Below are 72089 nucleotides of genomic sequence, written 5' to 3'. Positions count from 1 at the left end.
CCGCGGGCCATATCTGGCCCACGAGGCGTTTTAATCCAGCCCGCCGACGTTTTCCAAATAATGTTTATTTTATTTTCATTTTATTTTTTTTCCCCAAGATGGCGCCTTCACACGGAAGCCAGTGGCAGTAGCTCTGTCCACTCTTAATCTTTTTTTGTTGTTGTGTTTTACAGCCTCTCTATCGTTTTTTAAATGACATTTTAATATTTCTTAATACATTCCTTTTTACTTTACTTTGTACTTTATACTTTAAACTTTTTACTTTAATGATGAGTGATGAGTATGTTAATACTTTAGTAATTTTTTTTGTTTATGTTTCATATGTACTGTTAACGGATGCAGTTTTTTATATGTATCGTATCCTGTGCTGACCCGGCCCATCTGTCAAATTTTTAAAGTCAATGTGACCCCCGGGCTGAAAAGTTTGCCCACCCCTGGTATCTACTGTAAAATTTTTATTTATTGCAGGTTTGTGTGAAACCTTTCAAAAACGAAACAGCTCTAAAGTTTTCTGATTCACATGTAATATGACTAGATCATTTCACAGATGAAACTATTATACTTATCCCAAAATAAGGCATATTTTTTTCCAATAGAAGAATCTAATAGAAAATATTCAAGTAATAATCATGTTTGCTTGTTACATTGTAAGAAGTGTGAAGTCACATCAAGCTTAGCTGCAGGCATTGTAATTCCCTCCAGAATGCCATCATGTCCATTTCTGCTGCTATCAAATCTGTTCTGTAAATCTCTACTGCTGCTATCCAAGTTCTGTGGGAATTGAAAAGTGCCTCGGGCTGGCCTAAAACTCGTTATGAAAGCCTTTATGACATCCATGCTAGTTTACAATACTGTGTGCTTGGTCATGTTGGTGACAGGTTCATGCTTCCTTCTCAGATTGGTGTGTATTAAAATATCAAGTTCCACTTAATAAACAAGATTCAAATGAAAAAAAAATGTGGGAAAGGTGGATCATTGGCCAGTATGTATCCCTCCCGTCATCATTCCCAAGGCTTGTTAAAAGCTAATTGCATCCAGCAATATTTTTCAAACTCTTGTCTTCAAGCTGTACCTCATAGGTGTACTCCAAAAATTAATAATTTTAAAGTATATACAAATTGCTTTATTATTTTTTTTAAAATGTGATGCTTCGGCAAACCAACGCTTCATGCTTCTAGTGTGGAATGGATATCTCACAACCTAAAGATTGTGGGGATGCCCCACTCCCATTTCAGATATCTAATTAATTTTAAAATGTAATCATACATATGATAATTCTTGTTTTGATATGACTAAGAAAAAATAAATCTTCATTTATTTTTTATACATTAGGAAATAACAGTTAATAGTGTTGTTAAATTAGTTATTTGTATTAAGACACACTTTGATTGAATGAATTAAACATATTGCTAAATTCACTTTTTCACATATCAGGAAGGATTAATGTATACTTTTCTTCTGATGAAAGCTATGTTTTGCCCATTAGTTCATTGACATACCATACGTAAAGCCACTGTCAGTTCAAATTTGGTGTCAAATTCCTGGTTTCCTAAAACACTTTTAATGATGTTCATCATCAGGCAGGTTAAATTAACTATTCATGTGGAATCAAATCTGGAAGTGTGTCTCATCAGAATGATTAGAATTCATAATCTTTCGATGATTGCACAGCGTTGCCAGGAACCTTTCAATCTCAATAAATGCGCAACATCTAGCAGACTCTTACACCACACATCAACAGCGAATTATTCTATTCTACCAAGTGACTGTGCACTACAGTAAGAATCATTCATAACCTCTACCATGCAGTACTCAGAATATATAACCTGATCAAAAGGCAACCGGTACGTTCAAACAGACTCATACAGCTCCGAGTCTGACTATAAAATTACATTATAGACATGTCAGTGTCTGGACGCAGGTTCCACACGTTTTAGAAATGAAACTGGGTTTCCTAACAAAGGAAGTTATGGAAAGGGATGACAGCATGTAAGCATGTACAATCAGGACTGCCATTACACAATATTTAACTTGAGGATATAGCTCAAATACATGGTGAAAATATTTAAATATTACAGGGAAAAAGTGAAGTGGTATAGTAGATACTAGAACACCACAATCAAGAAGCATGACTTCATCTTTCCCTTTATTGCGTGTTAGGAAAAGCACCGTTCTTTTTCTTTCACAGCCTGCCTGCTCAAAGCCATTGGCTCTAACTTGTAGCCTTATGGGCAAAAAAAAATAAACAAACAAATAACCCCCTTCCAAAAAAAAAACAAAAAACCCAGCATTATCAGAAATTCTTGACAAAGCATTTTATGGAGAGGACTCAGCAGCATGCATTGTTAACTCAAGGGGGCAGTTTCTGTGAAAAAGCTCTTATATACCAGTCAGGGCTCCTTATGCAATTTGGGAAGCACAGTTTTCAAAGGAAATTGGGGCATGGTAATGGCAGAACATGACATGTATAAAGGACTTGGCCTCTGGAGAGATAGAGAGAGCAAAAGGAGTCAAGAACAATGGTGGCCTTGCTCAGACCGGGCTAACTTCATTTGCTTTGGTCCGTGCTGTGACAGCAAAGTGTTTTCCTCCCTCACGTCTCTTCTCATTCAGGTAATGTGTATCCTCTCAGGGTAACTTTTGGGCACATAACTAATAAAAAACCCACTTAATTTGCAAACTGCACCCTCAAAGCCATATAACATCACAAAAGAGGCATTTTTTTAGGATTTCACCCATATATGCATATAACAAGGTTGACGTTTCCTCGAGACTCTAATGATGATGAGCCCCAATGCTTTTCTTAGGGGGGCATATGGAAATAGAAAAGCCTTGTGAAAATGTCTCCACAGCCTTTATTCTGCATGACTTGTTATGATTGCTTGCTTAAAATTACTAAGAGGCAAAAAGTTCTGAGGCACTCAAAATTTTGCTAAAAACCTTTATTCTGCACAACTGGTCACCATGAGGTTGCACTAATAGCCCTACAAACACAAGTGCAGAAACTTTTCTCAACTGCTTTGAATGTTGGTTCTTAATGATAAATCTTGGTAATGTGTGACTACAACGTGTGGCCCACCACAGATATTATAATTACCCGATTCATCCACCCAATTTGCTAACAGTAAACAAATAGTTAACGATAATGTATAACACTGCATGGTGGAAAAAATAAAAACACCAGTAGGGATTAAGCAGGCCAGCTGCTAAGCACTATAAAGTCACACAAGACACACAATTGTGTTGTTCTTGTTTAGCAGCCCATAATTAAAAGTAATGGCTGGATTTTGAAAAAAAATATGGTCTTCCATGATTAACATAATATACAAACCTAGTTCCAGCTGTCACACACAGGTTTTTCAACAGCAACTCTCTTTGATAAGCTTCTTGACCTAAATGAAAGTGAATATTATTGGCAAAAGTGAAACTTAAAAATATTTGCTACCCCCAAGGAAATAGAAAATGCAGTTTCTAAATGATGATTTTATTTACTAAGGCAGAAAAAAATTACAAACTTTTCTGGCTCTGTGAAAAAGTAATTGCCCCCCTGAAACTAATAGCAGGTTGTACCACCTTTGGCAGTAATAAATGAAATAAAAAATGCACGCATTTTACATCTGCTACTGACTGTTTGTCCGAAAATTCCCCCAAAGCAAGATTGTCGCCACCAACTTATTCAACTGACTGTGCCTTTAGACACAGCCACATAAGATATGTACGTGAACGATCGTATTGCACCCTTATTGTTAAGGAACTTCCCTGGAAGTGCTGCTTAAAGCTGCATTTGTGAATATAACATGTTCTTAGTACAAGTACAGAAAGTTACCGTCCAAAGATTATAATTGCAATTGTTACTTCTTCAAATCCGATTTCTTCAATTTCTCCATCTTCCTCCAAAATGACAAATATGGTTAACATTTGTGGGAGGTTGTTAGCAGTCCATTGCCCACAATCGCAGCAATAAGGAGACTTTTTCAATTGATCTTTAGTTTAGTTTTTCTTTCTGACGGGTCCTAACACAGAGGGTTCGGCAGGGGAAGCACAAAGCCAAATGCAGTTTTTGTGTTTGAATTTGAAAAAAAACAAATACAGCGTTGCAATGCATTTTAATTGTCTCTACGCGCCGCGTTTGTACTGAAGGTGAAACATGCTTTTATCTACTATTACAGCAAATGTAGTAACTTTTTTTCTCTCTTCTCTTTTTGTGGTCAGGATACCTGATTTGTCAAAGTCAGGAAAACATTCAATTACTGTCTTATTTACACCTGACCGATGTGTTTAGAATACAATCTGCATGTCACAATATGCTACAGGTCACTTCTTATGGTACATGAGGTAAGCTTCATTCTATCTTTTATAGCTTATCTCTTGGAGGTTGACCCACATTTACGACTGAGTTTTTTCACTTACAGTGTCGATTTTATTCATACCAGTGATTTCTAAACTATTCCAAAAAGGGCTGCAGCGCTTGCAAGATTTCATTCAACAGAATAGAACCAAATCTTTTCACCCATCTTCCGTTTTACAAGTGCAACCAGTTAATCTCCGACAGGTGCTGCATATTTTAGCAAAAACCTCATTGGTTAAATTCTACATGTTGCATTGGTTGGAACAAAAACTGGGATCCACAGTGGCCTTTGAGGACTGGCTTGGGGACGGCTGCTTTATACAATGGACCTCTGCATGGCATCATTGGAAGTGAACCTAGACCCCTTTGTCCAGGCACTCTGTTTACTTAAATTAATTCTGCTTTCAACTTCAAATATGCGTGCACAAATTGATTCAAGGGTTTGTTTTGGAACAGGCCAATGATGAGGTGCGCCAGAAAACCCGCCAATGTTAAAGGGAATAGAAAATCTGTGCGTCGGGTGTGAACCATTCCAAAGTACCTGTAAAAAATGACCAAACCCAGTGTAAAATATACTTTTAGCTGGGCTTAGTCATAGTGAAATAAAACATCCAGGATGCATCATCTGTAATTCTGACTTAACAGACAGAAACGCATCTCAAACATTTATGCCACATCTTCCCAGTTGGTTTCAGAATGAACCCTGATGTGGACAATTCTGGCTGTAGAAAAAAAAACCCATCTGCCTCACCATTTTGAGTGAGTGTGTAAGTACTTTTTTCCTGATCCTGCAACTTGCTTATAAATTGTTGAGAAGCAGTCACATTCGTTATAGTGCATGTATAATTTTTTTCCTGCTGTGTGAGCTTTAGTTTGATGTTTCCAACCAAGCCCTAATCCAGATGTCCACAAGGATATACAGTCTATACATATATCATGGAAGACTTCCGAAGTATAGTTCTGTCATGACTTTACATTTTTTATTACAAGTAGGGAGAAGAGAATCGTAAAACGTGGTTACTAAGCAACTGCTTCTAAGCTTCCCAATCAGTATTGTTGTTGGTATGAGATTCAGACAAAGATCATCACAGTCTTTTTAGCTGCTCAGCATGTTACTCAGCATGTACAATCCTGTATTAGGCAAATGGATTTGGGATGTACTGTATCTTATCAAGGGGTAAAAGGAGATAAAAAACATACCTGAGATCAAGAAGCATTATGATGTTCTTTTCTGAAGGACAAATTCCTTTCCAAAGTTAGTTTGTCATCCTCAATGTGTTCTATAGAAAGCATTCATTCAAGTTTTAGATACTATTTAACTTTGAATTAGGATGCTCTACCTCAAAGATACTTATACAAACTATTTTTGTTCATCTCTTCCTGTCAGGGAAATTTTAAAAATCCTTTTTATAATGAGAACTGACTATCCTCCTTACAATTGTGTTGTCTCTGCAAGGGGACACCAAGGTGACAGCAACAATCCATTATACTTATGAATTTAATGGAAGACGTATCAGCTCTGTAAATGTGTTCCAAAGAAAGTAGAATTTGCATTTTGGCGAGTACTACATTCAATTTTGCTGTTAAGACTGTTACATTGAATTGGATTGGATAACTATTCATTCCCGTATGCAAATAGGGCAGATTCACACTTGAAAAAGTTCAAAATGGACCACAACCATCCAGCACCTATGACTGGACAGTGTGGAATCAACAGGAACCAGTCATTTTGCACTTTCATTCATTTGCTTTCTGTGCCACTTATCCTTACAAAGGTCACGGGGGTGCTGGATCCTATCCTAGCCAACTGTGAGCACCAGGCGAGGGGAACCTTGACTTGGTTCCCAGCCAATCATAGGAATTTTTCCCTTAACTAATGTCATGAATTAGGCCATTAACAAAATAATAAACAGAGGAGGATTGAACATTTCATTGCGATCCATTTACGAATAACAGAGTAGCACATTTTTAAACTTGCTATTAATTAATGTCATTCGAAGATTGCGTGTTCATTGTGAAAATACACTTACCAAATTTCACATTCAGTTTAATTCTGGAAATAGTGTAATTAAACAGCTCTGAGACAAAAATAAACAATTTCTGGCTCTGAGGATTGATGTGTATCTTTAGAATGTTCGGTATTAAAGAAGCCTTGAGACATTTTAGTTTATTTGGCCTCTGAGATAAATGCGTATATATCCCGAGAAAAAAATCAAGTATAATTTTCTAACTGATCCGTCCATGAATAGTAGAGGTGTAGCTATTTGAGTTCATGTCGTCCTCAAGAAGAATAAGAATAAGATAAAAAAGAGAATTCTTAAGACTAAAAAGGCTTTGTTGAAATGAATGCCAAATACAATTGAGCAGTGGAACCATCCGATTTGTCTGAACAAAGTTATATTTAGGAATGTTCCTTGTATTTCACAAAAACATGAAATGGGTTTTAATATTGATTGATTCATTTGGATGACCAAAAAAGGTGATCAATTGAGCATACTGGTTTATGTGAGCAGGTAATGCTGATTGATAATGTCAAGATAGAGAAGAGAGTCAGGAATATAGATATTGCATATATAGAGCTAAATGTTCAGAGGTAGAGTTGGCAAGGCAAGTAACTGTTGGGCATTTTGCGCTGAGGGACTTCTTTGGCATCAAATACTGGAGGGGGCATAAGGCAAGTGATTTTCTCTGCTAAAATGCTCTTAACTCGCAGAATTCTTGATGGATTTATAAACGGTTTATTTTATAACATACCACATTGATGCGGCTATGAATCAAGATGGATATTGAGAAAATGTTATAATAAATATATAAATGAGGAGGAACAAGGACCTTTAGCCAAAAAAGCTTTGGCATATGAGCCATAATTGGCCTTAAGACACATTAGAAAGATGATTTATCCATCTGTCCAGTGTTAAAAAATACACACTCTACACAAATACACACTACTTTGTCTGTTTTGACACATTTCAAAATATAGTGGATTTTAGACTGATACATATTTCTTTGAAAACAGACATAATGACCACTGTACCTTTATGCAAAAAGACTTAACGGAGAGTCTCGAATGGGCACAGATTGATTATGTAAAGTTTAAAGTGGTCAATCTCTTCAAAATGTTACAAACATGCTGAACACAGACACAGAAAAAGTAAGCCTTTCTTTTCTGGGCTTCTCAATGACAATGTTCTTCATTTACTTATTTTGGAATACTAAAAAACAATGGGTTTGCAAAGCTAAACTTCTGTACTGTAAGCATCCATCTTCACTATTATAGGTGTACCGGTATGGACAAGTGACAACTCTGTGGACAACAGTTACGAAAGATCAAGAGACCTAAGTCAGATAACTCAGCAGTCATATGATTTGGACAGTTGCATGTTTCATTTATCAAGATGCAAAGAGTTTGATTGAAACCTAACGAAATTTCAGAAATTCATACAACACACATTATTATCATTATCTGCCCAAACTGTAATGTTTGGGGTTTACAACTGAAAACAGTTTGGAAGAGACCCCTTTAAAATGCCTATTTCACTGTGCAGATCCCTTTGGCCAAATGAATGTCATCAGATCATAGTTTAGTTGGTTTTTCCTCAGTACAATACATATTCTCGCTTCTCAGCTCTAGAAGACAAGCTGCACCAAAATGTGCCTCTGTCAAAGAGAATGTAAAAAGCCGGTTTATTGGGGTGAAAGAGTCATTTCTCTTAGCGACACATCCCTCCTTCCTGAGCGCAAGCTTGGGACTATCTGCAATAGATCGAAATCCTGCCTGAAATAACAAGCACAGAGGTGCAAATTTAGCCCTCTGCCGGACACTAAAAGAGAATCCTAAGTGTTCTGCTATCTTCTCGTCGAATATAAAAAGTATTTTCAAACTGCTGTAGCAGAGAAGTATCAGAGGATGTATATAGCTGCTTTGCTTTGCTATAGAGGAAAAGAGGAAGGGAGGACTTATTTTAAGAAAACATCTCGAGTCAGTCAGGTTATTGAACATCAACCGTCTCGATTGTTATTGTTTTACAAATGCAAATAAATAATTGAATGTCATGCATTTTCGATTCTGATTAGATTCGATTAGATAAGAACTTTATTTCATCCTGTATTCTGGAATTTCCATGGTTGCAGTAGCAAGACAGACACAGAAGACATTGTAAACCTAGGGAAACAAAAATGGAGCTTTTAATAGCTTTTCATTTTTCTCACGACAGACATGAATTTTCAGGCTCATGAAACGCTATTTATGCTGTGCGTTATGGTGCTCCGTTAATACACACAGCATGCATTGATTTTACCATTTATGAAATCTCATCAAGGGAATACTTCAATTCAGACATGGTCGGACCTGAGATACCTGTTTTTTTTGTTTCCTTTCTTTTCGAAGTTTTATTTTGATTAATCCCATTTATATTGCTAAGTAACTTAGACATCATTTCACACTTTTCACTTCATCAATTGACATATTATATACAACTTGCCGTCCCATTTTATACCATCAACCTTCGACTCCCTGTTATTAAATCTTTGTTTACTTTTACTGTACCTTGTAGTTCATAATCAAAGTCTAGCGCTCTTCTGTTTCATTAAAAGCCTTGTTTAATTCTCAATTGTTCGTTGTGTTTTTTTTTTTTTTTTGATGACACATAGGATTAGGTAAAACTTTGGTCATTACTGCAGTAAAATAATTGGTGTAGTCATTCTAATAACTTTTCCAAAAATAGACCTATTTCCCTGCACTGGAAAGGATCTTTGCAGCTTAAATCTGCTCAAAACAACACTGACAGTAATAGGAGAAAACTGTGAAATGGCAGTGTCCAATTTCCCACAGAAACCAAAATTGGGGAATTTTTTAACCAAGTTATTGGCCCTTTTCCCCATCCTGAAGTACAAAATAAAAGGACGGCGAATGGTAGGTGGATTTGTAGTAGTCTGCTTGTAATATTTGATATTTGTTTTGCCTGAAAGTCTTCTTTCGAATACTTGCCTCGACTAACTTGTATGATTCCCACACACTGCCTGCCAGAACCATTGGAAAATAATGTTGTTATTCCTATCACGTTGCATGTTTTCTGTAACAAGGTGAAGAAGCGCAGTTGAAAATACCACTCTGACCCTGCATCTTCCACACCTTTCAGGTACTGACAGCCACACACCTTTAGTGTGATGGTGTCTCATTGTGTTGATTATAAGTGGAATACACTATACTCTTCTAGTGTTGTTGCAGTTACTTGCAGAAGCTCGATTATATCATCTGCCAAGAAATGGTGTGGGCTTTTCTATTTGTCAGTTTGCTTGTTTGTCATAGACATTTTTCTTTTTACTCTATCGTATGCACACACAAAACAACACTGGTGTCAATTTTTTTATACAGACTATTTGGGTTCAGAGCATCAAAAGGTGTTGTTCAGTCGAATATTAAAAAAGAAATCCAATAGAAACATTTTTTAGTCACCAGAAAGTGAGAAGTTAAAACAATGTACAGTCATGCACTTATATTCTCGTGTTGATCAGAGATATCATTCATTTAATATCAATGCCGCTTAACCTCACAAGCATCACTTGTGGTGATTGAACTTATCCCATTTGACTTTAGACTGAAAGAAGGATCCACTTTGAACTGGTGACAGCCTATCACAACATACAATGATAGATGTTTCTACTCCCCCTGGGGTAAGATATACCAGAGAGTTGCAACTACCACAGCAGAGGGGTTCGGTCAATGATGAGTCCAGACAAACAATGCAAGTAGCCTTCAGTGCTATTTTATTTTCAACAAAGTCCACAAAAACCCGGACTACGGGATAACATAGAGGAAGCAAGAGATATTCAAGTGGCACCCTTTAATAAACACGGTAAAAAACACCCTCCCAGACAGGTGTTCAAATAAACACCCACAAAATACAGGAAATAAGGCCAAAGGGTGCCACTGTCAGAACTGATGTAATCAAAGTCTAGACAGGAGAATAACTACTTGTCTAAATGCAACAAACTATATGTACACCGCGGGGTGTCTAAACTTATCTCAAGTCCCCCTATGTAACCCAAAATCATTATCTTAGCCAACATAAATACGAAATATAACAAGGAGTAACATACTCACATTACCAGGTGAAGCGAGGACAATTAAACTTTACTTTGCACTAAACCATGTGCATTCTAAGAAAAGAAAGGACTAAACTGCCTCAGCAGTTACAATCACAGGCAGCCATGGGAGTCAAAGTCAGGAATCAAGAGAAACCAAGTCAGCAATTCAGCCAGAACTGACAAATAAAAAAGGTTTAAATAAGGGTAGGAAGTGAATCTTGATTGGAGGAGAAATGATGGGAAAGTAGTCACAGCTGTGTTGGCCTGGGCAGGGCTTTGTCACAGGGGTGGAGCCACAGCTCCATGTACCTGTAGAGGAAAAGAAACCACCCCCTCCTAAATAGTGTGTGTCCAGGCTGCCAGCCGTAACAATAGACACAAAACTTTCATATTTATACCAACAGACAATTCTTTCTTTCATTCATTTTCTGAACCGCTTATCATCACAAGGGTCACACGGGGTGCTGGAGCTTATCCCAGCTGATTTTGGACACCGGGTGGGGGACACTGAATTGGTGGCTCGCCAAACACAGGGCACGAGGAGACGCACAGGTATTCAATATTATGACTATTACAGCACATTGCCATTTAAAATGAATGAAAATGTTTTTGTTAATTACATTTCTCCCTGGACTACTTTCACATTAAGTCCTTGTGCTTTTCCCATTCTTCCTACACTACATAGGATGCAGCACAACATTGTATTCCTATTGCCGAATTGCAATGAATTTGTGCACACTAAACTTTTACTCAAATTCTTTCTGCAATGTGATGTTCCATTGTCACACAAATAGTGGCAATAAAGATTAAACCTTGTCATGAGTCTGGCTACAAAAGATTTATGCAGAACTACCATTAATAAAAAAATTACAAATAAAACTATAACTTCATAGCCCAAGCTTATCATTCACTAGAGAAAACCGCAACACTGTGGCTGTTATGTGTGTTGTCACTCAAGATGAGCATAATGTTTTCAGTGCAACAGTGTTGAAATTCATTTCAATATTGCCCCATCATCTCTACATATTATACCATAGGTGCTGTGATTTGGCTGCAGACCAGATATAAAGAGCAGTCAATTATGGATTCATACTGCAAATGATGCATGTATAGAGGTGTGGGGCTGAGTGATAATGATGTCTGCCTTCCCAAAAAGGTCGAGGAAGATCACAAATAGACAGCCATGTTATGCCATGCAAAGTAGGCTTGAAGCGGAAAGTCAGCAACCGTGACAAATATCCTTTTAATTTTCTCAGTTTGAATAAGATGGCTTGCTAAAATGGATGTTGGTGCTTTACTGCAGGATAGTTGGATTCTGGGTGATGGTGTGAAATTTGCCGATACTTGACTGGGTTCTGACGCCAGCACAGTCATGTAAGAGACAATTGAGGGGGAATGAGAGAGAGAGAGAGAGAGAGAGAGAGAGAGAGAGAGAGAGAGAGAGAGAGAGAGAGAGAGAGAGAGAGAGAGAGAGAGAGTGAAGTGGGAGGGAAAGAAAGAGGGAGAGAGATTGAAGTGGGAGAGTGATAGAGAGAAAGACAGAGAGCAAAAGAGAGAAAACGAGAGGTGGTCTTTTTCACAGCTCTGCCAGTTTGCTTTATTTTAGCGGAACCAGACAGTGAGAGAGGGAATCCCAACGGGTCTTTAGGAAGAGGTAGGCTGGATTTCTACAACCACAGTTTATGTGTAGTAAAATAAAATCAATGATTCTTTTGAATGATTTAACTAAATGATAAATTATTGAAAATATAATCTATTTTGATTTATGTGTATTAGAATGTGTGTGCATAGACTGGAATAGAGCATAGAGCAGCTCTAGCCTCTAATATACCAAGTTAGTCGGATGCCTAATAGTATATTAAATAATGCATGACGTGCTGCTGACGTAGTGATCATACCAAATGAGCTCTACTTATGTTTCCAGTCTAACATTGACTCGAACAGAACGGACCTGAGCATCAGCCGTCAGGACCCTGGACAGCGAATCCTCCAAGCTCCGTCTTCCAGTAGCGTGACTCCTGCTCGGGATATGCGGTTGTCCCCCCGCCCTCGCGTCATGGGCTGCTGCGGGCTTTAGTTCTGTTCTCGAGCAATGACAGCTGTGATGTGCCCTTGATGGCAATATATCCAGACTTTAATTCAGCATGAAGGCTGCACCCGGGACTGAGCGAATAGAAGAACACTCGAAGGCAAAACTTACGTAGGACTGATCCTTTGACAAAGCTTGTTTAGAGTTGCCTTTCCAAAATTCTAAGACTTCCTTTGTACCGCGCACCATGGGGATAAAGCATCTTCTGTTACTTCTAATTTATCTGGATCCACTGAGCTTGCTGAGCGCAGCCGCGGGGGGCAAAAAGCCCAAACAGACGACCAGGAAGGCACCCAAAGCCACAGCAGCGCCCACGCTCGCTCCGCTGCCGAAGACACCGCAGCCGGCACCGGCCAGCAACCACGACACTTGCCTGGGTTATTACGATGTCAGCGGGCAATATGACAAAATGTTCGAATGTAACAACACAGCCCACCGCTTTTGTTGCGGGACGTGCTATCTGCGCTTTTGCTGCGAGTATAAGAAAGACAGACTGGACCAAAAAGCGTGCAAGAACTACCAATCGCCACTCTGGGTGGTGACGGCCGCGCCGTCCCCAGTACCGACGGGGGAGTCTTTTGACGGCATAGACCAGACAAACGCGGCAGTCTATATCACCTGTGGGATCATAGCCTTCATCATAGTAATGGGAGTTTCGGCCAAAGTTGCTTATGATAAAGCCACAGAACCACCCCAAGAGATGAATATACACAGGTAAGAGATACTTTTGGTTGGAAATAATATGTTGTCACATAAAGCATTATGACCCTTTGCACCACAACCAATAAGGTTATCCACTCTAAATTCTAGAATGACAGAATTCACGTCATTGGCCGCATGTCCATTATTGTGGTTCTAGTCTGTGTATATAACTGTATTCCTTAACAGTGTTCAATGCACTAAAAGATTTATGTATTTAATGATATATAATATCAATGAAAAAACAACAGCAGTAATGTTAATTAAAATACAATAATAACAGTAATGTTACAGCATGAACCCTGTGGATATTCTCATGATTCACCTTCGCAAAATCCACCCATTTACATGGCACTCAAATTATAATGCAAGTGCAAAGGGCAAAAATCCACCAGACTAATTGCAATCTTAAGAATATATTTCCCCCTCCAAAAGGTAAATATTTTCTCCGACTTTGTAAACCCCCCAAAAACAAGCTAAAATGGAAAAGGTCAATTAAAATGACACAACGCTGTTCCAGATGTATAGCATTGGAATTAATATCTAAAGACTCATGTTACAAAGTCATTCTACAAAATAATTTGGAGTGCCGTAATATAACAAAAATCCAATCTTGAGATGGGTGTAAAATGATTAAATGATTGATTTTCAGCCAAGTGACATGGACCTTTCATATTGGATTCTATTAGCAGATGTTCCCTCCTAAGAGATGTGTGTCAGAATGGAAGCATGAAATAATTACAGAGTCAAAAGAAGCTCATTACTCAGACAGTTCTCTCTGAATGTGTGCGCGCATGTGTGTGCACAGGACTTTGGTAGTTTGCACTGCAGTCAAATACTGTGCTGCATTCCCACCAAGGGGCCACATATTGACTCAAGTAGAAAACCAGTCGTCAAATCTCCTGCCTTCACCCTACCCTAAAACTGCCATTACCTTTGGATTGCTGCCTGAATACAAAGATTATATATATATATATATATATATATATATATATATATATATATATATATATATATATATATATATATATATATATATATATATATATATATATATATATATATATATATATATATATATATATATATATATATATATATATATATATATATATATATATATATATATATATATATATATATATATATATATATATATATATATATATATATATATATATATATATATATATATATATATATATATATATATATATATATATATATATATATATATATATATATATATATATATATATATATATATATATATATATATATATATATATATATATATATATATATATATATATATATATATATATATATATATATATATATATATATATATATATATATATATATATATATATATATATATATATATATATATATATATATATATGACGAAAATGTTTAGCAGAGATGCGATATATGGCTGCCGCCTGACCACATTTGATCTCCTCAGTTGGCTCCTTTTTTCTCCTGCGACTTTACCATGTGAGAGTTATCGTACATGAGTGGGCTGCAGACTGCACCCACATCTGGAAACAAATGCTGACACACATTATTTCCTCAAGATTGAATGGTTTTATGCATTATTCAACACTTAAGCAATTCTTAAGACTGTGAATAATGGATAGTGTTAATGTTGGGGCTGTACCAAGGTCGTATGACATGCATGCACCAATGCACACCGAATCAAAAATAGGAACATAAGGGGAGCGGAAATATTCTTTTAAAAGGTTACGCCAAAGACATATTTGATATACTAAAGCTTTGAGCCGGTGCAGCCATGCAAAAGTAGTTTGATTTCCCTATAAAAAGCAATGCCAAAAACACCAAACAAACACTTTTTGAACTTTCTTTCATCGTAGTTGCCTCTGCTTCCTTTCCTCGCTCCCTCTTGAGGATTTCATGTGCACCTGGTGCGGTCTAAAAAACATTCCAATTCAACCTAATTAGACGGGATGCTCACACATGAAATGTTGTTTCCCATTTATCATCTTTTTAAGATAGAAAAAACACAAAACAAAACATCACAGACCAAATTAATAGTGCGACTCTGCCTTAACAGTTTGCTAATAACTATCACTGTGCATGGAATATATTTCTTGTTGCCTCAATTTTAAATCTGAATGCAAAATTGGCTGAAGTACAGCCTTTGATCTTGACTTTTGATTTTCAGAGCTCTTGCTGACATTCTAAGGCAACAGGGGCCCATTCCTATTTCTCAATATGACTGCGAGAACTTTGCAGCGATGAATGGCTCATCCAAAGATAATACACCAGTCAGAACGTCATCCAAGAACCACTACACTCCTGTCCACAGCTCCAAATCCAACCATGGTAAGAGCTCATCATTGTATCTAATATAATGCACTAAAACCCTTGCAGGCATCTATAAGTAAATTCCTACAGTATGGTTGTTGGACAAATTTAATTGGGAAGCAAAATCCAGCAGGATGACATTTGTCAACCTCTTTCCTAACATTGTGAGTTTAAAACAAAAATATTCATACGTCACTTATTGGTGTTGTGGTTCACTCATCTGACTTCAATACAGAGAGGCTCGGGCTCAATTCCTGCTAGTTGCGGTTTGATTGTGAGTGTGAATGGTAGTAGAGTACCCAGAGAAATCCCACATGGACACATGAATATCATGCACACTGGAAGGTTGGAACCCACCACAGATTGTACCCTTGATCTCAGAACTATGAGCCGGACGTGTAACAACTCCACGACTGAGCCGCCCTGTTTTTATTGGATTATGTTACATTTCATTAGGTGGAGCCTTTCCACCCATAGAGCTGCCACAATGCTCAACCTTTTAGCTGCATAGTCTCCAATGTTAACATCCTATAATCATCGCATTTGTGCAAGAGGGTGTGAGCGCAACAGAGGGGAAGGGGAGTCGGCAACAGCAGATAATTACAGGGTGGCAAGGTAACGTAGCTTCGCAGTGTCAGACAGGATGGAACTCAAGGCTTTGCAGGCACACAGTAAATAAAAGAGTCTCTAGAACAGTTAGATTTGATACCACTATTCATAAAGAGGATAGTGAATACGTGAATTTGTTTAAAATATTTCTTAAAGCAGCAAGTGAAAATGTTGCAGTTTATAGTTGGGCAAAAACGGTCATTTGAAATTTAAGGGGCTAAGTCTGGAGTCAAGTAATTGTTTCTCATCCTCAGACTGATTTTTATCTGTCAATATACATACAACAACAGTCAATTTTTTGGGCTTCATTTTGTTTACGGCAGGAGTGGAAAATTTTGATTTGCATGCAAGCGCAAGGCTTTCTGTGTCTTTATTAGAATTGGATAGTGTTCTGTGCCAAGGTGGGCGTTCTGACATCGGAGGGTGTGTCCTTGAAGATAAACCCAGTGGAATGATAAAATGGTGGTTAGCAGAATGTCAGTTTGAATGATAAGCCTTCTCAAGGCAATTTTGGCATACTTGTTCAGGACATGGGCAGACAGTATCTGATCTCCACAGATACTTGCTTTGATATCAGACATTCATTCATTTTTTCGGACTGCTTATCTTCACAAGTGTCACAGTAAGTGCTGGAGCCTATTCCAGCTATGACTCCAGGGTGATTTTCTGACCATCCTAGTCACCTCCAAATAGCCTTTGTGAATCGAGCGAGTGCTTGACCTCACATCCCAAGGCTGCATCCACCAGCTCACCCATGCCCTCCATGGAAGCCAAACAATGCAGTAAAACCCAACATTCCCTTTGGCTCAGCAGGGGACAGACCACTGTCAAATGAATGAGTGTCAACTGTGACAAAGAGTATGTGGTGCATTAAAAGGGGTGTAGATGTGGTGTGGATTCACCAGACTAGATCCGCTTTTGCCAATCTGACCCTTCCTACACTGTGTGTACAGCAGTATAAACTACATACAAAGCCCCAAACCAGGCGTCTCACTTCAAATACCTCGAATGAAAGAGCCAGAGTGTAAATATATGCAATCAGAGGTGAGGAACATGTGAATTAAGAGGCAAGCCTGGTGCATGGTGCGGATGCCAACCAAGCAGAAAGCTACGAGAGGAGAAATGAGCATAGGGGTCATGTGAAAGGTCTTACAAGATTCTTATTTGGACTTTTTTTTTTGCAGTGTAGATATATCTCATATATCTTATACATGAATTTAATAGAAAAAACAAAGTGAAACCACTGCAACATGTTACAGTGACATGGTGTTTCATGTAAAACAGTAAATGTTTTAATTGATATTTTTTAATTGAGTGTAGAGAAAATAGAATACAATTTAAATCAAATTTTCCCATAGAAATTAAGTAAATAAAAATGTATTCGCTCCAAACCTCTTAAATAAAGACAAAAAACCCACACATTTCAATGAATTTTTTTTATTGGTTCTACTTCACCACCTACTCACAAAATAACAAATACCTATCTAATGGTTATGACCTTCAATACTAAAATGTGACATTACTCAGTGCAGACAGAGAAACGTGGACGAGACAGAGAGAGAAAGGACAGGAAAACGATTTAACGGACGTGCTCATAACATAAACTTTAAATTTAACTCAAATTAACTTAGATTACTATACACAGTGACTTAAAAATAAGATATATATAATTTTGTTACACTAAATTTAAACCTTGTGCAATAACCAAGGCAAAGATGTTAATGTATTCCACATGCCTCAGAACTGAGTTTTTGTTTCGTACAGTTAGTTTTTTAAAATTAAATTCAGCTCTCGCGTCCAAAGAACATGCATATATCTCCAGAGGGGAACATTGTTCACTTCCCGTGTGTCTCTCTCTTAATCGTAAGGCAAAACCCATTAACATTAGCATGTTTCCTACCAGCTGAATTATGAAAAAAACCCTCCAAAGTGTAGGTTAATTTATACTGCAAAGATGTGCTAGGCCTGTAGCATATCAAAAAGTGTCAATATTCAGGAGGTATTTACAATGGCGACCCATAAAAATAGTCTTTCTCTACAGGTGATGTGCGCAAATGTGATGCAAAATTCTTCTTCTTCAGCACTGAGTGCCACCCAATTCAGCACCGAAGAAGTGGACCTGTGACTTCTGCCAATTTTTTTTATCCCCTGTTTTCCGTTTCAGAATGGATTTTGACATCTTAATAAACTTTTTTTTCAATACTCATGATAAAAAAAGCAATGTACTGATGCTACGAATGTTGAAGCCGTGAAGTGGTAAATGATCAGAGTACAATTTATTTTTTTATTTTTTTATATTACTTTCTCTAAACGTAGGCTAATAACCATTCCCTTAGTGTTTAAAAGCATTGACTTTGAACTGCATGACTTGAGTCAAATGTTTTTGGTACCCTTCCAGAGACAACTGACACAGTACACCTCTGGAATTGCTAGCACATGAGTTGTTAGGGGCCAAATTGAGACATATCCCGCTCAATTTAAAATAATGAAATATGTTGAAAACATTTTTAATATGTTATACAATACATACATTGTGTGCATCTAAGTAGAATGGAGGTGAATGGTACCGTGGAAGTAAATGGTCTTAACAAATTTTAAGGATGCAAACCTGCACATTGAAACATTTTTATGAGTTTAGTTTGAGAATACATACTAGGTTGACCAAAAAATATTAATACAGTTATTTGCTGGTCCTTGAGACTTGCAGGATTTCGATCAGGAAATGGTGATGGCTACGCCACGATATTGACTTTATTGTCCTTAAGCCAGTTTTTGACAATTTTGACTTGATGGTTCGGGTCATCATCCATATGGAAGAGCATTACCGTCCAGGCTTCAGCTTCCTAACTGAGATCTTACATTGAAATTTCCATATAAAGTATTTTTTTCATTATGCTATTTATTTTCTGAACTCCAATTCCCGTTAAAGCAAAGTCGCCTCCAAACACTTTGCTACCAGCTTCATGCTTCACAGTTGATATTTTAGATCTACAACCTTCCTACGTTTTCCTTCAACTGTAACAGTAGTGATTATGGCCACACAGCACTTCATTTCGATCAGATGAAATTTCTCCAGATGTCTCGATATTTGCCATGGTGTCTGAAGTGTGTCTTTGAAAATAAGAAGTAGATACCTATAAAAGAACTTTGCCTACAGGTAAACTAAACAATAATCACTTCTCCAAGTAATGCAGTTTGGTTGGCAGTTCTCTGAACTGAAGTTGATTTATTTAGCGCCGTCCAGAGGCAATGATTTATCATTTTTTCCCTCTCCCTTGTATCCCTCATTGCTTTACTCGCTTGTATGCAAAGAGATGAAATGTTCTGCTTGCTTATGCTGAAAGTTTTTAGTTTCATCTCTTTACTTAAGTCGCAATAAAATAAAAACACTGGTCCCATATTTGTTATTTGAGAAAAGTTCTTGTATATTTTCCATGGTGCTGCCAAAAAAAGGCCCAGTGCCATTTTTTTTTGCACTGACAGACACTTTTCCAATTTGTGCACAAGCCTCCATAATTTGTTCGCATGTCTGCATCTGAGATTGTGAGAATTTCATCCCTGGTAGGTTACAACCTTCCTGTGTGGAGTTTGCATGTTCTCCCTGTACCCGAATCCGTTTTCTACCACATCCCAAAACATGCAAGGTAGGCTAGTTGAGCAGCCTAAATTGATTGTGAGCGTGAATGCTTGTTCGTCTCCTTCTTCCCTTCCTCTGGCTGACAACCAATTCAGGGTATTCCCTGCTTACATTGGATTGGATTGGATAACTTTATTCATCCCGTAATCGGGAAATTTCTTTGTTGCAATAGGAAGAGGGTGAGGATGCAGGAATAGAAAAGGCATTATACACAAATGGGTACTTAATAGTAAGTTAATAAATAAATACATGAATAAATATATAAATAGGTAACTGTGTTGGTGAGATATATATATATACATACACATACATATATATACAAGCACATCTACACTGTATCCGAAATTCGGGAGGTCCTAACCCACAGCCTTTTTTGAGTTAAAGAGCCTGACGGCTGATGGGAGGAAGGATCTGCGGAAGCGCTCCTTCCTGCAATGAGGGTGTAGCAGTCTATTGCTGAAAGAGCTTTGGAGGGACTCCACAGACTCATGCAGGGGGTGGGAGGTGCTGTCCATGATGGACCTCATCCTGGTCAGCATCCTCCGCTCTCCCACTTCCTCCACAGAGTCCAAAGGACAGCCCAGAACAGAGCTGGCCCTCCTGATCAGCTTGTTCAGCCTGTTCCTGTCCCTCTCCGTGCTCCCACTTCCCCAACAGACCACTGCATAAAACACAGTAGATGCCACCACAGTGTCATAGAAGGTCCTCAACAGTGACCTGCACACACCAAAGGACCGTAGGCTCCTCAACAGGTAGAGGCGGCTCTGGCCCCTTCTGTACAGGGCATCTATGTTTGTGGACCAGTCTAGTCTACTGTTGAGGTGAACACCCAGATACTTCAAGTTGTCCACGATTTCAATGTCTTTACCCTGGATGTTCACCTGAGTGGTCTGTTGAGGTGTCCTCCGAAAGTCAACGACCATTTCCTTTGTCTTACTGGTGTTGATGTGCAGGTGGTTTTGCCTACACCAGTCGACAAAGGCTGTGATGACTCCCCTGTACTCCAGGTCGTTCCCGTCAGTCACTCGTCCAACAATGGCGGTGTCGTCGGAGAATTTCTGGAGGTGGCAGGTGTCTGTATTATGTTTAATGTCTGACGTGTAGAGGGAGAAGAGGAGTGGGGAAAGCACTGTGCCTTGTGGGGCCCCCGTGCTGCAAGTTACCACATCAGACGTACAGTCCTGGAGTCTCACATATTGTGGTCTGTTGGTGAGGAAGTCGATGATCCATGCAGCCAGGTGGTTCCTTACTCCAGCCACCTCCAGTTTCCCTCTCAGAAGGACCGGCTGAATGGTGTTGAATGCGCTGGAGAGGTCAAAAAACATCATTCTCACCGTGCTTCCCGAGTTCTCCAGGTGTGAAAGAGACCTGTGCATCAGGTAGGTGGTAGCATCTTCCACACCAATGCCTGGACGATAGGCGAACTGCAGAGGGTCCAGCTCTGCATTCATCAGGGGGCTCAGGTGGTTGAGGATGATCCTCTCCAGTGTCTTGATCAGGTGAGAGGTTAGTGCTACCGGCCTGAAGTGGTTTGGCTCACTGGCGTTCGCAGTCTTTGGGACTGGGACCACGCAGGAAGTTTTCCACAAGGTTGGGACCTTCTGCAGACTGAGGCTGAGGTTGAAAATATGCAGAATCACTGTGCCAAGCTGATCCGCACACTCTCTCAGTAGTCTGGAGCTGAGGCCGTCCGGACCGGTAGCCTTCCTTGCCTCGATCTTCTTTAGTTGTTTTGTCACCTGATCGACAGTGATGCAGAGACCGGTGGAAGAGGGGGAGGAAGAGGGGGAGGAAGAGGAGAACGAGGGGGTAGAGTTGCTTCTGGTCTGGGGGGTCAGGGGAGCAGGGGCAGGGCTGAATCTGTTAAAGAACTGATTCAGTTCGTTGGCCCACTCCCCGTCTCCGGACTCCGGGCCTTTCCCACTGTTGCCTCCATGGCCCGAGATGGTCCTCAAGCTCCTCCAGACCTCTTTGGTGTTGCCTCTTTGGAGTTGCTTCTCTAGCCTCCTCCTGTAGCTGGTCTTTCCCCTCCTTATCTCTCTCTTCAGCTCCTTCTGGACCGTTTTGAGACTCTCCTTCTCCCCAGACCTAAAAGCCCTCTTCTTCTTGTTCAGGAGGGCCCTTAGATCCCTGGTGACCCACGGCTTATTGTTGGAGTAACAACGGACCTTCTTGGAGGGTACGATGTTCTCCACACAGAAGTTGATGTAATCTGTGATGCAGTGGGTCAAGCTGTCGATGTCTTCCCCATGTGGTTTGCACAGCACCTCCCAGTCGGTTGTCTCAAAACAGTCCCTCAGTACCATGCTGGTCTCCTCGGTCCATCTTTGTATGATCCTCGTGGTAGGTTTTATTTTCCTCACCATAGGGATGTAGGTGGGGATCAGATGGACCAGGTTGTGGTCTGAGCGGCCCAGTGGGGGAAGGGGGGCTGAGCTGTATGCCTCCTTTGTGTTGGCATACAGCAGGTCCAGAGTTTTTTGTTCCCTGGTGCAGCACTTCACATACTGAGTGAAGGTGGGGAGAGTCGAAGTCAAGGGAGCATGGTTAAAATCACCGGAGATAAGAAGGAGAGACTGGGGGTGTGACGTCTGTAGCCGGGACAGAGTAGTGTGGAGCAGCTCACGAGCCACTGCCGCATCGGCCGAGGGAGGTATATACACAGTTATTATGATGACGTGCGAGAACTCCCGGGGGATGTAAAACGGCCTGATGCTAACAGCTACTAGCTCGATATTTCGAGAGCAAAATTGCTCCTTCACAGTAATATGCCCAGGACTGCACCATCTACTGTTAATAAAGACAGCTAGTCCCCCACCTTTCTTCCTACCGCTCTCCTCAGGGTCCCTGTCCGCCCTCACCAGCTGAAAGCCATCCAAGGAGATTAGAGAGTCTGGTATTCGCTCATCCAGCCAGGTCTCCGTGAAGCAGATAATGCAGGCGCTCCGATATTGTCCTTGTTGTTTGGTCAGCGCCGTTAGCTCTTCCATCTTGTTGGGGAGAGATCTTACGTTCCCCATTATAATAGATGGAATGCTGGGTCTGAAGCGTCGCTTTTTCTCCTGACATTTTCGTCCGGCTCTGCATCCTCTTCTCTTCCTCTTTAACTCAGCGGGGAGGTCCAAGTCCAGGGGAATCCCGGTATTGCGTAGCGCTAACAGTTGATCCCTCGTGTAAAGCAGCGTAGGCATGGCTGGGTGGGTCAACATAGTCTCCAAAATTTTGAAATTTGAATTTGAAAAGATGGACTAAACTAGTAGATCAAAGACTGCCTCTCGCACAGCTTGAGTCTTGGAGTAGAGTCTTGAAAGTAAAGTCCCAAAACATTAAAGTATCGAATATAATATATAAAGTGAAGTAACAACTAAAGTCTTAAGAGACAATAAAAACATAAAATAAAGGATAAAAATCCGTAAAAAAGCTGTACAAACACAGAATTCGAGTGAGGGTTTAGGGAGCTATTGCAACAAGCAGCCGCTTTGAACGGCGCCCTATATATAGCTGGGATAGCCTACCCTGTGACACTTGTGAGGATAACTGGTATGGAAAATGACCATTGTTACGGTCCCGAAAGTATTAAAGTGCTGGTGGTGTCCTGTGTGGAATTCAGATTAAGTATTACTATATGTAGTATAATGCACCCACCTTATGCACTGCATAGTCATTTTCATGGCATTGTTGAGCTGAAAATCGTGATTTCCTTTGTGGCAAGGACATTGAATTCAGAGTGCATAGCCCCTTTTGCCGCAGGCACACCACGCCGCCTCACCTTAATAAGATAGAAACACGAATGGAGGGATGAGGGGCATTCCTTTTGAAGAGTCTTTCACATTCAAGAGCTGATGTAGTGGGTCATGGAGTAGCCTACCAATGACTCGGGTGACAAATGTGAATGACAAAAAGCATCACACAAGACTGACTTTAAAACCATCATTTATAACTGTGGTGGGAAGATTTGAGTTCACCCTGTGCAGATAATCGGCGTGGGTGGCTGAATTGTTCGAAAGCTTTTCAATTTGGGTTGGAACAAAAATTTTTACAAAATGAAATGTAGTGGATTTTTTTCATCTGTTGATCACATTGGAGGATTTCTCTCTTTGTTTTTATTGAACAGCGTTTTGTGTTTATTTTTGCAAAAGAAAGAAATCACAGTTATGCATGAATGACCTCAACCACAAAGAAAATTTGACACTCATTGGTCACAGTATGAGACTTACCTGTTAGATCAATAACATTAAAAGCACAACGACACTATGTAATAGTAAAATCAAGCTACATGACATAAGCAATGTTTGGATTTCTTCATACAAAGTACTGCATCGGAATGGCTTTACTCTTTTATTTTTTATTTTTCAGACAATCTAGTACACGGTAGATGACTGTTCAGCATGTGGCTTAACCAGGTATTACCGAGCAGTTTTGAATTCAAAGGTTCAATTTGAGGGTCCGTCCTTCCAGCCTTGTGCTTACCTCTTCTTGTTGCCCCTGTGTGGCTTTTCTGTGGTACTCCAGTTTTCTCCAAAAAGATACATTTTAGGTGAATTAGGTGAATTGTCCATTGTTGTGAAGGTGGTAAATGGTTGTCTTTGTGCCTAACGATTGGTTGACAACCAATTCAAGTGTTATCCTTGCCATGTACATCTGGGTGTGGCTTTTTGGGTAGATGAGTTGCACCCCAACACAGAGCTTACTTGTGTCTCTTCACTTGAAAATGGGTGCACTCACAGCAACACAAGGACACATCTCTGTACAGAAGACAATACATAATATTAGCAATTTAAAATATAGAGAAGCCCGAAACTATATAAACTGTATAAAGATCGAATTTTCTTTTTGTTGGTGCTATGCCTAACAGTCTATAAAATGCAATTTCCCTCTCATGCAAAAATGATAATAGTTCATTCATAAAAAAAGCCTGCATAGACCTCTTGATGATCTTTCTTACAAACACTTACAAATGGAGAAAAATATCTGTATCACAAAGAATATTCAGTAGACTACAATGCATATAAATAATTACACCGTCCTTTGAATTGTAATACGGCTTGAAAATAACAAATGACTAGCAGATAAATCCAGATTGAGTCTTTAAGATGTGTATGCATATTAACTCTTGTGTATTAATAGGTCACTATGGGAAGGAGAGTGCACGGAGCAGCGGGGGTGCAGACCTACACAACTTCATCTCTTCTGGCTTTGTGACATTAGGCCGAGGTCCTCAGAAAGGTAATATACTTGTTTATCTTTTGCATAACCGGACACAAAATATACATTACCTACTAAATGCTGAAGAGCCTTGTGTGGCTCTCAGCTTTGCGCCAAGAAAATCTGTATACCGTGAGCCAACAATGCAGGTGAAATGTTTCCCGATTCAATACCCTCCACATCAAGTCCTATGAACTCCTGCCTTTGTGTTTCACAATTAAATTCAATGCTAACACACATAACACAGAACTGATTAGAGTAAGAAAGTGATTTAAAGTGCTGGACAGCGTTTCTCTGCACGCACGCTCATACACAAACCCACACACTCACCCACACACGCACATATATCCATTAGTCAGGAGCCAAAGTTATCCCTTGGGTAATACATTGATTAGTATGCAGCCATGTTGGCCAAGCTCTGATTTATTCGCATCCATTTTGGCTTCACAAATCAGACAGCCTGTGTGTCACCAAATGGGGAATTGCAGGGTAATATCTAAAAGCTTGGTCCTGTTTTTTAAGGTTTATTTTGAAATGTCAGTGTCATGTTTTACTGTAACTGACCGGTTCAGTATAGAAAGAAAAAATATGGCATTTTCTGGACATGATTCAATTTATTTTCTAAAATCCAAGGTTGTATTTCTATTCTTCCTATCATCTATGAAACATGTTAATTTCATGCTCATCTGCACAATTAAACTAGATGATGATCTTTCTTTGCATGAATGATTTGCTCTAATTTATCATGAGTCAATTCATAATATAGTGTGGTTTCTATAAATGAACATTTGTTTTCCAAAGCCATTCTTCGACTAACAGTGGATGTTTAATTTTTATCCACACATAGATTTGAAATTCCAAAACAAAATGTCTTATGTCAAAATTATCACTGTATGTGTATGTAGTGTTCAGATCGTGCACATTTATTGGGGTAAAACACCATTGGTATTCTAGTTCTCGGCTTTGGAAATCAATATTTTTTAATGGTGAGGTGCTCTAGTTGTAAAACAATATATTACACCCTCCCCCCACACCAATCCTCCATGTAGCCACATACTGTTTCACGGGTTATTAGCTAAAAAGGGGTTCTCATCCAAACAAGAAATTGACCCATCCAAATGAGAAAGTTACTCATGCCAACAAGAAAGTTTTGCATAAAAATCCCTATGCTCCTTTAGTTGCTAAGTATTAATGCATCACAAACAATGCGACCACAGTTTTAATGGACAAAGGACATGTTCAGATAAATATAACATATACACATGGATGGGACACTTGTATTGTTTATTTACAGAAGATAAATTAGTAGTAAATAATATAATGAACTTCTGGGTCCATATTTCAAACATGGCCAACTTTTGAATGAAGATTATATAGTAAAGTGGAACAAGACTGTCAAGTAATGTGTTACAGAAGATGGAGGAGAAAGACAAATCCTTTTGTTCTCTGAAATGATAGTCCCGCCAACCATCCATCTGTTGTCTTCCAATGATCAGGATGTGGGAATAGCAGCTTTATAAGGAAAGATAAGACTTTCCCATCTTTAATTATTCTATCCAGCTTTTCCAATGGGACCCTGAAACCAGCCTTGCTGGAAGGAACACTCCCTCTCTCCGGTATGTCCTCAGCCATTCCCAGAACATTCTCCTGTCACCCTAACCAGACACCGAAGCCACCTCAGCTGGCGCCACTTGATGTGGAAGAGTGGCTCGGCTCTAATCTCCTCCCTGATGACTGAGCTTCTAAACATATGTATCTCCAAAGGAGAACACCCTCTCAGCTGGTATCGCTGATCTTGTTCTTTTTGTTATGACCCTCAGTTCATACCTTACCATCGTTGAGAGTGGACACAGCTCAATTAGTACGATCTCTACTTTTAGCATGTGTACAAACAAAAGTCGGGACATAAGAAAAATGAAGGGAGGAACAACATTGCACAGGCACTGAGGTGGGAATAAAAAAGTATGCTCACTTCCACCTGCTCAGCATCTCTCAACATGGGGAACTCCAAAATGGAATACGAACCACATCTCTAGAGGATGGAATCTTTGGAGAGGCAGCAATAACTTGTCAGAATTTCTCACATCTTGCACGCACTCTTCCAATTCACATTTTTCCAGATCAAGCTCGTGTCCACATTACCCAGATTAGTTCTAGATGCCACCGAGTACTATTTTCAGGCCCATGCCCAATTGATACCAAAGAAGCCTACATCTTCCCCACGTGGGGTTGAGTTGTACATGTCGGCTGTGCTGCCATAGGTTTGATTTTCCATGCTTCAGGATCCTTCTTTCGTAGTCGGCATTGGGAAAGCCAAACTCTATGCTTTTATCTGCCACTCAACTCTCTATGGTTAAACTTACTCTTGAACCTCTTTTGAGGCTTGGCTCCATATGGTGAGGCATGTCTGGAAGAGGGACAACATCTTCAAAAATTGTTGATCAAATGCATCTTGATGGTTAAAATGGCATTTTAAATGATGAAATTCATTTCCCTTTTCTTAAAACACTACCAGTCCGGTGTCACTTTTTTTTTGTTATTCCCAGCTAATTGATACTAATTCACCTAATAAAAGAAACCTTTTAAACACAGTTACAATTCTATTCCCATAATACATAAGTTGCTGTTGATTCTGTACAATGTGTTAGTTCTCATCTCTCTTCCAGAGTGTGTAAATATATTATAATTATATTATGATGTAAACAATAAGAGGAGTATTTCGGTATACTCAACCTCCCAACTAGAAATGAATAATACAACAAAAAAATCACCTCTATGAATCATACTTGGTATAAACAAATTTTCTTCTGTAAACATAAGAAAGACAGGTCTCTGTGCACTTGTCAGTAAAGGGGCATTTATTTACACTTAGCTTAGTATGTTCAGTTGAACCTGCTGCCTTTGATTTGACTTCACAAACACAAAAGAATAATACAGTAATACTGCGTCTCTCGCTGCAAAAAGGATGTAAAGCAGGAGTGAAAGACCTTTGCTCTTTAAAAGCTTCTTTGTAACATCTTATGCCTCAAGGCAACTACGACTGTGAATTGAATCCTAAATCAATGCAACAATGTTCTTGTGTTTGTATCTGTTTGACTTGCAAATTGCCTACGATGGTTGAGGGAACTGAGCCTCTTTTTCGCTGTTCAGTCTTCTTTTTAAGTACTATTTCACTTTCTTGTACCTAACTTTCACATACTAGTCATTGGTTCCTGAGTATTATGATTTAGAAGTTGTCTATACATTATTTTAAAGAGCTTCTTGGTCTATCTTTTTACTTATCAGAAAGAGGCAGAAAGACCATGCATCCTTTATCTCAATGTATCCTGATGTGAGCAGTCAGTAAGATATGAAGTCAGAATGAGGTAAACACCAAGTAAGCAGTCAGGTTGAATATAACTCACAGTGGAACATCATTATTTTTTGAAGAGGTTTGCACAACTTGTTTTGCTGGTGCTGAGGCTAACAACACTGGAAAGGAGAAAAAGCGAATACATATTCAATTCAATATAACATCAAAATCATTTTTGACTGGTCTGCTTTGTTTTAGTTGTTTTTTGTTTTTCTTTTCTTTCTCTTTTACACAGCATTTGTTATTTTTGCCTCACTAACATTGCCATGTTTTGTAGTTAGCTCATCTTCTCCAAGCTTGTTCAAGTATGATCTGTTAAATTATACAGTCTGATAGAGAATGTGTTTAGTGTGTGTGTGTGTGTGAGGTTATATAAGCATTGGGGAGGCAGGACAGGTGAGGTCACTGGGCGTTACGAAGCATCCAAACAGCTGGATGCTTAACATCTGCTCTGATTTACAAACTAAAATTGCGCCGGGCAGTGAAAAAATGAGGTTAAGGTGGTGAAAATTAAATGGATTGTATTTCAAAATTCAGAGTGTTTACGCCACTAAAGCCAGCCAAGCATAACACTTTACTTTACTTTCAAATATTGTTTTTTTCTCACTTTTTAGGGCACTGGCATGGAAACCCATAGGATAAATTGTGTTACATCCCCTTTGCAACTGACTCCACTTACTTATAATCATAAAAATGTATCTTCCCTGGTAGTTACAATAGAACAGCTTGGGTATTTAAATCCCCCAATTTCCATTACTTTTTCACAGGTTTGTAATTTTTTCTGCCTTGGTAAATGAAATAATCATATAGAAAATCCATTTTCCCTTTCCATGGGTTGTCTCTGTATCAAACTAAAATTGGTTTGATTATCTGAAACCTTTGTCTGTGATAAATATGCAAAAAACACAGAAATCAGGGAGGGGCAAATACTTTTTCACGGCACTGTTTGTAGTCGACTGTGACCTCACCCAAGGCGATGTCCTAAATCTGTTTTTACATTGGAACTAATTTATCTCCTGCAATTTGCAAGTGACCAGTTCAGGGTGTAGATAGCCTCCTGGAACTACATGGCAATAGGTGGTAAAGATGAAAGATCAGTCGATAAAACAAACTAAAATTATAATTATAGCAGTCCCTTACTTTGAGGATTTGATTCTGATGCATGGTATAACCTAAAAAAATGAAAAAGAACCCACGGGCAACATTTTGGATTTTATTCTGTGATTTTCAGCATTGAATTCCTCCATTGTTGCGTCATGCAAATGCAAACTGAAGCCCAATACTAGGATTAAATTAATTGTTTTAGTCACAGCGGAAGTGTGGCACACTTTTGCATTCACTCACTGTCACAAAGAGAAACTCTCCACTGTAAATCATTGTCACATTTGCACACATTTCTCTGCCCTATAGAGTGTTTAAAAAGAGCAAAGCTGTGTGCGCAGATTGATGGAGAGAGAATTCTTATGACGGATGTTGTTAGTTTCCAACTCTTATGCCTCCATTAATCAAATGTTTCTACCTTGGACACAGATTGGGAGTAAATTGACAGCCAGCATGCAAATGTGGACTTAAACATTCCACTTCCCAGCTGCTATGTTGAATGTTCCCATTTTTTTCCTTTTGCCAGTCTTGTTGATTGGAAACAACGCCAAGTATTTGCACACTTCAGATATAAGCTATTGGCCTCTCAGGCTTCTACAAACAGATTTTATAGGAGTCAACTAATCATTAATGTTTGATGAGACAAGTCAGATTAAATATTTTCATGTTATTGTATTGGATTCAGCTGCTCATGTTCTGTATAATCATCAGTAGCATTCAGCTTCGTGTTTATTGTACCGTAATGACCATTACCGTATTTTCTCGGATATTAGCCATCTCCGCGTATCAGCCACACCCTTAAAATTGCCTTAAAATCATTGAATTTGGCAATTTCTCCCATATTAGATGCCCCCTGATTCACACTTTCCATCTCAATCTTCATGTTTTTCGCTAAAGAGAACAGGCATTGCTATGTCTTTCTCACCACATTTCCGTTTCGTGTAAAGACATTTCCGACCATTAGCCGCACAGTTGCATTTTTTACATGTTTTTTTGCGTTAATCAGTGCAGAATTAACTGAAAAAACAACAACAATAAGCCCAAAGCAAGCCAGCGCAATAAAGGATGGTGAGAAGAAGAAGCGTATGATGACAATCGATATTCAGTATGAAATAATAGAAAACATGAGAGTGGTGTATGCGTTTCTTAGCTGTCTCGCCAAGGTGACATTCAAACTTATTTTTAAGTGTGTATGTATAGTAATCTAAGTTAATTTGAGGTCCACCTTTGTTGAGTTTGCATGCTCTACCCGGGCCAGCGTGGGTTTTCTCTAGGTACTCCGGTTTCATCCCATATACCAAAAACATCCATAGTAGGCTGCTTGGATACTGTAAATTGCTCCTAGGTATGGGTGTGAGTGTGCATGGTTGTCCGTCTCCTTGTGCCCTGCGATCAGCTGGCCACACATTCAGGGTGTTGTCCCCGCCTCGGGCCCGAAGTCAGCACCCCCCGGCTCTAGTGAGGATAAAGCGGTTCGGAAAATGAGAAGAGATGAGATGTTATGTTATGTAGTATCACAAAAGTGTAGCGAATCGAACGTGTTGCCTTTAAATTGCTCTCCTGCCCTTTCTCCTTCTCCGTCGCACACACTGCCATTAGCCGCTACCGTCTGTCTCAAAGGTAAGAACTCCATACAGTGCAGTACATAATAATGTCACATTTTATTGGAGATCATAACAACTGTATAGGTATTTGTTACTTTGTGAGTGTAGGTGGTGAATTACAACAGTTAAAAACATGATTTTCCATTGTATTATCCTATTTTTAAGTTTTTTCATACGGTGCGAACAGATTAATTTGTATTTAGTTATTTTATATGAGAAAAATTGATTTGAGCTACAAGTGAATTGGCATGAGCTGGAATGCTTTAAGCTCGTATCTCAAGGTATTACTACAGATGTTAATCTGACCATCAGCATCCTCATCTTGGTAGCCGTATTCTCCTTTACTTACTAATATTGCCTTCTCGTTCACTTGCAATATTGATACTTTTAAAATGCAGTTTTTCCCGTATTATTTTTATTTAAAATTTTATAACAATGATGTTAACATTTAGTTTAACATTTAATGGATGCTTATGTCATATTGCTGGAACAATACATAGTAAATACATATGGTGTAGTGGACTGAAATGGTACACAGTTTTAGAATCGAAAAGGATTCGGTATTTTGATATGTTGCGCATCCATGTTGTTCTGTTTCATACTAATTTTCTTGAAAAGGTTAGAGTGTAATACTCAGAAAGACAGAAAGACTGAAACTTCTTCAAACCGTTTCAAAACTAGGGCTTCCATCGTAGACATCAAAAACCTGTTTAAAGTACCAAAATCAAAGGCAATCTGCTCACATGGCTCTGTAGCTGTTTTTGATTGACAGCATACAGCAGTAGGTCACACTGTACCTGCTTATGAAAATTAATGGCAGGCTTTAGAGGAGGTGGCACAGGTGAGCTCCTGACTCAGCATTATGCGGAATAACCAATAAGGAACTGCTAACAAGGTCCTGGTGAGAGCAAACCAGGGCCATGGCAGTCATTAGCCGATAAAAGACATCAAGGCGGGTTTTGTGAAAGATAAATTTGAGGAAAAGACAAGACTGTCTTGTCCTTGTTTCGTCTCTTAGGCTACAGCTACTGAATATGCAAGGCGGATCAACAATTAGAATGGAGGTTAAAAGGATGGAATCAGCCGTTTTTACTCAGTAAGCACGAAAATATCAAGCGTGGAAAATATCAAGCAGGTTTATAGACTAAGGGGCCTTGACAATCACCCAACAAAAGTACTTGCTGTTTCGTTTCACCCTTATTCACACAGCTCATTAAGGAATCCTTAGTGTCCTATAGCTGAGAACTCAATTTGACAAATTCCTTGCCTTGCAAAATTAACACAAGCCTCACGGCATTCTCTATAAAAGCTAACAGAGCACAAATGTAGAGGTCATTGAATGACAAGTCACCCCACAATTCCTGACAAGCCTCTCGAGTATCCTGGGGAACAAGGGCACTTCCAGACACTCTCCAGTCAATTACAGTGATGTCAGATGTGTGGGGAGACAGAGAAAATGACAGCGCTCTTATCATTGTCCTTCTGCAGTGACCACTTGGAAATTAGCAGTTATCTGTATCGGAAAGCAAGCAGGAGGCACGGACAAATGGTCCTTCTTAAAGGGATGAGATGGCTAAGTATCCAAGAATATCTTAATGATATAAAGCAAGTAAGTAGCAGAAAAAGCAGGAAAGAGGATTGAACACCAATGGTCATCTGGGATGTTTGACCTCTCATTTACTCAGATTTGTTAATCTCTCTCTCCCATAAGATATACTTAATAATGTAGTTAAGTGTAACAGCAAAAATTTCTACAACTTTTAAAATGAATTCTTAGGATTGTTCCAACAAAGTTGGCCCATTGGGTGAGTGGTTAGCGTGTCGTCCTCACCGATTTTGGGTTGAGGGTTCGATACCATGTCAGTCCTCGCTGTGTGCAGTTTGCATGTTCTCCCCGGGCTTGCGTGGGTTTTCCGGCTCCTCCGGTTTCCATCCACATGCCAAAAACATGCATGGTAGGCTTGTTGAACCCTCGAAATTGAAAAGAATATTAATGCGTAACATTGCCTCACAAGTTTGAGATCAAGCACCTGTCCTTCTTGTGTGGTATTTCCATGTTTTCTTTGTGTTTGTGTGAATTTTATCTGGGTCCTCTGGTTTTCTTCCATATTTCTAATATGTGTATGTTACGCTGATTGGACCCTCTAAATCTCCATAGGTATGCATGTGAGTATTTAAGGTTGTTTGTCTATATGTTCCCTGTGATTGGCTGGTATTCAATTTCTGATGTACCCTGCCTATTGTAGTTGGCTGGGATACAGTACAACATCCCTAGGACCTTCGTGTGGATAAGCTACTATACACAAGATATGAATATGAATGAAATACCTATTTATACTACTCCAGTTTCCAAATCCCCAAAATGCTACGGTGGTTGAAGACTCTAAATTGGCTTTAGGCATGAGTTTAAGCGTGAATATGTTATTGGCTGCCCCCCCTGGTGCCCATAGATGCCTGGGATAGGCTCCAGGCCCCCCACGACACTAGTGAAGATAAATCTGTTCTGAAAATGAGATGAGATACAGCTAGATAAACAAAAACATGCAATATATGTACATATAGGATTCAAAAGTCCACTGTGTATTTCACTAATGTCTCTAGGGATTTGTTTTTCAGTTTGGTAACATTTCTTAGTAGTTTTTTTCCAGCTTTGGCATTAGGCTGGGTACACACTGAATTGGATGCAAGCCAATCGCAGGACACATTTGATGAAACATGATATTAAATTGATACCTAACAGGCAGAATGTAATATGTTCTAAAATCTCTTTCATGTTCAGTGAGCGAATGTTTACTGTAACCTGTAAGCGGCCACCCGCCCACTTCTTATCTGCAAACTGACTTCCAGGCATTCTACTTAAAAGATCCAAAAGCACTGTATAAAATTGAAAGAAACTAGTCCCCTTTGCGTGCATGACACATGGGGACAATACGTTGAAAGGCTACTGTGACATTTGGGGTCTGTCTAAAGCTTCTAATATGGACCATCAATCAAATTTCTTCCTGCTGCAAGGCATGGGAATTTTAGCATCGCTCAGTAAAGTATTTCATGCATCGGCTGTAATGCAGGGAGCTTGTCCATGATAATTTCTTACATTTAATCTTTTTCAAATCATCTTTGATCAGTAGGTTTCTGTACACTAATATTTTGGAATGGAGGCTGCATGCGAGATGATTTGTTGAATAATTCCAAGCTGAAGCATCACCAATATGCTCTAAAGCAGTGGCTGTTTAATGGTAATATATAGTAGTAACCTTTCAACAGCTTTTCAACTTTAGGTTTACTTGAATGACAGGATAAATAAAATGTGCCATTCTTTTAAAGAGTAAATAGAGAAAAACTTTTGTGTGTCTCAAACTGGCCTCATTTTATTTAATTATTTATTTTAATTCAACGAAGTTAGCCAATAGGAAATTGATTTTTTTGCATGTTGCCACCAATTGTGAAATCTTTCAAATATATTTTTTCAGCATTAATCTGTGAAATAATAGAATTACACTATTTCCCACCATCACCAGAATAGCCAAAAGAGATCCTAAAAAACTATCAGGCACATTGTATAAAGTCCGGTACACAGTGTTGTTGGGCATTCTTTTAAACAAAGTATTTTGTAACAAGTTGCTAAGACCAAAAATTGTAATTTGATCAAATGTGTTTGGATACAATTTGGCGATGAATTTAATTACAATCATACAGTTTTAATTGGAACCATTGGGATAACTTGCCAGATCAAATAATTTAACCTGAAAATAGAATGATAAAGCTTAGTTTGGTGAAGCTCAAACTTGTGTCTTATATTCTTGAAGAGGATTTTTTTGGCAAAAGTATATTTAATATTTTGAAAAACCAAATTGAATGTTAATCCGTTGTCATAATAATCATTTCTTATAAATATTCTTAAAATATTTTTGTAGAACTAACTTGTCTCTAAGTGTTTTAGAAGGACCGGTAAGAGGCTTAGACTTTGCAGACTGGCAAAGGCAGATAACTTGGTCACTTTTGCGCCTTCCTCCTCAAACCCTGCGTGACTATTATCACATCGTGACATTGTGTGGCAGAACAAATGGGAAAATAGACTCTTTCTCCGAATGGTATTAAGAACTGAGTATTCTGTGCAGAATTTGAATGTGGATTTGCCATTCAGAGCACAAGGTTTATGACCGCCTCTTGCACTTTGCTAATAATGAGGAATCAGAGGAATGAAACTCAAATTAATCATCTGTAGATTGGGTTTATCTTCAAATTTAGTCCAACTTTTAAATAAGGCTAGACATTTATTCCCTTGCCATTTGGTCTAATTTAGAGTGTGTGGGGTGAGTCTTTTAAGAGAAGATAGGTATTTAAATATTAGTTCCATCTCCAGTCAAGATGATTTTATGGGGATGTAGGTGATAAATGACTCCTGCTGCAGTAGTAATCTGTAATCGTTACCAATTTACAATGGGCAGTTGTTTACTAAGCACCCATTTATTTGCTAATTCCACATTCACAGATGATAAACTGCGACGACAAGCCTTTCATTTGTTGTTCTTAGTGAATGTGTGCTCCTATAATCCAATTCACTGAATCTAGCCGACCAGACCTTAAAATATATTTTCATCAAAAGCGTAATATATTTAACTACATCTAAAATCCATGGATGTCTGTCACTGGAGTAGGTGGTGGCTTCCTCAAGCTTCCATTTCACACTGTTGTTCACAGGGCACAAAACCTTGAGGAATGTGAAAGAAATCAACACCTTGTCAGGCATGCCATTAGGGTACAATTTGAAAAATATCAAGCGATGTGAAAGACTTGGCGTGCTGAGCGGAGCTTAACTGGCATGTTAAAGCCCCTCCGTGAGCGTGAAAACTATATCACTGTTGCCAATGTCACCTCTGTCTCAATTATGTACGGTGCTACAAATTGCCCCTACATTGTTGCCAGACAGCAGGTTAACATATAATTGAAAGCTGCCTTCAAAATTGACCAGCAATGACGTTTTCAAAGGGGTGGGAATTTAATTGCATCGTGGAAAATATTGTTTTACACAGCAATAGACACAGTTTATCTCTCCAGTGAGAAGACTGGAGGGAGTTAGTTAATTCAGGAAGGAATGCACTCAAATAGATTTGTTACAAATGAATAGTCTTTACATGAGATAACTGGGATATTACACCTTGATTAAATGATTCAATTTTTTTAGCTAATGATTCATAAGGTCATGTGTTAATTCCGTAAGCAAATTTGAGATCAAACTAAATTAACCTCAGATTGTCTTGATTAAAGTTTTAAAAAGTGAGTCACACCTGTCTGACCATTATCAGCTTCATTAGCTGAATATAATAATTCAAATTGTTCATCAAACAGATCAAAATTGTTGTTCATTGTCTTTTGTTTAAAATGTGCGGAAATAGTATTTTGTCCATCACATTGATATTTTGCTCAATGTCTCCTGATAAATACATTTGTTACAATGTATAATGTAAGTTATCATCCTTATGGCGCTTTCAATAATAGATACATGTACAAACTTTAAAAGCTTTCATAGAAAATCAACAGCAGTTTAACTTTTAGGAGAAGATAATAATTTTCATTCTTTTTTGGAAGTACTAATTAGTACTGAAAGTAATTATTGCATATTTCTAGAGGAACTTTGAAATCAGGTGAAATTGGCTTCAATTTGCCACTGCTGACAGACATGAGCTTTTTTTGTTCTTCCTAGTTGAGTGGAGCAGTTTCTATGTCTTAATTACCTCACTTTTGGCACAGTACAGTGCTGCAGCGCCACCATAGAGGAGATAAGGGGTGGGCTCCACTGAGATGGACAGAGCTTGGTGACAGAAGAAAGGGTAGAATACAATGGAAAGAAGGCCCCCAGCTAGAATGCCTAGGATGACAGATGTGACAGTGGAGGAGGGACCTGATATCCCCAAAGACAAGCAAAAAAAGAGAAAAATATTGGAGATGTCCCGTATGCCTGTGAAGAAGAATTGAAAGATCTTTGTACTTAAAAAAAAAACCAAAATAAAAACAAAAAACAAGGACTTTAAAAAAGAAAAAAATATCGGAGACGTCCCGTATGCCTGTGAAACAGAATTGAAAGATCTGTGAACCTTAAAAAAAAGAACTTTGAGAATGCAGATTCAAATATATTCTCTGTCTCTCTATTTAAAAGTCTTGTTTACTGCCTCAGCTACTTTGTTGCAAGTATTAAATGGTTTCCCCCAGGAATTCTGCTTGAGGATGTTTCTGTAGCTATACTCTAATTCAATTCAATGTTTCTGCCAGTGTTTACTTGAGATATGCTTACTATAGACTACATCTACAATGAAAGAGTCACAGAAAAAAATATGAATGACTACACTTCAAACTCTACACTTCTTAACATGTCCTACTTTCCTGGTCTAATGGGCATTTTCTGACACTGTCAGTGACAACTTTAGCATTTAATGAGAGTTCCTCCAACGTATTTAATTTGAATACAACAATGCCAAACTGATTAATGGTATTTACCATATTCTTTATGTATGAAATATATTTTATGCACTGACAATCATATCCAAATATTCTCAGCTAAGATTGCAATGCCTTGCCCTTTGTTACAAAGTTTCATTACCAACTACATAAACCTGGCCTATTATAACAAAAAAAATATACTTTCAAACACAAAGTATTTAAATGCATTCTCAGTGTATACTTGGTATCATCAGAGATATTCAGACTTCATACTATAGTAGAATAGTATGCCTTCCTTTTGTCTTTTTCAAGCACACATTGTGAATGTGAATCATTCAGTTCAGTCTCTTTATTCCTTGGATTTGGCATTGATCTGTCTGCTCAGGGCAAAGTCTCTGCCAGCCTGACCAAAGTCATCAATATTGCATCAGGTTCAGTCTAAACAGTGCGGAACTCTTAAGCAGTATATCAAGTGAAGTGTAATAAAATGCAAGCATGTCTGTACTTTCTCAAATGGAAAGCCCACATACAACTGATATGTCCTTATAGCTCAATACTAAATGGAGCAGGTTAATTCAGATGGCCATAATTTATTAGAATGTATTATATACAATGCCTACCATGCCATATCCTGTCCTAACTAATTTATATTTATGGAATAGAAAGGAGATGCTAATTGATGCTGCTCTTAATAGAACTATCATCCACTATGAGGACTATTGTACCTCTCTAGTTTTTTATGATGTAGTATAGAGTAGAACACAGCTGCAACAAAACTTTTAAAGGTCAAACAGTCCGTTTCATAACACTAACTCTATATTCATTTGACGTCAAAGACTTCCAGAGAATATAAAGGAAATTACTAGAGTCGATCAGTTCAGGGTAAAAGTGTTTAATAGAAGACCTTTTTTAAGAACTATATTAAGAAGACTGCAATTTCTTTCCTCAATGTAAAACCCACATTCCTAGTGGTCTCTACCATTCTTCTGTCAAAATACACAAAGAACGAAGAAGCAAAATATAATTTAAATCTACAAATCATAGCATTTCAACTATTCATCTTTTAAATTCCTTGATGAGCGTAACAGTGTTTTTATGTAAATGTGGAGGATGGCATTTGCTATTTTAACAGTACATGTATGATTATGTTTGTTACAACATAACCTGTGATTATTTTCTCTCTTTTTTTAAATGTTAATCAAAATGAAACAAAACCAATTGTGACATTTGCCCTTAAACTTTGATTAGTTAAGATGAAGTGCGAGACCTAAAAATCTGTGATTGTACTGTAGAAGCATTAAAGTAAAATTGATTAAAAAAACACAAAATAAAGACCAAGCCAATATTTATTTGATTAACCTGATAGTATTGATGTGAGTTCTAGTCTTTCAGCAGTAAAAATTGTAATTCTGGGCCCATGTTTTGGTCTTATAATCACCCCAGATTAGCTGTTAAGAGAAAATTAATGTTCAAGACAGCTAATGAGCAAATATTTCCTGACGGTAACTTCATTTGGATCATTTTAAAAATAATCTACAGGGAGAAGTAAACAAGGTCTTGATCCAAACTCAATCAGATTTTATTGTTCCCTTGTAACACTCTCACCACCACAGTTGATTGTGTGGCAGACACAGCAAATAAGAAGATATTAAATGAAACAAGAAGGAATTAGCTTTGCAGTGTCAGCAATGCCTCCTAGGAAATATACTAGTAAACAGACCATGTTTCAAGAGAGGGGATATATGCAGTGCTGGCAAATCATTGTTTTCAGTCAGGCCTTTTAACTCATTCATTTAACTAGCGTTGACGTTGTTTGTATCAGTATTTGCAAACAGGTTTTTTTTTTTAGGTTTGGCATTTGATTTTCTATCTGAAGATCTTTGGGAGAGTACGATTAATTAGATTTTAAACTCAACGTGTCTAAATTTTGTTTAAAAAGATCTTACACAACTTATCCTTATGAGTCATGAGTGAGTTAGAAGGATCCCTGTTAATTTGAACAAAAGAACAAGAATATTTTTGGCACAAACCCAACTTCTTTAGTTCAGCTGTTACGCAGGAATATGAATATAAGTGACAGACCGAGACTGAGAGGATGTGCTGAATTTGAGATTTTAAATTAGGGTGGGAAGATGGGTGGAACTGAATGATTTTAAACCCTGAAGTACTTTGTGTAACATTCCTTGAAATGATATTGTTTCTATTTTGTGGGCTCTTATTTTGTGAAAACATGTCTTATGTCTCTGGCAGTACGGCTCCACCCAGGGCTCTGGGGGCGTAATATCAGGCCCCAATGGGTGCGAGGAGGGACTAAAAATCATGTATGATGATCAGTGGAGCTATAATTTTGTGTTTTAGAGGGCTTACAGCTGACATCAACTCCCTGGGCCTAATAATGTTAAGACGTGGCATTGCAGTAGTACCACTACTATACTGGTCCTCTCAAAGTCAGCAAATACATCTCTTAAAATACCCTTGAAATTTGCCAGTGACATGAGGGATTGTCATAGTCCCCTGCTCTTTGTCATACAGTAAATAGCACAGCTGCTGCCTGTTCTTCTAGGCTATATGACGCACTTGAACTGATTGATAGCAATGTGCCTAATCCATTATTTTGGCTCAATGCATGAGGCAAGTAATGAGAGATCAGTGTTATCCCTGGTTTCTGGATCCTTCTATGAGATGGCTGCATCACATTGGCGAAAGTAAAGGTGTCAGCCACTGGTTTACTAATCACCCTATGCTGTGAGGTATGGTTAATGAAAGCAATTGCTGGGAAAATGCATCAACTCTATACACCCTCGATCAACCTTACTTGCTTTCATTCGACTGAAATGCATACCGATTTTAAATATGACTTTGTAAAAATCAGCTGGAATATGTTGGCTGTGGAGCCATAGAATGTAATAATTAAACATGTACAAACATCTACGGTATTGCATTTCATCTATTGACTTTTACATGTTGTGCGTCTCAAGTTGTTTCCCTGAGAAAACATTTGAAGCACGGCTCTGATGCATAATTACAAAAAAAACATGCTTGACTGGTTTAGACAGAGTTACAATATACTACAGCAGTTATTTTCCACTTGACTCATCTTTCAATTTGTTACCCTACATGATACGAATGTGTGGCTCACATACACACTAGCAGAAATGTGGTTGGCAAAGGTTGAATTTGTCACTACTGCAAGGAAGACATTGAGTAGAAGTTTATGGGTAACTCATTTTTTTTAGGAATTGTAGTTAAGGGATTCCCATATATTCTTCAGAAATCCAGTGTTTGTGTTGTTAAAGTTACTCTGCAATCTGTCATCCATCTAATCTACACAATTCTGAATAAGGGTTCTGCTTTATACCGCATAGTGTTAATTCTTAATCTCATTGGGCAGTGTTGCACAATATTTTTTTATATGGTAGTTAGGTAAACGTCAGATTATACACACGTAATTTTATTTCATACACATTTTTTTTAACACTTACAGGTCACTCATTTAACAAATAGCCTGCCATTAACTGTCCGAGACATCCAGTCCATTTGACCTGGGAGGGTAGACTTCTTCCTTCAAGGTCAAAATGGATTGCACCAGTGGCGGGCCATCAGGGCCTTCAAGGCCTTCTCTGCTGGCCTAAGAAATATCTGAATCATATATTATATTTTGTCCATCAATACTTATTAAACAATTCCAAATTGTCCGTTAGCTTGCTTTCATTGCTTTCCTCCCTGGTTGCACTGCTTCCAGATGTGTGCCGTATTTCTGGCATAGTTGTACCTTTAAAAAAACACCTTGCACTGTAGTCTGTATCATGTTAAGTGAAATAGAATTCAACATTTAATGCTCCTCAAAAGAATAAGTGGTCTACATTGAATACGGTTTGCATATGGAAATTATTCATAATAAGCCATGGTGTTTTATAATGCTTTCATATCGAATATTCATAGATTTAATTTTTACCTATAACAAAGAAAAGGCCAAATTAAAACAACCTTGTGTGATTGATGTGAAACAGGTCATCATTTAGTCCAATGGGGTTGTATAAAATTTGTGCTCATACTGGGCTCATTTTTAATAGTCAAATTGGGTGAATTTTTGTGAGCTTTTGGCTTTTCACTTCATTAAAATAGGCTGTATTAAAGTGGATTAACCTTCAGTCCCTAAAGTTAACATGGCTAACTGGTTTAATCTGAAAAGGACTAGCATCAGCAATAAAGCAACTTAATATAAATTACATAAACTAATAGTGAAATACATTTCCTTCCAGTGATATAGTATAGATATTTAAAAGTACTAACACCTACATATGGTGCGATGAAGGTTCATCACATTCACACAGCCTGAAGCTGCCTCCAACCTGATCTGGTAGGCCACCAAATTAATCACTGCCGCCGAGGGGACCAATGGTGCTTTTGTGAAATGTTAATAAAGCTATACTGAATAAGTATAAGCAGCCAGAGGCTGCTCACTAAATCTCAATGACTTCATTAGCTCATCACCGTGAGTCATGGCACAGAGTGCCAAAAGCAATTAAAACACAACAGAAAATGAAGTCCATGGGCTTCTGTTTCGCTGGTGACACTAATACGCTCTGCTAGTTCCCACATAATAACTGACATATCAAGAGGTGCAGGAGTTTGTTAAATCAATATGCAGATTTGTCTCACACACATCTCAAACGTAGAGGAAGTTGTCCACACCGCATCAAAGCTTGTAAGCTTTTGTGCCCAAGTTGAAACTCTTTTATGATAATGTAGATCAGGATATAATGTCAAGAATTAATTACGTGCCATTGAGATTTTTTTCCATTAATGACAACATAGCCATTATTTCATGTATTTGCACATCAAAACATTAGATGGAAAATTAAAAAAAAAATGGAAATATGGCAGGTCACCAGAAGGCACTGCTTGATAACCACTCTTTTTGTGTGTGTCCTTCTTCAATTAAAAACTTATTCAACTTTCTTCTTTGTGTTGGAATAAAGTTCAATATTTGAAGGCAATCCTACTTATGACACAGTGTACTTGTATTTCCTTTGTTAAACTCTGGTTAAATGGTAATTTAATTGAAACTGTGTTTTTTTCCCTATTTGCATTTAAAGAAACCTTTATCTTAGCAAATGAGTGACAGTTGATGGAATACTCATATTTCTTCCTCCTATTGCTCCATAAAGACAGTCAGTCCACTCACACATTCTCCTTATTGTTATGGCTCCATTATTAATGAGTTTTGAATTATCAGACTGTGGGAAGTCTTCAAGTGAAGCCCCTGCTGAGGCTGATAGAATTAATTTAATTGCAAATATAGAAATTAAAGTGGCAGTAAGGAACCATTTTTATTTCAGGCTCATTTTCTTTTCAGGTTGAACGTGTAAAACACTTTTGACTGAGATAAACATACATAAACAGCCTGGTGGGTGAGTGGTTCGCGTGTCGGCTTCACAGTTCCTGGGCCTTGGGTTCAAATCAAGGTCACGCCCACCTGTGTGAACTTTGAATGTTTCCCCAGGCCTGTGTGGGTTTTTACCTGGGTACTCCAGTTTCCTCGCACATTCCAAAAACACGCATGGTGGGCTAGTGAGACACACTAAATTGGTCCTGGTTATTAGTGTGAATGGCTGTCTGTCTCCTTGTGCCCTGCGATTGGCTGGCCGCCGATCCAGGGTTTCCACCTCTGGACAAAGTCAGCTGAGATAGGCTCCATCACCCTCCGTGATCCTTCTGAGGATAAGCGGTTCAGAAAATCAATGAATGAATGAATAAATATGCATTTTTTAATTGAAAAAATAACTGAAGAAGCAGGTACAGGAAATGTTTTAAATAAAAACAAATCCTGTGAAAGTTGCTTTAACCAACATCCAACCTTAATGATCAAGAACAGCAAAGAAAATGGAAATGAGGGGATTGGCCTATCAGCTTATCCAGAGACAATAAATTATAGAAGATTGCTATCTATGGTTGCCATAGCAATAACAGGCAGGGCTTTCGTTACACCACTGTGTATCATTTATTTTAGGTTTGGTTTGACCAAATAAAAAAACAGCACATAATTGTTAAATCTTCATACAGCTTTAGATATTGCTAACATTTTTTAACGATCCACCTTCATGTTGAAACAATTATAGAAAGATTGCACAAAAACAATGTTCTATTATTAATTGTAATCAATCGCCACATTTACATGCAGCTAATATTAACTTTAAGGTCATTTTCTAAGGCCTTTTGAAGTATTCATGTACAAGCATAGAGTTGTGTATGAAAAGGGATAATCCTGTGCAAATTGTTATGCTCTAAATGCATTTTTTAAATGTTTTATACATGCCCAAAAATCCAGTGAGTAGACTGTGTGGATAAATTCCAATTATACTAAGCCAAAGAATGATATTTGTAAAACATCACTTTAAATTTTGTGTACACTGTACAGTACATTGTACTTTGAGTTTAGTTCTTCCCCATCTTAAAATTCCTTCTGTCCTACAGCACAATTCTCTATAACAAGCTTGTGCACCGGAGATGAGATATGATTCTTAGAATTAAAGCCCCCTTTGATCATGTAGTACTCTGGGAACGCTAAAAAAGAACTCACCCATCTTTATCGAATTTTTGCACCCGGTCTTATAATCTTCTGCCTATGCACGCTGCTCTAACTGCGCTTGGAGGATCACTCATTGCAATGAAGAGTTAATGAAGAAAGCTTTTCTTCTACAGAAAAAAAAAGGAAAGGAAGAAAAAAAAGATTCGACTTTGTACTCTGCTTTTGGTAATTGCGTCACAAATGGCTTTCATGTATCACAATGCGAGATTATCATGTTTTGCTATGATTTATATTGCACACTGTTTTCATGTTTTTCCAGAAAAAAATATCCTCATTCACTCAAACTCATAAGTGTCTTTGCCCTCATAAACTGCATATGAGAAGTACCATTGTCAAAAATTCATGTTATCATCTAATATAGAGGGCGACGTGGGATGGTGCTGCTGGCGACGTAGTTATGTAAGCCGCTTTCTCAGGGACTGATAGCAATCCAACACACCCAGCAGGGGATCAATCGTGTGTACGTGCATGTGTGTCCCAGTGTTGGGGATGTGAAACAAATCTCACATTTTAACACCCAGTATTTTACCACAGGTACAGAATGACTCACACTGTTGTGCCAATTGATTTGTTAATATGCTAATCTAATGTCACTGGAATTAACAAAGTGTGCAACGCCGGCAAATCTTCGCTCAGTGAGGTGTTGATTATATAAAATCAAAAAGGTGGGCGAGGAAGGAAATGTCTTCCTGGGAAAACAAACTTTTCATCATGGTGCTCAAAAAACAACACTAAAGTGACACATCATCCACACACTGTGTACTATCGATTTAGCAGCATGTCATATTAGAAATTGGAATTCATGCATGTTATCACAAGCTATCCACATTCTTTAAACAGTCTTGAGAGATTGGTGACCACTACCCCAACCACCACAACCATGCAGAATGCCTAATATTTATTATATTACTATTAATAATATTACTATTACTACTATTATCATATTTATTACCTCTTTACTTGTGTATGCAATGTATTTTTGTCTGTCTGTGTTCCCACCTTCTTGCTACTGCGACAGTGAATATCTTGCCTGATATTTATTATATAAACATGACTACTATTATTATATTACACTAATATTTATTACCTATTTATTTCTGTCTACAATGTATTTTCACAATGTGTCTGTGTTCTCATCTTCTTGTTACTGTGATAGTGAATTTGTGAGTACTGGATGATCAAAGTTTATCTAATCTAATCTAATCTAATCTAATCTAATGACACCCTTATAATTTGTAACCATAATCTCCTTTGGTATTTCTAAAATAACCTGTTTTTTCATGAAATAGGTTGGCATGTTGAGATTGTTTGAAACTGTCAAAAACAAAAACAAAAAAAAACACCGTGTAAACCATCAGATCTGCCAATCGATGCCGGTTATCTTCGATTATTTTAGAGCCAATGCTGCGCACGTAAATTTTAATCACGTCAGCAGAAACGGTGTCCATAAGGGATTGGAACAATGGGAGCTTAGATCGGCTGTCACATACAATAGATACGTTATATTTGTAACAGAAGGTTTTATGAACATAGAAATACTGCAGCATGTTTAGGTTAGACTGAGTTTCTCAATTATTTTTTTCTATTTTGTTGGGAACCTTATTGATGAGCAGCAATGCATTGAGGCTTCTGCCTTGTTGCTCTTACAGCTATAGTGCAGCGTCAGATTTCTTCTTGATAAGGCAACAAGCCACAATCGTATATATGCGGTTGTCAGTTATACCGGTGTTTTTTCAATTAAAGGGCACTATCATTGTTGTTTATTGTGGAGTCTCTGACAAAATGTGTACCATTTGTAACCGAGCTTCAGAAGTCAGAATTTTATGAATTTCATCCCTCTGCCATCACTTTTAGATTTATCTCCACTCTTTGCCTGGCTGGAAAATTGCGTGTCAAAATAAATGACTGCTACATGTGGAAATCCTGTAAAAACCCGAGGATTGTTTTTTTTCTACAACATTAAAGAAAATTGTAAAATCTGGGATTATCAATGGAAGGAAATATTTGCTGGTGAAAAAAACATTCCAAATCTAATCTATATACTTAAGATAGAAAGAATTGCTTGCTTTGTATACAGTAAATAATAGTGACATGATAGTGGTCGACAATGCACTTCTTAGAGCCGCCATTTTAAAGTGACTGACTGAAGCAAGCTCCTTATTAAGAAAATAGTTCCAAAGTGGTTGTCAATAAAAGGCATTCAAGACGTGATACATTTTTCCCAAAACTGAGAAAACGGTCCTTCAGCCGAGTGGTTAGGGCGTCGACCGCACAGTTTGGAGGTTGAGGGTTCGAGCCTATTTTTCTCACTGTGTAGAATTTACATGTTCTCTTGCGTGGGTTTTCTCTGGTAACTCCGGTTTCCACCCACACCATAAAAAAATGCAGAGTAGGCTGATTGAACACACTAAAGCTCCTTATGCCCTGCAATTGGCTGGTCACCAATACACTGCCTGGCAAAGGAGTGGTCCCAGAAGTCAGCTAGGTTAGGCTCCAGCACCCCCAGGAAAAACAATGTCCAATATATTTACCTTTTTTCCATTAACACTTTATAAAGTACTTTAACATTCCCATGCTGACAAGCATTATTTGAATATTTCACATACTCGTAGCAACCCTCAGATGTGGAAGATCATACATTTGTGCTAATCAGCATATTTGCAGCACTTGTTTCTTTTCTCAACAACCCACCCCATTATGTACCGATAAAGTACCAGATCAATGGGTTATGGTTTTAAGGGGACCTCCTAAAATCCAGTTTTTTTTTCTCTCCCGATGACACACCCACTCACCAACAGCTAAAGTTCAGCCTCTAGTAAAACGGTAACTCAACTTACTTGAAAACAGGGGCTCGAGGCATTTTCAACGCAAATTGGCTAGCAAATCTGATAAAATTACATCAAAGTGTTTTAAAAAAACAAACTTTAAAATCATTACTTTGGAAAATTGTTAAGATCAAGTGCTGGGTAACACCTCCCCTCTGCATGGGGAGGGCTTGCAGTGAAAATTGTGATAGTTAATTGATAAGGAGGCATCAAACTACTGCTTGTCTGAAACCATGTTGTGTGTGTGTGAGTGTGTGATACAGTCAGATATTTAAATGCAGTGGAACTCCACTTTTAGCACAGAATGGAGATAAGGCCTAAATGGGAAGAATGAAAATGTTCAATATATACATTTGAAAAAAAATCCTCCCCAATATTATTAATATTTGGTGCGATGTTCATGCTTTTAATTTTTTAATAAATCTTTTAAAAAAAGGAAACTATTTCAAAAACATTAGTAAATGAGATAATATTGAGGTTCATTTTTGTACTTGTTGCTGGTAAATGTTGGAAAAAGTGCCACAAAATCTGAAAATTCTCTTTACCCACTACGAAATATGATGGTTGGCGTGTGGCAGCTCTGCATGTAAAATTTTTCAATATGCATTTAATTAAAAATTTCCTGCGGGTAATGCTAGTAAATCTAAATTAAGTAGAAATATGTATCTACTGTAGCCATTTTCAGGTTTGCACTCTTCTTCAGCGCAATCCCTTATTTTTTTTATGAAAGACTCGCTGTTGGTGCTATCTGATGTGATAGAAATGTCCTGTTTGCTGTCGGGAAAAGAATAATCTAATAGATAACTGCTTGATTGTGTTTTCTAGGAGAAAAACATTGGCCTGTCCGGTCCCAGAGTCACCATGGTAGGGATGGCTATTTTTTGTCAAAAGGTTTAAGTTGCCTCTAATCACGTAATACAATATGCCCAAATGTATCTTATGAATAAATATGATTAAAAATCATTGGTTGAATTTGGAATTCAATATTCTGAGTCTTTGGAGGCATCTTATACCTTTAGTGTATATAGTAAGGTATTCCTGCTTACGTACTCCCAATCGTTAATATGAAATACTCCTGTCTGTGTGATGAAAATGAAAAAGTGTATAGCTTCAGCCATGTTGTCTTGTGCAAGGGGTGTAACAATACATGCACCACTGCTAAAATCCCTATCTTCTTACAGCCTATTGTCATCTCATGACATTATTACAGGTCTACCGTCTAAGCCATAGTTCTTTTTCACTCTAAAAGGTTTATTGCCAATTGAAGTTTTTGACTACACTCATGAATTCATGAGTGAAGTTGCTTCCTCTATTCAAAAGCATTTCCTCTTTTATTTCAACATGTATTATGCGGCAGAAATTACTCCCTTTGCTTACAGACCAGGATTCCTTGTGAATTGGACATTCCTTCTCTCAAGATAGTCAAATTCAAAAGGGTAAACTCAGTAGTACTAATTGGATATTAACTATACGAGCAATTGAAAGGGTTATTGGCTGGATGTAAATGTTTTTAAAATATCTACAGTATGTACTGTTATGCCCCCAAGGTGATGTTTTACCAAGTGTTCTACTGATGTGGGCTTGTCTATTTGGAAGGAAAACAAAACATAGAGTTTTGTTTTCAATTCAAATTTCCTTTGTCCTTGTTGCGCATAGTTTTGAAGACCCTTAATAAAATGTGCAAAATTACAAATGAAAATATTTATGAAATGTTGTGTCTTCTGCAGCTGACCCAGATTCCATTTTTTTGTGCTTTAGAATCTTTGTTACAATCATATTTATAATCTTTTTGTTTTCTGACTGCTTAACTGGAGTATTTTTGCATAGCCAACATGAAATCCTAATAGCAATGGTATGTACGCTCAACTCAGTGGAGAGGAGGTCTGCTTTATGAAGGCATGGATAAAGGCAGTTTTGATGATGTTACTTCTTTTATTTTAGGAAGACATCAGATAAATCTGTGCTTATCTTTGCTCACGATATCTATCTCTATCTTCTACCATTCCTTCACCTCCCCTCAAAGGAAGTCTGCTTCTCAACAGTCTGCAAATGGAGTCAGTTGGTATGTCAATCAACTGTTGGAAGAAATCATTTGTTTTCTCAATATACAGGATATTTGCTGCGAGAACATGAATCCTATAATGGCACATCAGACATCCATATCACAGTCTCAAATTGTTTGAGTTTCAGGAAAGATTATTGCATGGACAAAAAAGTGAGTGGCTGCACCTTTGAGGCAGTGGGAAAACTCAGTCAAAGCATGCTGCCTCTAAAGTACATCATAAAGCTCATCTTCAATAAAATGGATCTCTTATTGCCTTGTAACACAAAGGGTCACACTAGACCACATGGGTTCATCCAGAATCACATTTCAAAATGAACTGATATGAGGTCCACCTCAACCCCGTGCCCTTACCCATCCCTGCTGAGATGATCATAGTGCATTTGTCAAGATGGAGAGGAATAGCAATGTCAAGTAACCACTTGGCCTGTGGTGTCTTGGGAGTGATTGTGAGTTATGAGTTAAAAGGTAATACTTACTGGAAATGGGGATAGAAACAGGCTCATGTAGGATTGTATTGCACTTGGAAGACAGGGAGAGCGTCGCAATCTCTAGCTCATTTGATGATTACAGAGTCCACTTTTGAACACATAATGATATCTGAATAAAGTCGCCATTGGCCCCAATTTAGTGTATAATAGTAATAGATGCGATTTTATATAAACAGGAGCAGAACCATATAGAAATAATTTCTTTTTGCAAAAGATCAGATCAGCTTGGGATGTCATTCAAGAGATGTAAACTTCTAGCCAGGGGCTAAAGGCTTTGCCCCCTCCAAACTGAGGCAATTGTGGTAGTGAACATTCTGTGGTAAAATCGGAACACTTTTTGTTAGCTGTTAAATGTCAAGCCCTTGGTGGTTTCCCTTTCCTTTGCAAGAAGAGAGCATGGGCACACTTGTCTCTGGGCTCTCAAAAGAACGAGTGGGACACAGACAATAACATTCCCCTTTTAAACATGTAGACTCACACATACACACTTTAATATCTCAGTAAAAGCTTCACCTTCCTTGGGCTTTTCAGAAATCCAACAGCTCCACTTGGCAGTGCTAATGGGATGTGAGGGTTGTGCATTTTGGACAGCAATGTTGTTAAGGGAGTGCCTTGGAGAGCCGAGCATTACTTTGATAGATCTGTGATGCGTGCTGAGGAAACAAGGATTTGGAAAGTTGCTCTGTTGTAGTGCTTGTTTTATCTAAGTGATCCACCATGTTTTGCTTGGACCAAAGAACCTACAAAAAACTCGATGTATATCGTGTTTTATAACAGTTTTTTTGGTCTGTATCTTATGATCGTTGGTAAGTCTACTTACAAACGCTTCTGCATGTGAAATATTCAAGTTACGAAAAGTGACATGACCTGAAATTGGGTATTAGTATTTTTTTTTTTTTACTGGGACCCATAACTTTTTAATATTGCAGGTTTTTGGAAAACAACAGTTTTTATAAGTAAAAGCCCTAATATAAAAAAGACCTCCAAGAATCCAACTACTTAAACCAATGCCAGTATCTCTAAATGCTATTATGGATTTATTATGTTTTCATGAGTTTTATTGTGCTGTCTCAAAAAGAACATCACACACACATTAAAATCTTTAACACGAAGCCTTCTATCAAGGCACTGCAGTTTATCCGAATGCAAATTCTCAGATCAATGTTGTCTGGTTGCCGCAGCACCGTCAAGCATCTCTTTGCAATCAATTCTGTAAATGCTTAGTTAACCTTGGCACAAGGCTGGAGTTGTTTAGTTGGCAGCTCAGTGTACCCCCAATGGCCTTCCAAGTGATGTACCTGGAATCATTGTGAAACAAAATAGCACATAAATGTCAGTTGACTGAGTCACTTCTGAGCCATCTGGGTGCCATTATGCAAAGTCACTAGTAAGAGAAGTGGGCATATGCGATAGAAAAAGGCATGAGTAATATTGGTGCTACTCTATGCAGTAGAATGCCAGTAGAATGCAGCATCAATGTGACAGGTTTACTGTTCATTACTTTGCTTCTTAACCCAGAAAATAAAAGCCATGTCATTTAGTTTTTTGTAATTTTCTGAACCATTTATTATCACAAGGGTTGCGTGATTGGGGAGTTATGGAGGAAGATTTGCCTATCCAAGCCAACTATGAACCCCATGCGGGGACACCCGTTTATCAGTGGCCAGCCAATCACAGAGCGCAAGGAGGCAGACAACCATTCACGCCCACGCTCATACATAGAGGCAATTTAGAGTGATGAAACAGCAGAGAGGGAGGGAGAGAGAGAGAGAGAGAGAGAGAGAGAGAGAGAGAGAGAGAGAGAGAGAGAGAGAGAGAGAGAGAGAGAGAGAGAGAGAGAAAGATTATTTAGCTACAACAGCTTGATCCATAATGATGATAGTACTGTAATGAGTAATGGGCATCAAGGGACACCAACCTTCGCGGTTTTGTCACCTTCATGGTCATTGAAACAGGGAGCATGAAGATTAGTTTAATATGTCAGCTCAAGGGGGCTGCAGTAGCAAACGTTTGGCTCGTTACTAGTAATGATGATACATATGAATGTAAAGAAACTTAAAATTAAGCTACATTTGTTAAAAAATATCCAATGACAGTTTCTTTTGATGATCCTCCACCCTTGGTTGATAATAGGCAACGGAAGAGCTATGCGATCACAGCAATTTAAACATAAAATACATAAATACTTACAATATCATTTTGGTATTTGGAAGGTGCATTTGGGAATGTGTGTTTGGATGTGAATGTGTATGTGGTTGGATAGAGGCATTTATTAAAATGGCAGGAATGGTTTCAGTATTTTCATTTCAGTATACTGACAGACATGACTATTGTTAGTATACATTGAATGATGATAATATAAATGATGTATAGAAAGAACATGTAAATATACTGTATAACAAACATAGGAGGCTGTTTCTAATTGGGTGACTCATTATATGTACATTATGCTGCCTAGCTTCACTTTAATTTTGACTTTATATGATGTATTTTTCCAGTCTATAGAATGGGACGTTCATTTTGAGAAAAATGTAACCTTCCTTTCTGTTCCATCAACTTTCTCTTAACCGGAGATTCATTTTCTGTTATTCCTCTCTACAATATAGAATATCCTAAAAACCCAACAAAGATGTTTTAATGTGTGTTTTCTGAGGGAACCCAACCATAAATGCTCTCATCTGTTTCAGTTTAAAAGGGGGGAAAAAGCAGTGAAGGACCGTTATGAATAGACATGCCATCTATCTCCATACACGGTGCAAATATTGAAACACATGATATGAGTGCGCCAAGCTTTCCCTGTCCTCTGTCACTTGTGTGACAGATGTAAATGGATGTTTCAGCAGTTGGCTCTAATGTATTTTTAAACAGGCACAGCAGCAGATAGCAAATGAAGTGTCGCCAGTGTAACTCGACGACAGGGTCCTCAATCTATCTGTTCTTCTTCCCGCTCAGATCTACAAACTTACAATGACAACCATGCACACATTCCTACACACCACAGAGAATAACTGTCATTCATCAACTTTCTTAGAGCAATGGGCTCGCTAAAGGTCTCATCTTTCATTCGAAAGCACCTTCACTAGGCAGTGTCCATTCTGCAACTTGCTTGTCGATTGCAAACGCTTCTACATAGTCAAACGATGGATAATTTAGTACCTATAAATTAAAGCTAGCGTACTCCCCATCTGAATACGTAGCAGACTGTTGAAGCTGATTAGACTGTTTCCATGTATACATCGCAGCACAGGGAAATAGGAATAATGTCCTCAAATGGCATGCAACTGTGGTGCCTCTTAAAAGTCAACATAGTGGTCTCTTAGTTTTACATAATGGGTAAGGTTTTTAACGAAATAACTATTGATGCTTTAGGATACCATGCATATGTGCGACAACTCTTACTTGTGTCAACTTGGTGATATTTTCGATTAACAATTTGTCTCCGACAGCAGCCCGGCGGGTGAGTGGTTAACATGTTGGTTCGTTCCCAGGTCGTTAGAATGTTGGGATTTTACACATCAAAGAAGGTAGAATATTGTATTTGAAAATAAATGAGCAACATTCATAAAAAAATACAACTTTTGCAATTGTACATTAAAAATAATTTATGTAATGATTTGCCTCTGAAAAGTAAAAAGAGATGGCCTAAAATAGATCTGTGCACTAAGGGAATACAGCCACAAACAGCCTGAATTGCAACATGAAGAATTATATTTTTTTGTAGTTGGTTATTTGATTAATACATAGGTTGTGCATAGTACTATGTAAGAGCCAAAAATATGAGGTCTGAGGTAACTTGGAAAATGATTCAACAGAATTTCTTTACTACAATTATAACATTGCATTTTGTAATGTGTGGTCCAAAAAAAGCACACAGAAAGAGGCAATATATATCTCATATGCTGCCAGGGCCCCCTTTTAGCTGTTAAATGTCTAGTTTTTATGTCTAGTTTTATGTGTTATTTTCGGTTGTTTTCCCAATCTCAATGACACTGGATTTTCATCAAGCTGTCTCATTTTGACACAAAGTGCAGATTTTGGATAGCTTCTTGCTTCCTTTGTGTTATCCATCTATTTTTTTAATCTATTTTTTTTATCTGAATATTGCTAGACAAGATTAGAAAAATCTTGGTCTCAAGTCACATATTTTTATATCTTTCAGATGGGATTGTAGGATCCTTTCTATTGACTATAGTTTTTGTAGGTGTACCCATCCTATTTATTGATTTAGTTGCCTTTGTGTCACAACGTTATTTTTTTAAGTTAAATTGATATTTCACACTAATCATGATGAATGGTGATCTCATTTTAAATGGGAAACATATATAAACCAATGTTGACTGTTTCGTTGTGAATTATCACTTTCATTTCCACTTTCATACCGCTTTCACTCTGTATTAGATTTGATACAGAGTATTTTTCATGAACACTGAACAGCTGTGTCATTGCTTTTGTCATTGCAGGTACCCATCAGCACAACTATAACCATGTGGCTCTAGGTAGCCCCATTCGCACACCTAAGAATGGTAAGAAAAACTAAAGGGGGATGGGGGCATTCACATGATTTGACAGCTTTCTGTCTCACATAAAAGCCTTGGCCTGTCTATAAACCTGATTACAGTGTTTTGACATGGTTGTATGAAAAACTATTCAGAACTGCACTCTGTTCAAACTGCATAGTTCATATATCTTTCTTTGACTCAAATTAAGCTCCTATATTGTCTGGCTAGTTAGAATTGTTGAAGCTTCCCATCCCTGCTATGAGTAGGAACCAGCCACTGACCATCTCAGGAAAATAATTGGCTCGAGGTCATCCCATCCCCTGGCTGACAAGGCGTATGAAAGCTCCAGCATTCCCTGCTGTTATTTGAGAACAAAAGTTATCGCTGTAACCTCCTGCACCGCTGTGACGGAGCATGGAACTAAATTGTTTTCTATTACAGCTGTCACTCAGCTGTTTGTCCTAATGGGTGCCCTGTGGTAACTAATTGGCTCCGTTGCATAAGGCTACACAGTGGAGACTGAGACAAGACTAAAGCAGGGGAAAAACCCCAAGCAAGGCGATGTATACTAGAAAATGATAGTAACATATCACACCACAATTAAAATTCATTTTTAAGGAGCATATCTAAAATATAAAAAGTCAATTCCAGTAACACGACAAATACCTGATAGATAGGAATTTATAATAGGGTTCAAATATAAGCATTTAAATCCACACTCCCGGATAAATTCCTCTGCCAAGAAAATCTTAGTGGCCGTAAAGAAATATATATGAAATAAGACAAAAAAGAAAAAAAACACATTTTCATTTTCTTTATTACAATCCTTTTGTAATAATAATAAAACATTGTGATATTAATCCTTTTTTTCTCTTAAGGAGAACCTTATTTGCAAGTTGTGTTTAATATGATATAGTTTAGATGTTTGTGCAATTGCCAACATGTCACTGAACTTTATTTTTTTTCTACTTGGTTTTGGTAGCCCACCGATCATTGAGGCGTGGTAAGTTAAACTGAAATAACATTTGTGTCCCCATACACACCACATGTATTTTCACACATGCACACACACACACACACACACACACACACACACACACGCACACACACACACACACACACACACACACACACACACACACACACACACACACACACACACACACACACACACACACACACACACACACACACACACACACACACACACACAAACACACACACACAAACACACACACACAAACACACACACACACACAAACACACACACACACACAAACACAAACACACACACACACACACACACACTCACATAAAAGTGCTGTTTGGTATGGATGCTACGTTTCTGTTTTTGACCCAGGGAATCAGACAAATAATGTAGGTTGTTGCACAAAAGGCTCTGGGACAGGGGTCTTAAACCGATTCCGCAAAGGACTGCACTGGGTCCTGGTCTTTGTTGCAAGTGCCGTCATTTTAAGCAATGAAATGTTTTCTAAAATAATTAACACTTGACGGCAATAAACTGGTTACGCTTGCAAAAGGTGTCCCTTTTTTCGGTTTAACTGAAAACCTGAACCCAATGCGGCCCTTTGAGGACCGTTTTGAGACCCCTGATCTAGGATGAGGCAAGTGCAAATTCTAAGTTGTTGTTTTTGTTGTCACGTATACATGAAAATACATTTTCTTATGTAGAATTCAGGGCATACACTTTTTTTTCTGTATCTGGATTCTCCCCCTTCTTGCTACTGTCACAATGAAATTTCCCGAATACGGGATGAATAAAGTTATCCAATCCAATTTAATGAAATTTTCTCCATTATCATATACCTCCCTGAATAAGGGCATGCATTTGGGATTTGCTGAAGAGTACATATTCAGGAATTGTTTCTTGAGCTTCCAAAATGTATGTGGAATTCGGAATAATACCACTTTTAAACAAATACGTTTGGTATGTAGACATTACCTTTTTTCCCAAAGATGGTAATCTCAAGCCTCATTTTGTTTGTGGATTTTGGGTCACAGTAGTTTCTCTCTCCATGTTATCCAGACCGCTTGAATGATGTAGGGGTCTGAGCTCTGTGGGGTTCATACCATCTGTTTCGGAATTCATTGTTCTTGTCTTTGAACATACCTTTTTAATGATCTGCCTGTGATTCTGGCTGATTATCTCCTACACTCATTGAATATGCGATAAGACATTTGGCCTATATTCATATCCAACGCAAAAGTAGATCAATGTACGGCTTTGCCAAGTCAAGGGCACTATAGGCCATGGTTTGTTAATTTGGTAGAAGCATAGCACCATGAGTCAGGGAAAGAGCCCTTAATCGTATAAAAATAAATAAATCAAATCTGCATGACCTTTATAGGAGGCTTGCTGGATGGAAATAGAAACTATTTTTCTCAGTCAAGGCACACATGGGATGACAAAGTACTAACAGACCTGATGGGCAGATTAATGGCACTTTGAAGACTTTCAACACTGATTGATTGTGTCAAATTCAATAAGCAAAATATAATCAAAACATTAAATCAAACGTGTTCCGAGTATACTTGAAAATTGTAAAAACCTTTTCCTTAATATTTTACAAAATGGTAACAACAGTCCTTTATCCCTTTAGGTTATTTTAGTGATTTCGTGCTAAATTAATATATTGTATCTGATTGAGTTGACTCAACTTAAAGACAAGCTCAAAATTATTGATCCCCCTGTTATTAATTTTACCCAGGCAACACTTAAAAATATGGTTTGTAAACCCAACATTTTTAGTTAAAAAAATATGCTTTAAAGAAATTTGGACACAACATGCCATCAGAATTTACTAGGAGGATATAATTTTGGGCTTCACCGTAAATATTAATTCATTCATTTTCTGAACCGCTTAACAGTGGGAATATCTGAAATAAAAACACAATGTTGTAAAGTCTTAGCTAATATACAATATATTATTTTTAATGAAAAATGTACAAAAATAAATGTGTTACATTTATTCATTAATCTTCCAAGCCACTTATCCTTATGAAGGCACCTATCAACCAATATTCTGTAGTCATTATATGTATGGTCAACAAAACTACCTTTTTGTACTCTTTATGAATTAGTTTATTAAGAAGTTCATATGTAAACATGAAACTACGAATATGCCATATTCAATGGACTGTGTATGGAATCCCTCCCTATCAGAAAAAAAACTATTAGTGCAATTTCATATATTTTTAAGGCGTTTCAATGGGATTTGTTAATAAAAAACTAATTATTTTATCTGTTTTAAAATCGAGGTAAATCCTTTTGCGCCATTCACTTCATCCTTCGACCCTCTGACATATTTAGTTTTAAAATAGATAACACAATAATGCAGCTAGCAGGCTAGGTCAAATCACTTCTTACTATGCAGTCCACATATCCTTCACGGCCATTCTGGCTCTCCAGACCCCCTGTTGTTACCCTCCACCCCATCCATGCTCTAGCGTTCACTCTCATTTCCCCCTACTTTTTCCCCCTAGTCATCATTTTGCTGCCCTTTTATCCTTTTTTAAGCTTTGCTTATCTCCAATGTCTCCCTCACTACCTCCTCTACCTTCATGCAGCAGTTACCAAAGCTTGTATTTTTATCTGTTCATTGGAGGTTGGTCTGTAAGCCTTACCCATGACTTCAGCTCTGTACAGCTACACATAATTTCTGGCTCACATGGGAGAACCAGATAGAGCATGAGCAAGGGAGAAAAGAGAGTGGGGCGTTGTAAACGGACAAGAAATAATTAAGGAGCAAAAGTGGGTGGCAGCATGGTTGAATAGATAAAATTGACAGTGTGTGGAAGTCTGCAGTGGATGAGAGACACAAGGAAAGTCACAAATACCTGAATTTGTGGGTAGTAGTGATAAAGGATAAAAGAAGAGTGGGTGTAACAACTCCCTGTTCTTCTCACTGGCATCATATCACAACATATTCAGACAGAGCAGGCATTGCTCCCTGACACTGTTCCCCATGACATCTCACACGACTGTGACAAGGAGGGGCATTCTCCTGGCAAGCATCTGTTGTTTGTGTTGTCTGTTTTCCTATTTTCCAACCTGTTGGACCCTGATTTTCCTATCAAAACATGTCACTTGTTATGTCAGTCATCTGTGAAACCCTTCATAAGTACTGTAGGACTCCCAACTTTGCAGTCAATAAAGCAAATTGGAGTTTATAAACCTCCAGCTTCCGATTCACTTAAATGTATTGGTTAAGATCAAAACCAAGCAAAGAAATAGCTGTCTTCAATAAGTAGAGGGAGGAGACAGGTGTTCAGCCGAGATAGCCTGGTAGTCCACACGAGGCCTGAGCCTTGCTCCTTCTTCTGTCTCATCAAAGCAACAATATTAGGACTCATTTTGCACATTTAAAATATGATTTTAAAATGTCTTAATGTTTCCCCTCTGGAAAACGTTTAGCAGCTGTCAGGCACACAAAAGTGCAATCATGGACTCTACCATTGAATATATTTGTTAGCACCATTTTGAAATTGTAGAATAGTATTTGCTGGTGCAGTTAGACCTGATTTCATTTGGAAGACACCTACAAGGGCATTGCATTAAAAAGAAAAGATGACTGCTATGAATGAGAATAGACTGATTCTGTTTGCCAAAAACCAGGACAGCAGTTTCTGGGTGTTGTTGATAGGTCTTTTACATTGTATGTTATAATTTGAGAACGCACATGAATTTGAACCTAGGAGCCCAGAGCTGTTAGGCCGACGCAGTAACCACTCAAGCTGCTGTGCCGTCCGTTAATTAACATATATGTAAATATGTAATATTGTAGCTGAGGGCTAAGTTCCATCTTTAGTCCCTTGTGCAGGTTGAAGGTAAACGATGTCACATACACATACGCACAGTTTTACATAGCGTTTTGATCACAATTTTGTTCGTGTAACAGCCAGCCTTTAAGATGATTAGCGAAGAGTTTCAGAGATGGGAGTTCACATATGTTAATTGGTATTGAGTTTCAGTTTTGTGCAGCATGGACAGGGAAGGTGCTTCGGCTGAATGTAATCTTATTGAGGGGAACTACACAGTCACCTCTAGAGCCAGCTCTTGTTAACGTTTTGAAATTTGTTTTTACAAAATCAGTCTGCATATTTAACATTATTGTCCCAATTCTGGCATTTGTGTTTTTTTAATATCTGACAGTCGAGGTGCATTGAGTGACAATGTTGTCATTCAGCAAATTGTGTAATTAAATTTTCTTTAAATCCTTTATAAAAAGGGAATTATGGAACTTCATAGCAAATCGCAAGTATTTTCTTTGCCTAAGGTAACTGATTCAGAAGCAGAAGGAAACAATCCATCTAATTTTCTCCTACTCTTAATTACATTTTCCCACATCATTAACATGAAGAGATAAGGTCTTTTTTTAAACTTATACAATCATTCAACATTCTCCACTGGCAAATGTTCTCCCAGCATGCCACTGACTTTCAGAAGTGGACATTTTATCTCCCCCCCAACCCCAAAAAATTCAAAAAGGGCAATCGCAGAAAAAAGCGAAAAGGGATATTTCTGTGAGATGAGGATGTGTTAGGCCATCCCACAAAGGGGCAGCGTGATTAGGAAGGCATCAGTGGCCGAGGAACAAACAAGCTAAGCCATACAGACGTGTGTATCCAATAAGTCTCACGAGTCATACAACCCGCTGGGTTGCGTGAGCAAAACTACTTTTAGTTTTCCCTTGCTCATCAGGGGAGTTTGGATCTGGGGATTTAATCAAAGATTTTTATTAACGATTTAAAAGTTTTTGTTATTATTGAATCAAAAAGTTTGTCTGTGAAGCTCTTTTAGATATTTAGCGATATTTAGCTGAAATTATATTTAGAAAAACATTATTTGGATTAAATACAAAATAAATGCATGATTATGGAGATGCACATTCTCTCTTCATTGACTTTTGCATAAAAATCAACCTAAACCTATAAGAAATATTTGTAGCATTAAGAACTCCATTTTAAACTGCGAGTTTTGTTAACTCAGTGGGTGATCTTCTTTGGCGGTTACCTTTCGTCTGATTATGCTTTTACTCTTTTTGAAAGAAGAAAAGGGTGGAAAGAAGAGACCAATACTGCCCAAATTCTTTTTTCCTCCCTTCTATGTGTCTGTATATGTATGTACGTGTCTCTAGAAAACTATCGGATAAGTGGCATCCTGACCTCACAGACGGAGCCCTACGACCTGTCTTTTTCACGCTCCTTCCAGAGTCTGTCTCACCTGCCACCCTCCTACGAGGCGGCCATCAAAGCCGACCTCAACCGCTTCTCATCCCTGAAGAAACTGAGTAGGTCCAAGTTCACAGCACTAATGCAAATCTAGGATCCCCGATGTCATGCATGAGTTTTTTTTTACATTCACTGACAAGATCTTGGGAAATTTGGTCAAGTAAGTAACATCATGAAAATGCAAATATAAATGTAAAGTTAGTAGCCCAACGTCATAATCAGCAAAAAATCAGTCCACCCTTTAAAATAAAACAACTTTTGCTCCCTATACTTCTAACGCAATGCTTTAGCACTTGATTAAAATGTCAAGTGTAAATAGAATGAGTTTAATACTAATATAACAAGAAAGACATTTTAAAAATTGTAAAAAAAAGGTGAATCACTACTTAAAACTTACATATGTCATAATTGTTATTGTGGTACTACAAACATAATACCACAATGAACTTTGACATATCAAATGTTCATTGCGTTTTTATTCTTTTGATGGGCCAATATACAAAATGGTTCAAAATCTTTAAAAAAAGGGACATTTTTCGTTAAATTCCAAAATGTTGACATGTCAGACTTATTCGACTTTAGAGCTTGCATTGTACTTTAAATTTAATCTGCAACCCTCCCTAAAAATTACCTAATTCTCTTCTTTCTGTGGTTCACTATACTGTGTTCTAATCGCACATTTAAACTGGTTCATGCTTTGCCTCGTTGAATATTGATTAAGTGGCACTTAGTTGGATTTCTGGAGCACAATGTGTGTCATGTCATGACATTTTTAAAACAGAACACAAAATATTCCTTTAGGCTTTTGTAATTTCATCATTCCCGCCTCAGTTCACTGCTGGCTCCCAGTCAAAGTGAGGGGCGCAATCTACAATGCCTTCCATCAGGTCTCACTATATACAATTCAGACTTGTTTAGCTACCAGGCAAAAGTCTAACAAAATGTAGATCGACACACTTTTCTCATTTTGAGAATAAACACCTTTGCTTTTGGTCACCCAATCATACCAATGCAGTAATCCCATGATAAGAATCTGTTGCACGACCAAGATCGTCAAGCGATCATGATTGTATCCTGAATGAATTATCCCTGTGAGAAATCACAGATTTCAAGTTCTTGCAGCAAGGAATCATCTTTAAAGCCGGGCAGCCATACATATAAACCGCAACATCTCGTGTAATGATAGTAATGATAGCATAACATGAACAAAGCACAATGTTTGGTCTGAGTAAACTGTGGGATAATGTTCACACACACATGATTTGTATTGCACTTTGAGACAAAAATCTATCACAAGAGACAAAGATGATGAGCAGCAGGTGGGAATATTGGAGATTTGGTGGATGTGAGATGCTCCAATGCCACGTAGCAGGGCGCCGAGGCACTTGGGGAGACAAAGCAAGAGAGTGAGCTTGAATGTCACCTGGTGAGATGGCGAGAGTTTCTGTCCCCCACGTGAGAGAGGCTTTTTGGGATTTTACTCATCGTTCGAGACTCATTTTCTCTCATGACAATGCTCCTATCGTAGAAAACTGGTAACGGGAGATGCTCACATGATGAAGGTCCACTGTATATAAATAAAATAAGAACTTTATCCTAACATTCAAAATAGGTAGGCGGAACATTATTGAGTTGTCTTAACCTTTGCATCATGTTCCAAAGCAAAATAATGAACAAAAAACTACAATGTTCTAATAAGGTTTCCATACTAAAAGATGGACTGCACAGTGCTGAATGAAATATCCAGATATTTTCAATGTGGGGAAATGATAAAATACCAGAATGCATGACTGCGAATTAATCCAAATTTGCCCTTTTTTGCTGTGCCTCGGTGTATGCGGATACATCAAAATTGTATTATGGTATGGTAATATGCTTAATGAGTGTGCAACGTTCGTTACACTGAAATATGGTCGTAAGAAATTGATATTTTGGCAAGCAGGTGTGACTGTTCTCTGGTGGCAAGTTTTCTTGATATATAGTATGAACAGAACTTCACACATACAGTATAGGTCACACTCAAAGTTTTGTGACACGACGAAACATAACAAACTTAAAATTTAACTCAAATGAAGTTCACTTATAATACACACTTAAAAATGTATGTAAACTTGTTGTGAGGCAAATATGTTAATGTACTCCGCTGCTGTTCTCGGGGTCGGAACTAGTTGCTTACACATGCCTAACAGCCGATTGTATCCCTGGTTCGTTTTTTCAAATTATTGAAACAGCCACAACTCGCTTAGAAGGCTTCGGCTGTCGTCGAAGTATCCTTTTCTCAGCTGCTTGCTTCACTTTCAAGTCCTCGCAGATTCTGCTGTTTCCCCGTATCCATTATTAAAGTAGCCCCTCCCTCTCTCTTCATGAATATCAGTGCACAGCTTGAGAAGGATCGCCTAGCGGCCGCATCATATGCTTATGTTTCAAATTCATCTCATGTCTCAGGGCAAAAATTTGCTCTGAATTTTCTTCGTATCTCAAATTTCTCGTATGTTAAGGACACTCGTATGTCAAGGTATTGCTGTGTCAATAGCATTGATGAAGATGATTATGTCAAACATGTTGCATTTGGTCGCATGGTTTTGTGTTGCATATTGTCAGTGATACGTTGCTTGATGACTGTCTAGAAAACAGTCTTTTCTGAATGCATGTATAATGATTATGCAAAGTTCATTCATGGCGAGGCACTGGATAATTATATTCAAGATTGAACATGTCATTGTTGAAGTTCCTCTATGCTGTTTAGCATGTACTGGATGTCTTGTGTCCATGTTGTATGACAATGATTACATTTTCTTTTGTGTGACCTTTGAGAAATGTTCCCTCACAGCTCTTGTTCCCAATACAAATATGTTGTGCCTGGTCTGTAATAGGAACTCACTGCTATAAATTTCCCTGTTATTTCTCTTACTTAGGAGTGTATGTATAAATGATACAGGCTGTTCTCTGAAATCCCAATGCAACACTCTTGAACTGCACTCTTTCCTTGCGTTTCAATAAGACATTACTTCTATAAGTAATACATACCAACATTTGTTTTATGCCTCATGCCCTCTGCAGCGGATAAAGAAGTTGAGGACTACTACACTCGTAAACGCCACCTGCCTGACCTGGCAGCTCGAGGCACTCTACCCTTGCATGTTCTCAAAATCAATCAAGACCAGGTGGGTAAACACCAACCAGGTGCTCATGATTTTTTATGTTATTTCTGAGCCAACTGAAGATAGTTATTTGAGTTAAAAATTATTCTGGTTTATATTTGGTATTCTTCCCTTTCTCTTTAAATCAGCAGTCTCCAAATTATTCCCCTAAGGGCAGCAGTGGGTGCAGGATTTAATTCCAATAAAAAAGGACGACACCTTTTCAACAATCTGGCATCTCACAAGTCTAGTTTATTCCATTATGGTTCTACTTGTTTTAGCAGAAATCTCATTGGTTAAACTGCCTGTAGTGGATTATTTGGAACAAAAAAATAGGACCCACAGCCGCCCTCGACGACCAGTTTAGAGACCCCTGGGGAGATGGCTACAGTACTGTATTGAAGTATTGGTTAGTTTAAAACATCAGCTGAGTTTCTACCATATTGTGCTTTACCACTTGCTGGAGCACAAAACATAGAACAACTGCCTAAAGGGGTCATGCACAGTTGATTCATTGGTTTCCAGGGGTTTGCCATTCCTATTCAATTCCTTTTTCCTTTTTCCTTTACACATATCTTCAATAGAGTCGTGAGGGTGCTGTAGCCAATCTCTACCAACTTTGGGCAGTTGGGGTCGGACACTCTAGATTGGTTGCCAGCCAAATGCAAGGCAAAATAAGCCAAACAACTATTTACACGCACACTCATACATACCTAAGCAAAATTTTGAGTGATTAACCAACCTACCATACATGCTTTTTGGACGTGAGAAGAAACTAGAGTATTCAGAGAAAAAACCATCACAGCATATGTGAGAACATCCTAAACACTCGAACATGGTGCCATCTCCTATTTAATTATGCGAGTTAATTTCCTTTCCGACGTTATATACTCATCATCAATAAAGTGTCTCTCTGTTGTAGGTAGAGGCAAGTATGGGAGTATTATTAGGTTGATAAATGGACAAATTCATTATTTCTTTGGATTTGTTATTGACCCAAAACCAAAGATCAAATGATCTTTTTCCAAGTATTTTTGGACACTCTGATGCCAGTGAGAATTTTACAATTGGCACACTGCGAGTCCCAGGGATTCGCTTGTCTGAAAACTGTGCGTCCCAGGAAACTTGTCACGAGTCCCAACATACTACGGATGCAAATAAAACATAAACAACGATATATAAACATTCAGATTTAATTTATTTATTATATGGTTTAGGGTTAGGGTTTATTTATCATTGTACTAGTCTTTCAGCTCGTAGATCCTCCTCTCTTTGCAGCCAAAAGTCTTTTGAAATGTGCGTATTTTTCCTTGCTTCCCCCGTTTTGCTTCATGATCATCGATCGAATCTTCTGCAGTTCTTTTCTTACTAGTTGTATTTTTAACTGCGAAATAACTATCCAGACTGTTTTGCTTTTTCTGAAACATTTTTTATCTTTCTTACACTATTACGAAACTCTTGCTATCGTTTTCTCTCCTTCGTCTGCTAGTGTCTGCTAGTCTCGCGAGAATTATTTCGCAAAGATTATGTGGAATAAATTGGTTTGCTATCGGATATATGTGTTTTGGTTTTTTTTTTTGATAAAAATTTCTTTGCGTCCGAAAAAAGCACATTACTTGAAATTGTGCGTCTGGAAGAAAAGCTGTGCGTATCAGACGCAGGACGCAGAGGTAACGAGAACACTGTGATGCATGTATTACTTCAATAAATACTATGGTTTCCAAACTTCTTGAAAGTTATGCATCATTAGTAAAGATAAAGGTTGTATTTTTAGCATTTTTTGACAATAACAATTAAAAAGGCTGCTATTTCCTGTTTGTCTCCCATTGTTTATACAGCATCGTGAAAAACAACAGCTTCAGAGTCAGATTCCACAGTCTTCAATCTTGCAGGCAACTCCTCAGTCACAGTCCTCCCAACAGCCGTCCCAGCAAAGACAGAGACCCCGTCGTGTCCAGAGAGCCATGTCCCAGGACCGAGTCCTGTCCCCACATAGAGTCCCAGAACAGGATTACAACACATCCTCAAACGGTATGTCACCTTATGGAGGCCGGATACTCTCAGATGAACAGTTGCTCTCTGCTGAACGACTTCGATCCCAGGAGAGGTTGCTTCCGCCAGACCGCCATACTTCCCAAGACCGTCTGTACACCAAAGACCGTATGCACTCAAAGGACCGACTTCTCTCACAAGATCTTCTCTACTCAAAAGACCGCCACTATTCCCAAGAACGACTCTACTCACAAGATCGCCTCTACTCACAAGACCGCCTTCTATCCCATGATCCGCTACTCTCACCTGACAAATTGATGATGTCCCTGAAACGTGGCATTGTCAGTAGTATCTCCGGCGGATTTTATGGAAGCGACAATTCAATGTCACGTGCCATCTCTCACACAGACGTCTTCATACCCACTACGCCTCTCATGGATCGCTACAAGATGACCAAAATGCACTCCCATCCCAGTGGCTCCAACAACAGTGGTGGTGGAAGCAGTGCCGCAACTCAAGGAGCAGCAGCCGCCCCGCACTCCAACACATTAGCAATGAACCAGACTGTATCCAAGCGGCAGGCATTTGCTGCCAGACGGACACACACTGTGGAGCAGCTCCACTATGCCCCACAGCATCACCAGCAACAACAACATCCACAGCACTACCGCACAGGAAGCAAGACTGAGGTTACTGTGTAATGGTTATTTAGTGCCTGAACTGCTTAGACAAAATCACAACTATCATTTGCTTATGTGTGCTCACAGCTCTATTACAGTAGAGCAGTAGTGATTTCAAATTACTTTCATCCATGTTCCAGGACCAACAACATCCACGTTGCTTAATGTGAGAGACCGGTATAATGAACTACACTGTACACAACATCCAAATTTTATATATTTGGGAGATGTTGAATTCTCAACTTCATTTGCTGATTATCACTTCCAAAGTCTTCATCTTATCCATACATAGGGCCTAGGCTCTTCATTATCCTTTGAAGCCTTGATTGAACCCCTTTCTCAAGCCAATGAACTTATCTGGCAATTCTTAAAGGGCTTTACACAGTGAAACCCAAATTCTTCCTTGATTTCTGATGTGTAACACAGATGAAGAGCTTCGATAATCCTGTATTAACATTATAAATATATAAATAAAGTGATAAAACATTTGTGCACCCTGTCCTACTCACAAGTATAAAGCATCTCAAAGAGACACACTGAACCCGATGTCCATTGCACTGACAGAGGTTTCATTTCTAGAAATGAAGAGGTCATGGGGGTTACAAAGCACAATCATTGAAAAAACTATATTTATGTTACATATGTTATGTTTCAGTTTTGGATAGCATTTTTAGCAAGCAAACCATGACAATTATATATTTTTTATTTATTTTGCTTCAAGTAGATAATTGTAAATACGCTATATTAGAAACATTATTATTGACAGATCTGAATTGAATATATTTCATGTTAGACTGTCTGTTTTAAATAGGTTCTTTAAAAGAACAACTAAAACCTATCACTGTTTTGTGAGTTCAGATTAGAAACCCACTTAACCAAGTATTTTGACAGGAAAAAAAATATATATATACTGTGTGTCTTTGAAAAACTTTGTAGGAAGAAAGGAATGACTGTGTTGATAATTTAAAAAAAAAGTATATATCTATAAAAATATAGATATATATGTACCATTGTTATTACTTGGATGTGTAGTGTATTCCATTGACATGGACGAAGTTGAACATTATGGACATGGATTATAATGCCTGGAGGGACAAATAAACATCATATTTTTCTAAACATTTAATATTGTTTCTTCAGGAGAATTTGTGTTGTGTTGTGAGTCCATTCTCTTTATTAGAACCACATTAGTGCAAAATGACAAAAATGTGCAAACATTAATGGGCTGTAGTTAATTTACATTCACAAAGTTCATGTGTTTTTATTCAGTAAAAACATTTGTTCATTTTCTGTACTGCTTATTCTCATAAGGGTCATGGGTGGTGCTGGAGCCTATCGCATGGCACAAGGAGACTGACAACTATTCACATTCACACTCATACCTAGGGACAATTTAGATTTTAGAGTGTTCAACCAGTCTACCCTGCATGTTTTGAGGATGTGGAAGGAAACTGGTTGAGCCAGAAAAAAAAAAATAAAACACGGGAAGAACATGAAAACTCCACAGAGGAAGGTCCGGACCAATGATCGAACCCTCGATTTCAGAATTGTGAGGCCAAAACGCTAACCACTCTTCACCGGCCCTCTCAGTAAAAAAAAATAAAAAAAAGGTTATTCTGAATTCAATCACTTCAACTGGATTCACATCTTATTAGCGCATAAACATTTTAATATCAATACTTTTACTTATGAATTTACATGAAATCCCTACTAGTGTTACCTATCAGAAATGCCATGTTTTGGTCTGGCTAGTTTATTTTTGTCAGGTTTGTATACAAGCATGAGCAGCCCCAGGGGAAAAGTGGAGCTAACTACACCAAAATAACAAAACAAAAAAAGCCACGAGAGTTCAAACTTTCGCACAAAAGCATACATTACGAATAATATAGTCACAAAAACAGTGGTTCCTTTCTATTAATGTAAGAATATACATTCCATGCAAATAACCTTTATTTTTTGGGGGGTATTTAGATAGTGTGACAACGATATTTCCCGAATACGAGATGAATAAAGTTATCCAATTCAATCCAATAAAACAGTGAATAATAAGATGCATGATAATTTCAATGTTAGATTGTGACAGTGCTTATGATCCGTAAATTCCGACACCTAAAGCGATATCCCAATATGTATCTCGTGGTACAGAGTATTTGTAACAGTACCCATCCTTACATTTGTGCTAGTCGTGCAGGGAACAGAACTGCTTTGCATGCACCAGAGGAATGTAGGTTGTGTTTTTGGCACTGAAACTGCTTGATAACGAATTGAATAAAACTCAATTATAAATAAAATGAGAGACAACACAACCATAAACTATCCATTTTCAAAGGAGCATTGGAAGACTAAACAACATGAATATATCCAATAAAATATTAATTTTGTTCTGTGATCGCTCACAGTTCAAAATTAATATTTAATACGACTTAACTCACATTCAGTAGGAATGAGTGTTCGCTTATTTAGGTGCAGCTAATATTTTGCCATATTTAGCTTCTAGCCAGCAGGCAGGAACAGAGTCGCCCTAGAACATCTGAATTGTCAACTTAACTTTCAGCACTGCAGCTGTCGTATTCACAGTTGACGTCTCAAGTAGCATATATACATAAACTAAAGGGACAGTTATGGGCACAGCTTTTTGGTCAATAACTCAAATTAACATCTGCTCTCGTATATTCTGTATTAAATCAGTTCATCTTTTTTTTCCAGGTCAATTGAGAAAATATCCTGAGTGTTGCAAATTTATTTAAAATTGATTTTTGTTATTAAGAAACATACAGTAATAACGATTTGTGCCGTCAAACTAAGGCATAAAAATCAAAACAATAAACATTAAAAAAGGATCAAAACTGGGGTTTTATTGCTGGTCCGTCCAATTTTCAACCTCCTTTAAATTCATGGAAATCTGTGTGTGTGAACAACAATTCACACAGTAAACACTAGCTAAATGGAATAAGCCTGCTTCTCCAATTTACACTGATTCTTGAACCCATCAGCATTTAAATGAAAAATACGAATTTGCAATCAAAGAGAATCTATCGAGGGGGGAAAGCTATAACAGTAAGAAGAGGTTGACAAATCTTTGACACCCTGACTGGTAGAGAGACTCAAAATATGCTTCCTTAACATATTCCAAATAGGGTTTAATGTTCCACATAGAATTTGATCCAATAACAATGGTTTATTGTCATCATGCAATTTAATCGGCAACACTTTTAATGCATATGTGACATGCTAAAATGTTTAAGTAATCGTGACATGTTAAAGTCTGTATCGGTATTTGATTATTGATATCTTGGTGCATATGGCTTGAGGCATGGCAGATTCATAGTCATTACATAAATGGAATCAGGTTCCAACTTCTCTTTAATAGCATCTTTATGACAAGGGAGATCGTGCATCATGTTTAGCATGCGGTGAGTTGTAGATCCTGAGCATTGACAGCCCAAGCCAATCTCTCCAACAAGATGCGGATCTTACCACCTTTTGAGTTGGCTGTCGACACCATCTAAAGTTCATAATAAATCGATGGACAGAAAGCCCACATTCAGGATACCAATTGTCTAGCCATCTTCCTCGTCATAAAAAGTTCTATTGGTTCAAGCAGGCACCCCTTTGTGCGCTCTTCTTAGAGAAAAAAATCTGATTCATTGTTCGACCAGTTGAACAATTCCATGAATTGCAAAATTGAAAGAAAATCAATGTGTATGATAAATAAAACAAATATATCACAACCTAGATTCCCAAGGTATTGAATCCATTGCAACATGACTTTTCTGGTTGGTTTGTAAGATGGGTCGTCTCATCTAAATAGGTTTCATCAGTTGTTGTAACAAGGCCTAGTTAAGACAGGACTAGCCTCAGCAATGACCTGATGAAGCATGCTTGGATGAGAGGCAAAACGTCTACCAAGGCAATCAGAAAAGTTCAGTTGGGATCACTTCAATACTCTGGATTCAAATGACCTCGATGAATGAGAATATTCACAGTCATCGCAAGCCAGAGTCAGCAAATGGGGAAAGATAAGAAAGAAGAGAGCACAGCCAAAAGTGGCCATCTCTGTTGAGAGCTAGCAAAGAAGAAGAAAAAATGCCAATACAATTTTCTTTTACGTGGGTATGTTAACTGGTTTCTTCAGCTCACTAGTCAATCTCTTCTGTGAGCTTTTTCCCACTTGTATCAAAGCCACATGCAAACTTTATTGTTTGAGTTAACACTATTATTATACTCCACCACCCAAAATGTTCCACTCTCCTGCAATTATATTGTACTTTGAATATAAATATTCTGATTGCTGAGTCGATATATTTGAACTAGTACTAGTGATGAGCCTTGTAATAGTATAGGATACAAAGATAGTCACTCGTTGGCTTTGTACATTAGATCAAAATCAAGCATGACTCTCTCTCTCTCTCTCTCTCTCTCTCTCTCTCTCTCTCTCTCTCTCTCTCTCTCTCTCTCTCTCTCTCTCTCTCTCTCTCTCTCTCTCTCTCTCTCTCTCTCTCTCACTCTCTCTTGCTCTCTCTCTCCCTCTCTTTCTCTGTGAGTCAGTAGCTGAGTCAACGTGCTCTAACGACCTTTTTGGGGGGGACAAAAACTTTCTAATGATTTAAAATGTGATAATACAGAAGAAGGGCAGAGAGACAGCACACAGGATCGGAATCTATGCGCATGCAAAAGTAAAATTCAAACAGTAGGATTTCAGAATAATGGGAATTTTTCCACTAGTCACAACCTGCATACAGGTAAGATTTTTGCTGACATATTTTCAGCACTTGCACAGTTGATTTCAATGTATAATAATAAGTCAGATACACCATTAGAATGAGTATGATGTGAAGCACAGATGTATCTGCCATTCTTACGTAGTTTCGTTCATTGATAACATTTCAACACGTGACTTAAAATAATAATTGCTAGAGCCAAACATAGCAACATCCAGCAAGTGCCATCTTGAATGTTGACGAAAGATAATCAGTGCCATGACGTGGCAGAAGCTAACAATATACACAGAAGACGGTGCTTTTTCCGTAAACTAGGTTCTGGCTGAGGGAGTGAACAGTACTTAGAATCCACCGTTGTCTTGCAGTTTATCTCCCTGTGTGCAGAACCTAAATCCAGCTATTTGTGATAATCCACTGATTGTAGGCAGCTAACAGACATTTGTTTTACGACAGATGGCAGATTCGGATAAACATTTAATTAGCAACTCATCAGCTCTGTCAGAGCTAATTGCCTCCGGCACTAGTCGCAGCCAAACGCAGCTTCTTGCACTGCTGGACTGCACAGCAGCAGTGAGTCTACTGGCAGAACCCCAGGTTCCGTACATTGTCCCAATATTGCAGCCTAATCCAGCCATTCTGTCGCCGTCAACTCCTCTCTGTGCAAACTGAAGTAAATACATTTCATAAATAAAAGTAGTAACAGTACGTTTTGAACCGCTTATCCTCACAAAGGTTGCAAGGGTGCTGGAGCATATCCCAGCTAGCGATGGGCACCGGGCTGGTTACTTCCTGATTCGGTGATACAGGACAACCATTCATACACATACATAGGGACATTTCAGTGTTCAACCACCCTACCATACATGTTTTGGACATGTGGGAGGAAAGCGAATTATCTAGAGAAGACTCACCGAAGCCCTGGGAGAACATGCAAACTGCACACAGTGAGGACTGACTAGGGATCGGATTCTCAACTCCAGAACTATGAATCCAACGTGCTAACGTTTATTTAGGTGGCCCAGTGGCGCGTGTGATTGGCGTGTCAGCCTGACAGCTCTGAGTTCCTGGGTTCAAATCCATGTAATGTCTGTGTGGAGTTTGCATGTTCTACCCAGGCCTGGGTGGATTTCCTCTGGGCACTCCGGTTTCCTCCCACATACCCAAAAACATGCATGGTAGGCTGATTGGACACTCTAAATTGCCCCTTGGTAGGCATGTGAGTGTGCATGGTTGTTTGTCTCCTTGTGCCCTGCGATTGGCTGGCCACCGATTCAGGGTGACCCTTGCCTCTGGCCCTGAGACAGCTGGGATTGGCTCCAGCACCCCCGTGACCCT

At 38.3% G+C, this 72089-nt stretch overlaps 1 protein-coding gene across 12 annotated transcripts; it reads left to right on the top strand.

Annotated features, from left to right (window-relative positions):
• The first annotated feature begins 11952 nt into the window (after positions 1-11952).
• Positions 11953-67152, top strand: shisa6b (shisa family member 6b). 12 transcript variants are annotated; one of them, XM_077739627.1, is made up of 11 exons: positions 11953-12089; positions 12360-13238; positions 15412-15572; positions 24928-25026; positions 47743-47781; positions 48941-48979; positions 53931-53993; positions 54952-54972; positions 60128-60280; positions 63282-63385; positions 65200-67152. In XM_077739627.1, exons 2-11 carry the CDS (start codon positions 12712-12714, stop codon positions 66052-66054), a joined length of 2061 nt encoding a protein of 686 aa, XP_077595753.1. In that variant the 5' UTR covers positions 11953-12089; positions 12360-12711; the 3' UTR covers positions 66055-67152. The 12 variants fall into 12 exon arrangements, with proteins under 12 accessions (XP_077595753.1, XP_077595755.1, XP_077595754.1 ...); XM_077739629.1 differs by lacking the exon at positions 48941-48979; XM_077739628.1 differs by lacking the exon at positions 54952-54972.
• Positions 67153-72089: the final 4937 nt, after the last annotated feature.

This window comes from Stigmatopora nigra, chromosome 18 (genome assembly GCF_051989575.1).
Source record: "Stigmatopora nigra isolate UIUO_SnigA chromosome 18, RoL_Snig_1.1, whole genome shotgun sequence".
Taxonomy (NCBI): domain Eukaryota; kingdom Metazoa; phylum Chordata; class Actinopteri; order Syngnathiformes; family Syngnathidae; genus Stigmatopora; species Stigmatopora nigra.
This window is presented reverse-complemented; position numbering and strand designations above follow the sequence as displayed.

Coding starts and splice junctions, on each gene's coding strand:
- shisa6b (XM_077739627.1), top strand. CDS start 12,712: ATGGGGATAAAGCATCTTCTGTTACTTCTAATTTATCTGGATCCACTG. Junction 13,239..15,411: donor CAAGAGATGAATATACACAG/GTAAGAGATACT, acceptor TTTGATTTTCAG/AGCTCTTGCTGACATTCTAA. Junction 15,573..24,927: donor CAGCTCCAAATCCAACCATG/GTAAGAGCTCAT, acceptor GTGTATTAATAG/GTCACTATGGGAAGGAGAGT.